This window comes from Lithobates pipiens, unplaced genomic scaffold (assembly GCF_037356315.1).
Source record: "Lithobates pipiens isolate NorthernLeopardFrog02 unplaced genomic scaffold, aLitPip1_a1.2 Scaffold_19, whole genome shotgun sequence".
NCBI lineage: Eukaryota > Metazoa > Chordata > Amphibia > Anura > Ranidae > Lithobates > Lithobates pipiens.
In genome coordinates, this window is record NW_027507764.1 from 73,825,221 (window position 1) to 73,897,309 (window position 72,089).

The following is a 72,089-nucleotide window of genomic DNA, read 5'->3' on the forward strand; positions in this document are numbered from 1 at the left end:
CCTGTGTGATTGGCAGACCAGCAGGGACACTGTCTGGATAAAGGGGGCCTTGAGAGGCAAGGAAGTCCTCCTCTTCCTGCCTCTGTTCTGCCTCAAGTGCCCTGTCCATTATTCCACGCAGCGTGTGCTCCAACAGGTGGACAAGAGGGACAGTGTGTCAGAAACCATGAATCAGACCAAGACAGAAGTACAATTAAATTACACTTGTTTATTAAATAAAAATAAAAAAGGTAAATAGAAAAAGCATGGTCAAAGCATAGCCAGAGTCCAGTAACCGGATCGAGTAGTCAGCCAGGCCAGAGTTCAATAACCAGATCGGGTAATCAGCCAAGCCAGAAGTCAGGGATCCAAGTAGAGCAACAGCAAGCAGGATAAGGAGCCAGAAGGGATGCCAGCAAGCCAGTCTTTAAACAGAACCGCAGGAGATGGTTTCTTGTGATGTGACCAAGGCGAAGGCGGAGGTGAAGTGAGCTGGACAGCTTTAAGTAGGCAGGTCAGATGAGCATGATCAGGAACATCTGGAGCGAGATGAGAGCTGGCAATTAGCCGACAGCTGAGCAGCCAGCCCAGAGAAGGAAGGGCTAAGCCAGCCCTGACACAGTGTCACCGATGCATGCACTGTCACTGCTTACCATCCCCGTGGCCTCCTCAAATGGTGACAGGACAGTGCATGCATCCCTAAACATGGCCCATGGCGTGGGGGGAAAAAAAACGAACTCCCCTGACCCTGTCCTGGTGCTGTAGTAACACAGGTACTCATTTATGGCCTCTGCTGCGCGTGCAGCCACTGCAGCATGGCCAATGTTGAGTTCCACCTGGTTGGCATGTCACAGATTAGGCGGTTCTTGGGCAGGTTCAATTCCTTTTGGAGGTCAGCCAGCCGAGCACTGGCATTATATGACCGGGGGAAATGCATACAGACTTTCCTGGCCTGCCTCATGACATCCTGTAAGCCCAGGTACCTGCACAAGAACCGCTGCACCACCAAGTTAAGGACATGAGCCACAGAGGGCACATGGGTCAGTTGTCCCTGTCAGCGGGCGAAGAGGAGGTTGGTGCCATTGTCGCAAACCACCATTCCTGGCTTAAGCTGGCGTGGCGTCAACCACCTCTCAGCATGCCCCTGCAGAGATGACAGAATCTCTGCCCCAGTGTGGCTCCTGTTCCCCAAGCACACCAGCGCAAACATGGCATGGCATCTTTGTGGCTGCGTACTTGCATAGCCCCTTGAATGCCTACGGAGCACCACTGGTTCCGGGGACAAAGCACAGGAAGAGGCCATGGAGGAAGAAGAGGAGGGGGTGGAGGAGAGAGGCGTGTCACAATCACCAGTAGTAGCATTTTGGAGACGTGGCTTCGGAACAACCTCCAACACCACTGCACCTTGTCCTGCATCCTTCCCAGCTGCCCGAAAAGGGAGTGAACTTCTTTCGATGGTGCAGCACCTGGGGCAGGGAAATTTGCCTGGTACAATCGGACGTCAGTGTACCACTAGCAGATTCCCTGCAAGTAGTTGGCTGTGACAAACCCAATTCTACACCTTCATTCCTCTCAGTGCAGGTTTCAGAGAGGGCTGAAGGTATAGTGGGGTTGGAGATCCCAGCTGATGAGGAGCAAGGAGAGGTGCGCTTTGTTCTTTGGTGTGGGTCTTTTAGGTACGCTTGCCAATGAACTGCATGGCAGGTCGACATATGTCTGGTCATGCATGTGGTGCCCAAGCGGCTGATGTTTTAGCCATGCGAGATACGATTGAGACATATGTTGCAAATAGCAGTGGTGCGATCTGATGCACTTGTCTCAAAAAAGGCCCACACCAAAGAACTTTTGGAATAAAAAGTCTGCTTCTCCTTGTTGGCCTTCTAGACATACTAATGGCCTGCAGGGAGATGTAGCTGCACAAATCTGGGATGTATATACTGATTATACTGCAGCTAGCAGAATCAACTGCCTGCCTGTAGTATTATTACTATGAGAACACCAGCAATTGGGGTAGCTTTAAGTGCACACTGTGCAGATGACACAGAACACTGACTGTAATTGCTGCAGCTGCCTGTGGTATAGGATCAGCAGAACACCAGAAATTGGGGTAGCTTTAGGTGCACACTGTGCAGATCACACAATACATTGACTGTAATTGCTGCAGCTGCCTGTAGTATGGGATCTGAAGAACACCAGCAATTTGGGTAGCTTTAGCTGTACACTGTGCAGGTGGCACAATACACTGACTGTAATTGCTACAGCTGTCTGTGGTATAGGACCAGCAGAACACCAGTAATTGGGGTAACTTTAGCTATACACTGTTCAGGTGGCACAATACACCGACTGTAACTGCTAAAGCTGCCTGTGGTTTAGGATCAGAAGAACACCAGCAATTGGGGTAGCTTTAGGTGTACACTGTGCAGGTGGCACAATACACCAACTGTAATTGCTGCAGCAGCTGCCTGTGGTATAGGACAAGCAGAACACCAGCAATTGGGGTAGTTTCAGGTGTACACTGTGCAGGTGGCACAATACACCGACTGTAACTGCTACAGCTGCCTGTGGTTTAGGAACAGAAGAACACCAGCAATTGCAGTAGCTTTAGGTGTACACCATGCAGGTGGCACAATACACTGACTGTAATTGCTGCAGCAGCTGCCTGTGGTATAGGACCAGAAGAACACCAGCAATTGCGGTAGCTTTAGGTGTACACTGTGCAGGTGGCACAATACACCGACTGTAATTGCAACAGCTTCAAAGGAAATTCAGACACTGTCTTTCCGTCTCTCTCTCTCTTAGCCGACACAACACACTAAGCAAGACCACCACGCAGGCGGTCTTATATAGTGTGGGGTGCACTAAACCCCCCAAGCCATAATTGGCCACAGGCAATTATGGCTCTCTTCGCTGACGGCGCTGTGATGGGCCAAGCATGCGGGTCATAGTGCATGCTTGGCCAATCATCAGCCAGCAATGCACTGCGATGCCGCAGTGAATTATGGGCCGGACTATGGCGGGAGTCCGCTGGACACACGGAGAAAAGTCCATTAATTTTGAACATGGCTCCAGGTAGACTGGACTAGCGCAGGAAGTCAATGTCGCCGCCTCCATCGGTGAGATTGACACCTCGCTAGCCCCGTCACCTGGTATGGATTTAAAGGGGAGGCCCTGTGCCTAAAAAATATATGCCGAAGCATGGGGGCAATCCACCCCTAATGTTAGGAGCAAATCGCTCCTCCACCCCTACCCCCATGCTTCGGCATATATGCTCTTTTTTTTAACTGTGGGGGTGAAATCACCTCCGACAGCGCTGGAGTCACGGCTTTATGAATCGTGAGAGCAAACGCTGTTGCTGTCAAGATAAAGAAATCAGTGCTGCAGCTGAATGGCGTACCTGCTAAGCAAATGATGTTTAACAATAAAACAAAGTAACATTACAGTATAACAGTAAAGCCGCTTACACACGGGCGGACTGTATGGCCAACTTAGTCCGTCAGACAATCCGACGGACAGTCCGTCCTACTTTCGAATGAACGGACTTGACCACACACGGATGCAAAACAGTCCGTCGAAAAGTTTGCACGATGACGTGTACAGCACGTACGACGGGATTAGAAATAGGAAGTCCAATACACAGCAATGCAACCTTTCGCCGTGTAAATCCTTCCTGAGCATGCGCCATACTTAGTCCGTCGAACTAGCCTACTCACGAGCGGATTGTCCGCTGAAACCAAAGTATGACGGACAGTATTTCGGAAATTCTGAAATACTTAGTCCGCCAGACTGCACGCTGAAAAAGTCCGCTGAAGCCCACACACGAGCGGACTGTCCGCTGAAATGTGTTTCGACGGACTAAGTTGGCCAGACAGTCCGCCCGTGTGTACGCGGCTTAAGACATACCACACATGCAAAGCAAATACAATAAAACGTAGTAAAAGATAAAACAGAGATAACAATAGATATAGAACAATAGTGGGATGAGGTAAGTGACACTGCCTCACTCACCCCCCATACTGCCTTACCTACTCCCCATAGTGCCTTGCTCACCCCCCCCCATACTTCCCCACGCACCCCCCCATACTGCCTCACCCACTCCTCACTCATACTACCTCACCTACCACCCCCCCCCCCCCCATTCTGCCTCACCTATCCCTCACACTGCCTTACCTACCTCTCATTCTGCCTCACCTACCCCTCATTACCAACCCTTTTTTATTTCAAATGGATACACAAAAATTAAACTGCCTACTTAGTGTATCATCACTGCGCTGACATCAAACACTCTAAATCTCTTGCTGCTACATAAATATATAAATTATAAAAAAATAGTAGGTGCATATGAATCTGTTAATCGTAATTTCCAAATAGATAGTACCTCGTAGCGCTAGTGCTGTGTGAAAAATGTATTCACTCAACCTATCTATCAAATCTTACTTTGTGCTAATTCTAAAAATACACACACAAAAAATATAGCAAATATCCACTCCTAACAGTGAACATAAACATAACTTATACATGAGATATTTGTGAATCATAATGTGACCTGCAACTCCCCCAAAAAACATTTATATATATATATATATATATATATATATATATATATATATATATATATATATATATATATATATATATATATATATATATAATTTGAAGCAATATAGTCCGTCACCCATGGGTGATTGCAAATCTTCCAGCAATAATCCCTCTTTTTCGTGTGAGAAACTATTCAGTGTCCAAACAGTTTCTTAAATCCTTCACCACACCATCAGTGACTGTGACCCCCCTCGTAGGAGCAATCACCAACTGCTGAGCCTAGCACTCTCGTGCTGGGCTAGTAGAGCATTAAATCTCTTACGAGATGATATCAGATGTTCAATCACCAATCTCTGGGCATTCTCCTTTAAAGCTTCTATAGGTATATCTCATAAGAACCTCAAAAGAAAAGAGACCTCCAATAGTGCAATACTGTAAACACACTTTAATTTAAAATAATCCACTCGTTTATGCACTCACATGAACAATATGAAAGAAAGCACTCCAAAACCACATCAAACCACTTCAATCTTCAGTAACATCACACTATACTCCAAGGCATTGGTGATCACAGGGGACACTTGTTAAGCCGACAGCGTAATTGCTTTCTCTCACCCTTCCTTGCATCTCCTGCTTGATTCCCCACAGCAGAGTATGCAGTTTGAATAGGGCGCCTCAGCCTACTATTGCCGTCCCTTTTGTCCAGCACCTCCTTCCACCTCCGTATGTGAGCTTAGTGTATCAGTGATATTTGCCAGATAGCCACGCCCCGACATGTTTCGTCATACCAGACTTAATCATGGGATTGGCTATCTGGCATCATGCTTTTTTGCTGCATATCTCTCCATCGTTCACTGAAAAAGTCAAATCCATCAACTTCCGATATTGAAGCACGTCTAGCGTCAAACCTACGTCTGAGTTTGAGGATCGAATGCTTCACATTTATCTTTTTTGATCAGTTTATCTCTGAGCTCTGTGGAGAGAAAAAAAACACATTACAAATAGGAAAACAATTATTTCAGATAATGCTTAATTATCACTATATTGAATATGATTATTGGGCAACTTCTATTCTTTGCTATGTGAATATATAAAAGGATTTTATTTAAATTTAAAAACGGACCAATCATGATTAGACGTATTCATCAATATGAATAATCATTATATTGTTATAACTGTACAGAATTTTTATAAATGTTCTTTATATACTGCACTGATTTAAAATTCTATGTAGGAACTTGGCAGTTAGAAGCATAAAGCTGACTGTGAAATGTTGATGGGTTAATGCTTCATAAATGCATGACTTATAAATGGTCCACTGTGGATTGTTTTTCCATTCTAAAAGTGCAATCTATTGGATAGTAATAAGTCACAACACTTGAGCAACCCAAAAGACAATGCACCTCCTTATACATGCTAGTGGGGGAGAAGAATAGATAATGCAAAACAGCAAACATAGCACAACTACCGACATGATCTCAGATACTTACAGGTTCCATGACGTATGGTGGACTTATGTTCCCAGCTTCCAACTCATCCCAGTTTATCCCTGTGAAGAACGGATGGCGTTGGATATGTACAAACGAAAATTGGCTCTGTGGGTTAAAGAAAGATATTAAAAAGTTAGATCATTAGTAAAAAAAACAATAACTAACCAATTAAATTTAGCCAAATTTTATAGCGCAAACAGAATAAGTAAACTTTTTCTATCTCTGGCTATAGTATGACATTTTCTTACCTTTTTTACTAAGTCCAGGACAGCATCATTTCCCTGATATGTTTGCATGTCCTTGAGATCTGACATCAGAGAAATTGCACTGTAAAAAAAACATGAAGTCTCTCTGAAGGGCGTTCCTCCGATTGTGAAAGTCCTGTAAAAAAGAAAATATATATATATTTTTATAGCCCAAAACATATTAAAATAAATGAATATAAAGGGGTGGGTCCTGCGCAAATCGTGCCACTCAAATAAAATACACAAATTCAAAATAATATAAATATGTGCATACATACAATGCCGTGAAAAAAAAATATAGTCCAAAAAACAGCACGCATAAAAATATATAAAAAATGGAAAAAAGGTTTAATGATAGAACAATAATAAAATGTCCGCTACTCAAGGCTCCCAGAACTCTCACCTTTAAACGAAGTGAATAAGCAAATCAAACAAACTCCAGGATTCTCTTATTTCATTCATAAATAATAAATAATAGCCATCAGGAAATCCAAAGGAGGGATGCAATGATACAATTCCGCCACTAGAGGGCCAGTCCCAGCTTCCAGAATAGGTGAAATGGATCTTCACTTCTATTTCACAGTGTATGGCTCAAAATAAGAGAGAGGAGGGGGAGAGAGAGAAACAGGAGACTTCCATAGTGTAGTAGTTTAAAAAACGGCAGGTAGATTTAATAAAAAGCAGTAAAGACTCTCACATTTTAGTTGCAAAAAACAAGCACAATCAGGAAGAGGGTATAATGACAACTTCCTCCCGCCTTACTCTACTTCCGGTTCGTCCTCTGGCCAATCCCTACGCGTTACGTCATGTGACTTCTTCATGGGGATGCTGATAGGACCTTGCTGGCCTCCATAAGTATAATGAGAACAGGAACCGGAAATGCCAGTTCGGCCATTTTGGAAAAGGGCAAGGATAGAGGTAAACAAGCGAAAACAGGAAGTGCTGTCTCCGCCATCTTGCTACTCCAACATTACTAGACGGAAGTGTAGAAAACCACCATCTTGGAGTAGAAGAAAAACACAGAATCGCCAATATAGACAAAAACAGCACTAATAAAATATTCAAAAAAATATAAATTACTTTAATGATAAAATTAACATACATATTATATCCCAAATGCATCTAAAAAGCAAAATGCTAAATCTGAGATTCAGAAAAGCATGACATCATTTTGACTGAATGATCAAGCTTGCTAAAGAGGGATAATAGGGAGATAGGATAAAAATATAAATATAGATTGCAAAATGGCAAACCCGCTGCAAAAACTGGGACTACTATATAAAAAATCAGTATATCAATGTATAATAATAATCATACTAATACAAGAAAAAAAATATTTGTTTAAAAATTAAAATTAAATTATTAATACTTAATAATTTAATAAATATGCATACGTGAGATAAATAAAGTCACATACCGGAAATAGAGTAGGACTTTACAAAAATTATTATATAATAATCTATCCACAATTTCATCAATAAATAATCACAGGAAAAAAAAATAAAAAAATAAAAAAAAATAAAAAAAACATAAAAATTAAAAAGATAAAAATATTAATAATTAATACCATCAATATTAAAAATTACTTAAAAAACAATTCAGATCAAAATCTACATTAAGACCATCAGGATAAAAAGACCTCATAGTAAAAATCCATCTAGATTCCTTTTGACTAATAGTTCGGATTTTGTGGCTACCCCTCCAGGTGGGGTTATATCTTTCGATGCCCCAGAACTGCAAATGGGAGGGGTCTCGATTATGTACCTGATCAAAATGTTTAGACACACTATGATTGGGAAACCCCTTAAGGATGTTCTGTATATGCTCTTTTAGCCTAACTTTCAACGCTCTTTTTGTTCTCCCAATGTATTGCAACTTGCAACTACATTGGAGGCAATATACTACACCCTCCGTATGGCATCCTATAAAGTCACGTATATCGTGTGTTTGTCCAGTGATAGTACTAACAAAATTAATTTTTTTATTTTGAAATTTTTTGGCATGTCTACATGCAAAGCAGTTTTTACATGGATAAAAACCTTTCCCTGTAAAAAAAGAAAAATCCCTTTTGGGGGGTGGTTCGACAACAGATTTGGCAATAATATCTCTCAGGGTGGGAGCCCTTTTATAAATAACATTCGGTCTTTCTGGTAGGATTTTGCCCAAGTCCCTATCATTTTTAAGGACATGCCAATGCCGACTTAATACTCTGGAAACCTCTTGGTACTGTACGTTATAATCAAGAATAATAGAAGGAACCTCATAATTGTATTTGAGTCTCTTGTTAACGTTATCTTGGAGCATGGTACATCTATCCATGCATTTAACATGTTCAATTTCCCTTTTTAGTTGTAAATCTTCATAGCCCTTTTCTTTGAATCTGGTGGCAATTAAGTTAGCCTGTTCTAAAAAGTCATCGGTTTTAGTACAATTCCTTCTTATTCGGACCAACTGTCCTTTAGGTATGTTGTACAACCATGGCTTAAAATGACAGCTGTTAATGGAGATATAGCTATTCGCATCGACACTTTTAAAATGCGTTTTTGTAATTACTGTGTTCTTATCCAGGGAGATGTTTAAATCTAAAAAATTAATACTTTTTGCATCTATTATCCATTCCAAATGGATATTTTTATCATTATTATTCAATTTGGTAAGGAATTTTTCCAATGCTTCACGGCTACCGTTCCAGACAATAACAATATCGTCAATAAATCTTTTATAGAGCGTCAACTCTGCTGGGGTGTCTTGATATACAGCCTTCTCTTCCCAGTGGGCCATAAAGGCATTGGCCACACTGGGCGCAAATTTAGCGCCCATGGCTATCCCAACTGCTTGTCTGTAATAGGTTTGGTTATGCCAAAAAAAGTTGTGTTTCAAGCAAAACTCAAGACATTTAATCAGGAATTTCCTATGTTGACACCTCAGTGTGGTAAAGGATCTTAGAAGCCATTTAATAGCAGAACATGCTTCATGGTGTGCCACAATCGTGTATAAAGATGATACATCCGCAGTGGCAAGAAGTGTTCTTCCTTCCAACACTGTCACTGTTTCCAATAGCTGTAGAGTATGCTTCGTATCTTTTAAATAAGCACTGGTTTTTTGTACTGCCGGTTGGATGAAGAAATCTAGGTATTCTCCCAGTCTCGATGTAAGTGATTCAATGCTGTTGACGATCGGCCTACCAGGTGGGTTATTTTTATTCTTATGGATCTTCGGAATAATATAAATGATTGGTGTCCTACATAATTCTGGGATAAGATATCTGCTTTCTTTCTTATTTAGAATTGCTTTCTTATTCCCTAGATGTATTAATTGCTCCAATTCCTTCTTATATTTTGTAGTAGGATTACTTAAAAGTTTAACATAAGTATTGCCATCTTGAAGTTGTCGATCAAGTTCACTCAAATATGCTTCTTTAGCTAGTACAACGACAGCCCCTCCCTTGTCCGCCGGCCGGATAACAATGTCTTTTCTTTGTGTTAAGGATTTGATGCCCTTTCTAATATGACCAGGATCGCACACTTTCTTGATTTGCAAAGCTTCCAGATCATTAAGCACTAATTTTTTTAAAACCTCGACATGTTGATTGTTGGCCATCTGAGGGTTAAATACTGAGTTGTTACGTAATGTACTAAATTGTGCAGGATTTTGTTCATTCAATGTTCTAGTAGTGGATTTGATGGGGTTGTTCATGATATACTTCTTAATATTTATCTTCCTAATATATTTTTGGATGCCTATATAAGTATCAAACTTATTCAGATTTTTAACAGGGGCATACTTGAGACCCTTATCCAAGACAGCTAACTCTTCTGGGGACAAGGGGGTGTTACTTAAATTCACAACACCTTCCCCAATCACTCTCTTTTGCGCTTGGACTCTCTTTCCCGCTCTGCAGCCTCTCTTCTTTCGGGGCTGTTTCGAGTTCTGTTGTTCTCGATCCTTCTTGTGGGAGAGTGATATGGTTCCTGTAGTGGTCTTCTTGGGGGGGATTCTCTCCTCCAATAAGTCTCTTGAGGTCTTCTCGGAGAATGATCTCTCCTGTCCCGGTCTAAAAAATGATCTTGTGTGTCCCGTGAATAATGATGGTAGGGATGCTCATAATAGTTCTGTTCGGAGTAATTTCTGATAGGTTCATATCTGTTAGATGTAGGTATGGGACTTCTGTCTCTCCTTCCTTGGTTATCATACTGATAACTAGGTCTTCTATTATCTCTTTGTTGCCAGTTGTTGTTGTGCGATTTCTTAAACTTCTTGAAGGGCTTTTTCCAACCTTTTTTGGGGGTTTGTTGTGTGTGATTCCCCCCATATGTATGATTGTCATATGGTACTGGTGTGGTATACTGATTAGTATAGGATGGGTAACGCCTTCTAGGTGTTTCGGGGTAGCCCCTATTGTGATATGCAACAGGAGGCTTCCCTGTGTCATACCTGGCATTATCTTTTTCCCACATCGAACCATGATTCACATGGGAGGATGTGGGATCCTGTATCCTAACCTCCCTTTCCGGAGTGGATTGTGCAGACTCAGGAATGACTGGTTCTAATTTCCCTTGCCATTTAAATACCTTATTAGTCTTGTAATCAGTAATGTTGCGGTGATATTTTTTCATTTTGCGCTGCTGGACCTCTAGATCTTTAGCAATAAGGTCTTTATTAAGTTGTTTAGCCATTTTATTAAAATCTGGCGATTCCTTATGCGACTCAAGTTTAATTTTAATTTCCTCAATCTGTTTTTCAATCATGTGGGTCTTTCTCTGCTTTCTTTTTAATAGAAATTTAACACATTCAATACTTTTGTTATTAAAGAATTCAAACCATTCTTCCATAGACTCCTTATCGACAAGACCATCTAGTAACTAGCTAACTAGTGATAAATTCTATTCTAGACAAACAAGGTCTCCTGAAGAAGCGACAGAGTAGTCGCGAAACTAGTAGAGAAACCAACGACCGTATTGGACACAAAATACTGTTGTAACAAACCTTGTCTATGTTATAGCTATAATATATATGTATTTATTTATGCATGTATAAAACCCTTTTTTTCTTTTTCCCCCCCCCTTTTTACTTTGGTAAAAAAAACTTTTTATAATCAATAATAAATATTTGTATTTTATATAAAACTGGTATCAAGACAGTCCATCATTCTGTTGGGTGACTTGTAGGTGAATCATGGTTATGATGTTCCATGTATAATCTTTTGTCGTTCCCCCCAAAAAATCTTTCTGTTATCAGAATTACGTGCTTTATTGTGTGAAAATATTTCATCTAAATTAATGTTTCTATTTTCCAAAAATGTGAACACTTCCATAATGGCAGCAAAGGAAAAATGTGTCAGAACAAAAAAATAAAAGTGGTCAGCCTTCGCGCCGCTAAGTGGTAATAAGTGACTAAAGTGGAACAAAATCCAAAATCAGATATAATGAAACACAGATGCTGTGAAAAAGAGCCTGAGTGATATAAAGTGCAAATGCTAACTAAAAAATGCAGCAGGACAAAATAGTGAGCACAAACTATCAAATAATGAATATAAAGGGGTGGGTCCTGCGCAAATCGTGCCACTCAAATAAAATACACAAATTCAAAATAATATAAATATGTGCATACATACAATGCCGTGAAAAAAAAATATAGTCCAAAAAACAGCACGCATAAAAATATATATAAAAAATGGAAAAAAGGTTCAATGATAGAACAATAATAAAATGTCCGCTACTCAAGGCTCCCAGAACTCTCACCTTTAAACAAAGTGAATAAGCAAATCAAACAAACTCCAGGATTCTCTTATTTCATTCATAAATAATAAATAATAGCCATCAGGAAATCCAAAGGAGGGATGCAATGATACAATTCCGCCACTAGAGGGCCAGTCCCAGCTTCCAGAATAGGTGAAATGGATCTTCACTTCACTTTCACTTCACTCAAATACAATTATGAGGTTCCTTCTATTATTCTTGATTATAACGTACAGTACAAAGAGGTTTCCAGAGTATTAAGTCGGCATTGGCATGTCCTTAAAAATGATAGGGACTTGGGCAAAATCCTACCAGAAAGACCGAATGTTATTTATAAAAGGGCTCCCACCCTGAGAGATATTATTGCCAAATCTGTTGTCGAACCACCCCCCAAAAGGGATTTTTCTTTTTTTACAGGGAAAGGTTTTTATCCATGTAAAAACTGCTTTGCATGTAGACATGGCAAAAAATTTTAAAATAAAAAAATTAATTTTGTTAGTACTATCACTGGACAAACACACGATATACGTGACTTTATAGGATGCCATACGGAGGGTGTAGTATATTGCCTCCAATGTAGTTGCAAGTTGCAATACATTGGGAGAACAAAAAGAGCGTTGAAAGTTAGGCTAAAAGAGCATATACAGAACATCCTTAAGGGGTTTCCCAATCATAGTGTGTCTAAACATTTTGATCAGGTACATAATCGAGACCCCTCCCATTTGCAGTTCTGGGGCATCGAAAGATATAACCCCACCTGGAGGGGTAGCCACAAAATCCGAACTATTAGTCAAAAGGAATCTAGATGGATTTTTACTATGAGGTCTTTTTATCCTGATGGTCTTAATGTAGATTTTGATCTGAATTGTTTTTTAAGTAATTTTTAATATTGATGGTATTAATTATTAATATTTTTATCTTTTTAATTTTTATGTTTTTTTTTTTATTTTTTTTTATTTTTTTTTTCCTGTGATTATTTATTGATGAAATTGTGGATAGATTATTATATAATAATTTTTGTAAAGTCCTACTCTATTTCCGGTATGTGACTTTATTTATCTCACGTATGCATATTTATTAAATTATTAATTATTAATAATTTAATTTAAATTTTTAAACAAATATTTTTTTTCTTGTATTAGTATGATTATTATCATACATTGATATACTGATTTTTTATATAGTAGTCCCAGTTTTTGCAGCGGGTTTGCCATTTTGCAATCTATATTTATATTTTTATCCTATCTCCCTATTATCCCTCTTTAGCAAGCTTGATCATTCAGTCAAAATGATGTCATGCTTTTCTGAATCTCAGATTTAGCATTTTGCTTTTTAGATGCATTTGGGATATAATATGTATGTTAATTTTATCATTAAAGTAATTTATATTTTTTTGAATATTTTATTAGCGCTGTTTTTGTCTATATTGGCGATTCTGTGTTTTTCTTCTACTCCAAGATGGTGGTTTTCTACACTTCCGTCTAGTAATGTTGGAGTAGCAAGATGGCGGAGACAGCACTTCCTGTTTTCGCTTGTTTACCTCTATCCTTGCCCTTTTCCAAAATGGCCGAACTGGCATTTCCGGTTCCTGTTCTCATTATACTTATGGAGGCCAGCAAGGTCCTATCAGCATCCCCATGAAGAAGTCACATGACGTAACGCGTAGGGATTGGCCAGAGGACGAACCGGAAGTAGAGTAAGGCGGGAGGAAGTTGTCATTATACCCTCTTCCTGATTGTGCTTGTTTTTTGCAACTAAAATGTGAGAGTCTTTACTGCTTTTTATTAAATCTACCTGCCGTTTTTTAAACTACTACACTATGGAAGTCTCCTGTTTCTCTCTCTCCCCCTCCTCTCTCTTATTTTGAGCCATACACTGTGAAATAGAAGTGAAGATCCATTTCACCTATTCTGGAAGCTGGGACTGGCCCTCTAGTGGCGGAATTGTATCATTGCATCCCTCCTTTGGATTTCCTGATGGCTATTATTTATTATTTATGAATGAAATAAGAGAATCCTGGAGTTTGTTTGATTTGCTTATTCACTTTGTTTAAAGGTGAGAGTTCTGGGAGCCTTGAGTAGCGGACATTTTATTATTGTTCTATCATTAAACCTTTTTTCCATTTTATATATATATTTTTTATATATTTTTATGCGTGCTGTTTTTTGGACTATATTTTTTTTTCACGGCATTGTATGTATGCACATATTTATATTATTTTGAATTTGTGTATTTTATTTGAGTGGCATGATTTGCGCAGGACCCACCCCTTTATATTCATTATTTGATAGTTTGTGCTCACTATTTTGTCCTGCTGCATTTTTTAGTTAGCATTTGCACTTTATATCACTCAGGCTCTTTTTCACAGCATCTGTGTTTCATTATATCTGATTTTGGATTTTGTTCCACTTTAGTCACTTATTACCACTTAGCGGCGCGAAGGCTGACCACTTTTATATTAAAATAAATACAAAAATACAAAACTTTTTATTTCAATCCGTAAAACAAAGCAGATTTAAACCCATCAATTTAACAGTTTCTCAAAACAGTTATATTCAAGGCACGCCATTAGTGCTAACTGTCATGGTTAATTTTGCTCTCAAGTGAACTGCCAAGCCATCAAATGGCTGGTGTCATAATTGATCTAATGTGCAGCACAATGGCAACAACAGATCAAATAGAGGCTAAGATGACAGCTTCCTTGGCTGTCAAGGATAGGAGGGTTTAGTTCCCCTTTAACCACTTTCAGACCGGACCATTTTGCTGGTAAATGACCAGAGGTCTTTTTACACTTTGGCACTGGGCTGCTTTAACTGGTAATTGCGCGGTCATGCAATGTTGTACCCAAACGAAATTTGCGTCCTTTTCTTCCCACAAATAGAGCTTTCTTTTAAAGGTATTTGACTGACTCTGTGATTTTTTTTTTTTGCGATATAAACGTAAAAAGACCGCAAATTTTGAAAAAAAATGATATTTTCCACTTTTTGTTATTAGAAAAATCCAATAAACTCAATTTTAGTCATACATTTAGGCCAAAATGTATTCAGCCACATGTCTTTGGTAAAAAAAAAGTCAATAACTGTATATTTATTGGTTTGCGCAAAAGTTGTCACATCTACAAACTAAGGTACGTTTTCTGGAATTTACGCAGCTTTTAGTTTACGACTGCCTATCTCAATTCTTGAGGTGCTAAAATGGCAGGGCAGTACAAAACCCCCCCAAATGACCCCATTTTGGAAAGTAGACCCCCTAAGGAAATTGATAAGTGGCATGTTGAGCCCATTGAATATTTTATTTTTTTGCCTCAAGCGATTGAATAATGACAAAAATAAAAAAAAAATTTTTTTTTTTTTACACAAAGTTGTCACTAAATGATATATTGCTCACACATGCTATGGGCATATGTGAAATGACACCCCAAAATAAATTCTGCTGCTTCTCCTGAGTACGGGGATACCACATGTGTGGGATTTTTTGGGAGCCTAGCCGCGTACGGGGCCCCGAAAGCCAAGAACCGCCTTCAGGTTTTCTAAGGGCGTAAATATTTGACTTCACTCCTCACTACCTATTACAGTTTTGAAGGCCATAAAATGCCAAGATGGCACAAAACCCCCACAAATGACCCCATTTTAGAAAGTAGACACCCCAAGCTATTTGCTGAGAGGCATGTTGAGTCCATGGAATATTTTATATTTTGCCACAAGTTGCGGGAAAATTACAAACTTTTATTTTTTTTTTTTTTTCACAAAGTTGTCACTAAATGATATATTGCTCACACATGCTATGGGCATATGTGAAATGACACCCCAAAATAAATTCTGCTGCTTCTCCTGAGTACGGGGATACCACATATGTGGGAGCCTAGCCGCGTACGGGGCCCCGAAAACCAAGCACCGCCTTCAGGCTTTCTAAGGGCGTTACAGTTTTGAAGGCCATAAAATGCCAAGATGGCACAAACCCCCCCCCCAAATGACCCCATTTTGGAAAGTAGACACCCCTAAATTTAGGGGTACACTAGTGAGACTAGGTAATAAATGGCGGGTGCCCTGAAACTATAAAAAAATAACTAACCAACCAGCGTCACTTGTAACAGTTATATGGTGATCACTGGTGAAAGGGTTAACTAGGGGGCAATCAGGGGGCTTTATGCGGTAGTATATGGGGGTCCCTGGCGCTATAAAAAGCTGCGGCGAACCTAAATACCTACCTGCCTAACTAGCGTCACCTGTGACACTAATACAGCGATCAGAAAAACGATCGCTTATTAGGCTGGGTTCACACTGGAGCGATGCGGGAACGCCACGAATCCGCGGCGGGTTCCCGCATCGCATGCCTCCCGGCGGCAGTTCACACTGCCCTATGCGAACTGCTGGGAGTGTCAGTGAAATGTTAATGACACCCCCAGATCAGTTCGCATATCGCAGTGCGATCTGCAAACTCGGATCGCATGGTGTGAACACCCATGCGATCCGATTCTGCTGCGGACCAAAAAAAGGGTCCCGTGCGAATTTGCGGCCGGTGCGGCGGGTGCGGCGAATGGCTGAACTCGAATCGCAGAGATCGGATGTGATTTGCACTGCAGTGCGGTGCGAATCACATCCGTTCTCATAAACCGCTGCAATGTGAACCCAGCCTTAGTGACACTGGCGACGGGGGGTGATCACGGGGTTAAACCTTTATTGGGGGGGATTAGGGGGGTACATTAGAACTAAAGGGGGCTAACCCTAACTGCCCTAACAGTTATTACAGTCACAAATGACACCAATGCAAAAAAAAAAAAAAAAATGCATTGGTGTCACTGTGACTGGGGGGGGGCAGGGGTAATTGGGGGGTGATCGGGGGGTAAAGGGGGGGTGTGAGTGTGCCTGGCATGTTCTACTGTGAAGTGTCGTGTTGGTGCAACTCACCGATCCTCTCTCCTCGGTGTCGGAACGAAAAATACCGACACGGAGGAGAGATTACATCACTTCCTCTCCTGTGTTTACATTACAGGAGAGGAAGTGATGTCACGAAGGATTTCCATTCGTCGGGAGCGATCGCGAGGGGGTGGCCATGAATGAATGGCCGCCCCCTCATCCCGGATCGCTCCCGAACGAATACCGACCGCCGCAGGCACCGGGGGGGGGCCCGATCGGGCCCCCCACCCGCGGGAAGGCAGGGACGTACAGGTACGCCCATATGCCTGCCCGTGCCTTTCTGTCGACGTACATCGTCGTGCGGCAGTCGGCAAGTGGTTAAAGCGGGAGTTCCGCCGTTTTTTTTTTAAAGCCAGCAGCTACAAATACTGCAGCTGCTGACTTTTAAAATAAAGACATTTACTCGCCCAGCACGCCCGCGATGTCGGCACCCGAAGCCGATCTCTCGATCATCTCTCGGGTGCTGCCGCCGCCATCTTGGGTATGGGAATCAGGAAGTGGAGCCTTGCGGCTTCATTTCCCGGTTCCCTACTGCGCATGCGCGAGTCGCGCTGCGCAATAAGGATGGTCCCCGCTGTCTCTGGGATCCGTGTGTTTCCCAGCAGACAGCGGGGGACCTGCGGAAAGGGGCGTAGATTCTGCGGAAAGGGGCGTATATTCTGCAGATATCTATGCCAGAAGTGGGTGCAGATACCTGTATTGTACAGGTACCTGCACCCCCTCCCCCCTGAAAGGTGCCAATTGTGGCGCCGGAGGGGGGGAGGGTTCCAATGAGCGGAAGCTCCACTTTAGTACTGTATGTATATATCATGACAGCAGGTGACTGTGTCATGATTCTGCAACACAAAGCAGAGGTCCAACCGCATTCTGTGAGTCTAGGCCAATTTCACCATCTTTTATTGTATTATAAATCTATTCAGCTCTTTTGGACGTCTAAAGTCTAAAGAAGTTAAACAAGCTCATGGCAATTTCTGGTTTTAAGAGACCGGATCCTGGCTTTACTATAAAAGCCATCTGGGTGGCTGTAGACCTGCCCAATGACTTTTTCATGACTCTTGGATAATCATAATCCCACCCCCGCCAGCACTCCCCCTAAGTCAATGTTTCTCAACTCAAGTCCTCAAGGCGCCCAAAAGGGTCATATTTTCAGGATTTCCCTCAGATAAAACGGCTGTGGTAATTAAGGCAGTGAATCTGATCAAATGAAATGTTCACAATAATGGAAAGCCTGAAAACATGGCCTGTTGGGGCGCCGTGAGGACTGGAGTTGAGAAACTTTGCCCTAAGTGGTTCCCTTGCTCTTCTGCACCGCCTGTCAAACGCCTGAGGACCCCATTTGGAATACCTGTCACATGTCCAATGCTATCCAAAAGGGGGCTTTTTAGCCCCCTTGTGATGCAGTAAAGTAAAACATTTTTAAAAAGTGTAAGGCCCGTACACACAAGCAGAATTTCTATCGTAAAAATTTTGGATGATTTTTCAGATGGAATTCCGCTCAAGCTTGGCTTGCATACACACGGTCACACAAAAGTTCTCTGAACGTGCGAAAGGTCAAGAACGCGGTGACATACAACACTATGATGAGCAGAGAAAATGAAGTTCAATGCATGCATAGGAATTTTTCGTGTCAAAATTGCTACAGACGATCGGAATTTCAGATCTGAACTTTTTCCGTCAGAAAAATAAAGAACCTGCTCTCAATCTTTTGCTGGTGGAAATTCCGCTGGCAAAAGTCGGATGGAGCATACATACGGACGGAATTTCTGACCAAAAGCTCACATCGGACTTTTACTGGCAGAATTTTTGATCGTGTGTATGGGGTGTAAAAGATATAAAAAAAGTTTAAAGCACACTAACATATGTGTAGGGTGGGTGTAAGTAAATGTAAATTGCGCAACCCAAATTGGGTCTCGCTGTGCACACCACAGAGCAATAATTCTAAGTAACTAATTTACTTTCAACTCTAAACTGATAAGCTGTGAAGACATTTAAAGCATAGCTCCACCCAAAAGGGGAAGCTCTGCTTGTCAGCTTCCCCCCCGCTGCCCCACTTTTAACCTTTTGGGGGGAGCAATTGCCTGGTTTGGACAGGTACCCGCTCCCACTTCTGACTTACTTTGCTGCTGCGGAGTGAGCCACAAGTTTGACCCCCCCCCCTCCTTCCCCCCCGCAGCCCGCTCATTCACAAAGCACAGGGCAATTCATGGATGTGCAGTAGGAATTCAGCTGTGAAGCTGCAAGGCTTTACTGACGTTTTCCCTCAGTCAAGATGGTGGTGCCAGCACCTGAGAGCCGATTCAAGAACTGGCTTGGGTGAGGACACCGCTGGATGTCTGGTAAGTGCCCCAATCGTTTTTTTTGGGGGGGGTTCCTTTTTAAAATATGTCACCAATAATTTTGGGCACCACAATTCTTCGCAATTTTAAGGGCACTCACAGTTTTGAGGTTTGACAAGTGTTATTTATTTATGCAACACAACCTCGTCTTTTATTGTGTCCAAAATATGAGAATTACATAATGTTTGTGTGCGCTAAAGTTCACTTTATTGAATTTTTTCTGTAAATATAGAATTGATAAACAGTTGCACAAATATTGTTTAACCCTTTCATGACTAAGCCTATTTTTGGCATTTGGTGTTTACAAGTTAAAATCCATATTTTTTGCTAGAAAATTACTTGGAACCCCCAAACATTATATATATATATATTTTTTTAGCAGAGACTCTAGAGAATAAAACAGCGATTGTTGCAATATTTTATGTCACACGGTATTTGCGCAGAGGTGTTTTAAACGCAACTTTCATGAATTCAAAAAAAAAGAAACAGTAAAATTAGCCCAATTTTTTTGCGTAATGTGAAAGATAATGTTACGCCGAGTAAATAGATACCAAACATGTCACACTTTATAATTGCACGCACTCGTGGATTGACGACAAAGTACGGTACCTAAAAATGTCAATAGGCGACGCTTTAATTTTTTTTTACGGTTACCAGGTTAGCGTTGCAGAGGAGGTCTAGTGCTAGAATTATCGCTCTCGCTCTGCCGATCGCGGCAATGCCTCACATGTGTGATTTGAACACCGTTTACATATGCGTTTTCTTTGCTTCGCGAGCTCGCGGGGACGGCGGGCGCTTTAAAAAAAAAAATTATTTTCATTTATTTATTTGAAAATGAATATTTTTATTTATTTTTTTATCACTTTTATTGCTGTCACAAGGAATGTAAACATCCCTTGTGACAGTAATAGGTGGTGACAGGTACTCTCTATGGAGGGATTGGGGGGTCTAAAAGACCCCCCACCCCTCCTTTACACTTCAATGTATTCAGATCGCCGAAAACTGCGATTCTGAATACCGTATATCTTTTTAAAACCGGCGCCATTGGCAGCCGAGTAAACAGGAAGTGACGTCATGACGTCGCTTCCGTGTTTACTATGAGGAGACTGGAACGAAGCCACTTACAGCTTCGTTCCAGTTCCTCCCCAGCAGCCGGAGGCGTCGGATCGCGAATCGGTGCTCCCGATCGAGCGGGAGCACCGGTAACAGCGACGGGAGGGGGGGGGGGAGACGTCTTCGGTTGTTATGGCTGGAAAGCCAATCGCTCGCTGAAAAAAAAGTCTGCAGGTGCGGGCATCATCCCGGTATACCCCCCGGTAGCCGAGTACGCAGATCTGCGTACGCTCGGCGGGAAGGGGTTAATATGAAAATTTCAACTACTATATTTTTATTGTACGGAGGATTTTAACATGTGTGCGAAAAATGAAAAAAAAATTGCCCCAGAGGGGAAGTGATTAAGAACCACTTTGTGACAAAAAAAGAACAAAAAACAAAACAAAAAAAAAAAACACTACAGCACAGTCAATAAATGGACAGAGTGTACTTACCTTAGCAGATTCTGGTTCGCAGGTTGAATGTTTCAATATCTTTGGCATTCCAAAATCAATAATCTTGACATGTCCGGAACTATCGAAGAGGATGTTGTCTGTATAAATATCGCTGTAAAGAAGAAGAAAAAGGTAAGGTGGACATTATCAAATAAAACAGGGGTCTCCAAACTTTCTAAAAAAAGGGTCCTGCTTTTCAGATTTCAGGGAGGGGGGGTGAGGGGGTTGGGTGGACTGTGGCAAGTGAGAGTAGAAAATGCCCCAGTTAAAACGATGCTTCAGGCTTGGTGGCCAATGGGAGCAAAGGCTTATATACACAGACCGAAAATCTGAACAGGGGGAATTTTGCTCTGTGTGTACTGCTATCTGTTCAAAACCTTCTGTTGAACAATCCTTTTAGAAAACCAGCATTCGAGCAGCACTTGCAGCTAATGGCTGCAGCACTGATCTGTTTATGCTGATGGAGGGGAGTCCCTGCTGTCAGAATACAATAGCCTAGCACAGGGCTCGACAAACCCCAGGCGCCAGGTCGCCAATGCGACCAGAAATCGTGACCTGGCGCCTAAGCTGCCACCAGCCCACTCACTATCGATGCCCCAGACATGCAGCAGCATTAACACTGACTGCCGTCCTCCTCCCTCCTTCACACTCTGCAGCACCGCGCTGTGTGTGAAACTGACACGCAATGGAGAGAGGAGGATCTGTCAGCCTGATGTCGGGGTGGGCGGGACCCGGCCTGGGTGGGGGGGACCCGGCCGGGGTGGGGGCGGGACCCAGCAAGCTATCAAACACCAGCCAATGGGATCTGGGCGGGCCGATACGTGTATGTGGCCCGCCCCTTTTCTTAAGCAGCCCAATTGTTGGCTGGTGTTTGATAGCTGCTGAGTCCCGCCCACCCCGGCCGGGTCCCGCCCACCCTGACATCAGGCCGAAATCTGACATATCCACCCCTCTGTTACTTGTCAGTTTCACACCCCGGCAGGGTCCCGCCAGCTCCTCTGTTACATTAAGTAACAGAGTGCTCCGTGTGAAACCTGCCAGTGCCAATCAGTGCCACCTGCCACCAATCAGTGCCAACCAGTGCCACCTCCAATCAATACCACCTGCAACCAACCAGTGCCACCTGCCAGTGCCAGCACCAACCAGTGCCACCTGCCAGCGCCAACCAGTGCCACCGCCAATCAATACCACCTGCCACCACCAACCAGTGCCACCTGCCACCAACCAGTGCCACCGCCAATCAGTGCCACCTGCCACCGCCAATCAGTGCCAACCAGTGGCACCTGCCAGTGCCACCACCAATCAGTGCCACCTGCCAGCGGCAACCAGTGCCATCTGCCACCGCCAATCAGTGCCACCTGCCACCACAAATCAGTGCCAACCAGTGCCACCGCCAATCAATACCACCTGCAACCACCACCCAGTGCCACCTGCCACCACCCAGTGCCAGTGTCAATCAGTGCCACCTAACAGTGCCACCTGCCAGTGCAGAGTGCCACCTGCCACCGCCAATCAGTGCCACCGCCAACCAGTGCCACCTACCAGTGCCACCTGCCACCACCTACCAATGCCACCACCAACCAGTGCCACCTGCCACCGCCAATCAGTGCCACCTGCCAACACCAACCAGTGCCACCGCCAATCAGTGCCATCTGCCAGTGACAACTAGTGCCATCGCAACCAGGGCCACCTGCCATCACCAACCAGGGCAACCTGCCATCACCAACCAGGGTCACCTGCCATCACCAACCAGGGTCACCTGCCATCACCAACCAGGGCAACCTGCCATCACCAACCAGGGTCACCTGCCATCACCAACCAGGGCCACCTGCCATCACCAACCAGGGCCACCTGCCAGTGCCAATAGTGCCACTTGCCAGTTTCAAACCAGTGTCACCTGCCAGTTCCAAACCAGTGTCACCTGCCAGTTCCAAACCAGTGTCACCTGCCAATGCCAACTAGTGTCACCTGTCGGTGCCATCTGGCAGTTCCACGTGCCTTCCAATGGCAACCAGTGCCACCTGCCAGTTCCAGCCAGTTCCATCTGTTGCCAGCCTTACTCTTTCTGGTCAGCCCATACCCCTGATGTAACAGCGTTTCAATGGAGTTATTGACTGGGTGCTCCATTGTGAGTTAGGGATAGGGGGTGAAAATGAGTGGCCTTACCCCGGGAGCTGAAAAAAAAAACTGGCTCCTAACTTTTTTAACTGGCTCCTAAATTCAAAGCAAATTTGTCAACCCCTGGCCTAGCATGTGGATGTGGGGATCTGTCAGGTTTTTCTTTTTCTGGGTGTACGAAAAACGAAAAAAACTGTCCGTGTATACCCTGCATAAAAATAATACATAGCGCCTGTGGTCTGTAGGAGGAGGAATAGAGTCCCATCAATGGTATTAGAGAAATATATAGTGTCCCATTGTTATTGCCAGAGGGAGGAATAATGCCTCGTTGTTAGTGTCAGTGGAAGGAATAGTGCCCTATTGTCTGTACTGATAGGAGGAATAGTCTCCCATTGTTCGTGTCAGTGGGAGGAATAGTGTCCCATCATCTGCATAAATGGGAGGGATAATGCCCCATAATTGGCACTAGTGGGAGGAATAGTGCCCCATCATTGGTATTAGTGGGAGGAATAGTTTCGCATTGTTGGTGTCAATGGGAGGAATAGTGCCCTAAGGGATGAATAAAGGCAAGCAAAGGGCTGTATCTGGCATGCATGCCACAGTTTGGAGACCAAAAATCTGGAACAATAAAATATGGTGGATCAATTTCTTACCCATGTGCGATGTCTCTGGAATGAAGAAATTGTATTGCACACAGCAGCTCAGCAGCAATAAACCTAATGGAAAAAGAAGAAGACATTTTGGTGAAAAACTTGTCCTATAATAACCTAGGCCCCATTCATATAACCTGATCCTAATTCTACTGGAAATAGGTATATTTTTGAAGACGTGTTGCATATTGCTAAGTCATTTTAACAAAATCTTTCCATAGGGATATTCAAATGTTTTTTAAATGCATATTACTTTTTTATTTGGCCATAAAGAAACACTGATGAGTTATCATTACGTTATTACTGTAAAGGTTTCTAAATACTAAAGAAATAACTGTTGTCTTATTTAGGAGTGTCAGCTAAGAGTACAATAGTTAGATCTACCTGAATCTTCCTGAGTTTAAAGTGGTTGTAAACCCTTACAGACCACTTTGACCTACAGGTAAGCCTAGATTAAGGCTTACTTGTAGGTCCAAGAAATATCTCCTAAACCGTGTAGGTATATTTGCAAAAAGACAGGAAACACTGTCTACGGCGCATGCGCCGTAGACAGCGGCACGCAGGTGCACTGAGCATTCCGCTGCTAATGGCGATATGCCGTTAGTGGTGGCTCCTGTGCGCATGCGCGGGAGTGACGTCATCGTGGCTCTGGCCAATCACAGTACCGGAGCCACGATACCTGGAAATAAGATGGATGCTCCGTGGAAGAGGGGACAGCAGTGACATCGCTGGCTCCTGTGTCAGGTAAGTGACGCATAATGGGCTACTATGCGATGCATAGTAGCCCATTATGCTTTACCTTTGCTTTACTTCCTCTTTAAAGCTACCCATGGATATTAGAATATATTTTTGAAAAGATCAAACTGCAATCTCAGGTCCGAGTCCCTCCCATGACTTTTAGAAGACGCCTTTGGTCAGGGTACAAATTCTGGCCAAATGGTGTTGGTTGACATGTCAGTTATCCTCCTCCTCTATTCCCTCTGTATTTAGTCAAATTAAAATTTAGGAGCAAGGCACCCCACAAGGGGTAGTTGGGTAAAGCAGGCATGCCCCCATCACCCCCCTTAATACAGAGGTCCCAATACTTTAAAGTGATCTGTCTACAAATTGTACATTCTACCTCTCTCCCCAGTCCCAACAAGCTCCATTATCAAGGACTTACCTCATGGTGTCTTTATCCAGAGGTTTCCTCTTCTGTACGAATGTTTTCAGGGTTCCACCATTTAAATACTCCATGACATAGAAAAGTAACCCCTGGAAGATAAAACAGATAAAAATTACAATGCATTCATTATTCACTATGAGAGTCCATATTCAACCCTTCACCTCTGTCTTTGGAGACTTTCAGTGAAACATTTTGCAACATGTCTGTGAAGGGTCTCATTTATTTAGGACATTTTATAGCTAGAACTAGTCACATCAGGCTTGTTCTGTGATGCTGAAGATGTTATGCTCCTTTCCCAAGCAGCAAGAACCAAATTCCATTCTTGGATGCCGATCAAAACTCTTCAAGATTATAGAACCAGTCCAGTTGACTAACATTTACAAACACAAGTGGTTGGATAGCTCTTAGCCCTTGTACACACGGTCGGAGAATTCCGTCGGAATGCACCCCGGTACCAGAGCAGTATTCCTCAAAGTCGGTCAATGGTTCGTCAAATCGCAGGGGGGTCTGGAGAGCCCTAAGAAAGTGTCTAAGTTGGACCGCGGTCCAAAAGGCTAGTTTATAGGGTCCCAATGTGTTACAGAGCGTCTCTATGGACGGCCAGTCCCCATGCGCCCGGAAGTGTCGTGCTTGTGTGCACTGTCTACTGGACATGGCCTTCAAAAGTTGGGTGTCCAGCCCTGGAGAGAATTGCGGGTTTCCTATAATAGGATATAGCGGAGAAGTAGGTGTGGACAGTGACTCTTGAGTATAGCTGTGATCCCACCCGGAGGGTCGTCCCAATCAGGGGATGCCTCTTCATATGGGCTGGGAGATGCTTATAACACCAGGCAGCTCCCCGTAGTGGCACCTGCGTCTGGGCCTGTTCCAGACGTATCCACAGCTTCAGATCTTGGTGTCGGCACCAGTCTATAATTCTACCAAGATGAACCGCTTGATAGTATTTTTTGACATCCGGAACGGCGAGGCCGCCATCGAGTTTGGGCATGGAGAGTAAAGTCCGGGCTAGTCTCGGTCTTCTATGTGCCCAAATAAAGCCGGTGAACAGAGCGTATACCTGTCTAAAATACATCGTAGGGACCGAAATAGGAAGTGCTTGCAGCAAATATAAAAATTTGGGCAAGATGCACATCTTAAGAAGATTACACCTGCCAAACCAGGAGTGAAGGCCCTTACTCCAGGATTCTAATAGGGTCCTGGTTCTGGCCAGCAGGGGAGGGAAGTTAAGTTTAAAGATATGATTTGGATTTGCAGGGACAAAGGTCCCTAGGTATGACAGAGCCGTGGATGTCCATTTAAAATTAAAGCTGGAACGGAGCCCCCGTATGGTCGCTTGCGGCAGTGCTACCCCCATGGCCTCCGATTTAGTGTACCGTATATACTCGAGTATAGGCCGACCCGAATATAAGCCGAGGCCCCCAATTTACCCCCAAAAAAACTGGCAAACTTATTGACTCGTGTATAAGCCGAGGGTGAGACATGCCTGTCCATCCCTGTGTGTGTGTCCGTCCCTGTGTGTCCGTCCATCCCTGTGTGTGTGTGTGTCCATCCATCCATCCATCCCTGTGTGTGTGTGTGTCCATCCATCCATCCATCCCTGTGTGTGTGTGTGTGTGTCCATCCATCCCTGTGTGTGTGTGTGTCCATCCATCCATCCATCCCTGTGTGTGTGTGTCTCCATCCATCCATCCCTGTGTGTGTGTGTGTCCATCCATCCATCCATCCCTGTGTGTGTGTGTCTCCATCCATCCATCCCTGTGTGTGTGTGTGTGTCCATCCATCCATCCATCCCTGTGTGTGTGTGTCTCCATCCATCCATCCCTGTGTGTGTGTGTGTCTCCATCCATCCATCCATCCCTGTGTGTGTGTGTCTCCATCCATCCATCCATCCCTGTGTGTGTGTGTGTCTCCATCCATCCATCCGTGTGTGTGTGTGTGTGTGTCCAGCCTACCTGTGTCCCGAGCCTTGCCTCCTTGCCTCCGTCCCGTGCCGTGCCTTGCCTCCTTGCCTCCGTCCCGTGCCGTGCCGTGCCTTGCCTCCGTCCCGTGTCGTGCCTTGCCTCCGTCCCGTCCCGTGCCGTGCCTTGCCTTGCCTCCGTCCCGTGCCTTGCCAGGATCGCCTCGGCGGCCATTCTAAAATTCAAAAGCCCCGCCTCCGCCTCCGCCTGTGATAGGCGGAACACTGAATTTCCCAGCAGCCTGTGTTCCGCCTATCACCGATATCGTCTCATCCTCGTACTACGGACGAGGATGAGACGATGTCTGTGATAGGCGGAACACAGGCTGCTGGGAAATTCAGTGTTCCGCCTATCACAGGCGGAGGCGGAGAAGGAGGCGCGGCTTTCAAATTGTAGTATGTCCGCCGTCTGTCTGCTCGATACGCTGATCGAGCAGTCAGACGGCGATGACTCGAGTATAAGCCGAGGGGGGCACTTTCAGCCTCAAAAAAGAGGCTGAAAATCTCGGCTTATACTCGAGTATATACGGTAGTTAATTTTTAGATTGGAGATCTGCCCGTATTCCTCGAATTCCCTGAGGAGATTCGGTAGGGATATCACTGGATTGGAGAGGGAAAACAGCAGGTCGTCCGCATATGCAGAGACCTTGAACTGGGCATCACCCGCGACAATGCCGCGGATATCGGGGTTATTCCTAACTTTACATAGAAAGGGTTCTAAGGAAAGGGCAAAAAGGAGGGGTGACAATGGGCAACCCTGCCTGGTTCCATTTGTAATTGGCAAGGGTTCCGACAGGATCCCATTCACTTTAATTTGTGCCGCTGGGGCAGCATATAATTGGGCTATCCACCTAGTCATTTTCTCACCTAAGCCTATATGGCGGAGGACAGTGAACATATACTCCCAGTTAACCCTATCAAAGGCTTTTTCTGCGTCTGTATTTAAAAAAACGGAAGGGGTTTGAGTCTGGTTCGCGATGTGGATCAAATTCAATACTTTAGTTGTGCTGTCTCTGGCCTCCCTAGTAGGGATGAACCCCACCTGATCTAAATGGACTAGGGACTGTAAGTGTCCGGCTAATCGGGTTGCTAATACTTTGGTGAATAGTTTAAGGTCAGTGTTCAACAACGAGATCGGTCTGTAGCTACTACAGGCCATGGGGTCCTTGCCTTCCTTAGGAATGACCGTGATATGGGCTCGAGTGGTATCGGTGGCGAAGGTGGCTGTGTTCCCTATGTCATCAAAAAAGGTCACCATATGGGAGCTAAGGGTGGGGAATAGGGTCGGGAGAGTAAAGCCATCCGGTCCAGGAGCCCTCCCGGGTTTAGCCGTATTAAGCGCCAACTCCAACTCTTCCGAAGTTATTGGGGCTTCTAACTCAGCTACGCCGTCAGGTGATAATGTAGGGATCTGGCTGGAAGCTACATATGCCTCCATCAGAGGTCGTCCTCCCGGTGGGGATGGTAGGTTGTAGAGGGTATGGTAAAAGGTTTTGAATTCATCCGCTATCTGATGCGGGAGGCCGACATTCACATTCGCCGCCGACCTAATTTGGGGGACATAGGTCCGTGTCTTAATGTCCTTGACCGCCCGCATTTATTTCCGGATTCATAGGCTACCAATCTGCATTTTTGTAACGCTGCCTTGGCCTTGTAGCCAAGGAGGTCATTAACCTGGCTCCTAAGAGAGGAAAGTTCAGCCTCCACGGATGGATCCAGGGAGGCTTTGTGTTGCAGCTCCAAAACCTGGAGTTTGGCCAGGAGTGAGTCCAATTGTTTCCCGTTTTCCTTCTTGATGCGCGAACCGTGTTTAATCAGAACACCTCGAATAACTGTTTTGTGTGCTTCCCATACTGCCCCCGGAGGGGAGTCAGCCGTTGTGTTTGTCTGAAAATAGAAAGTAAGTTCCCTATTCACCTCTTCCAGTATCTCCGGTTTCTGTAACAAACTTTCATTAAGACGCCAGAAGCGTGCCCTCCGGGATGAATCGGCGGACAGCTTGTAGGTCAATATAGTGGGGGCATGATCCGACCATGTCCTTTGACCTATAGAGGAGGCCTGAACCGCATGCAGTTGTCCATGGGGTATTAGAAAGAAATCTATTCTCGTGTATATTCTATGGGGAGGGGAATAGAACGTATAGTCCCGTTCACCCGGGTGTTGTAAGCGCCAGATGTCTACCAGTTATGACTCATGGAGACACTTGGTGATGCGTTTACGGGCACTAATAGGTAAGGAGGACAAACCCGTCGAAGTGTCCACGTGAGGGGCCAGAGGCACATTCCAGTCCCCCCCCCCCCAGTAACAGTTGGCCCTCCTGAAAGTCAGTCAATTTAGTCAAAACACGTCGCACAAACGCGTCCTGGCCTTCGTTTGGGGCATAGATATTCGCTAGCATCAACCGCACATCTCCCACTAGACCTTTAAGAAAGACATAACGCCCTTCCGGGTCTATCCTGGAATCCGTAAGAGTCCAGGGTACTTTACATGAGATGAGGATGGAGGCTCCCCGGGATTTCGTTTTATTAGTGGAGTGGTATGTCAAAGGGAAGAATCTGTTCTTGAGAACTGGCAACCTATCCTCTTTAAAGTGAGTTTCCTGGATATAGGCGATATCAACTTTTGCTCTTTTTAAGTCGTGCATCAACATACGGCGTTTCTCTGGAGTGTTAAGACCTTTCGCATTCAAGGAGTATAGTGTTAGGCAGTCCATCCTCAACCAGAGAGAAAAAAAAAAAAGGGGGGGGGGAAGGAGTTGGAAGGGAAGGTCTGAACAACGGGGGATAAGGGAAGGTTAGAAACTAAAGACAAGCAAGATGCTTGTTTGGCAAGCCTCTACCAGAAAAGGCAGAGAGCGTGCCGGCCTAAGTGGGGAAGCGACCTGGAACAGCCAAGGAGGGGAGCCCCCGCCTCCCCCGACCTCCCGGAGCCCTTGGAGATGTATGGGCATGGGCCGCCAGCATCAGCAGGCCCCCCCCATCCCATCCCCCCCGACCCCAAAACGGGGTGGCAGGGGGGAGGGCAAACGGCAGGAGCCGCCCACCCTGCCCCAGAAACAGCCAACCATGCCCCCCCATCCCGGGGGTCACACAGCCGAGACCAACCGGGTCTATGTCATCAGAAACAGAGGACCACGGCAAATTTCCCACCACTAGCCCTCCAGTTAAAAATCCCCCACTCCAGCAACCGAGAAGCCCCCTCTCGGTCTCTCAGCGGGCACGGGGGGGGATAATTTGCAGCGGCGTGGCAGGTACCAGGCGCAACGCACCCGCATCTACACGCACCACCCCGCTCAGCTGGGCTTACCGACTGGCGACCAATCCCCCCCAGTCATATATAGAACAGTATCCGGTACATTCAGGGTTATAAACATGCGGAATCAGAACCCAACAGAAATCTATAAAAAACAGAGGCAAAACATAGAGGAAAACAATATAACATTAGGCATGTATCAGTAACAATCAGTTAACCAGGGGAACACCCCAGCCAAAACATCCCCGTCCCCCACCGGGGCAGCCACCCCACCTGGAAGGAGGAGGGGGACCAAAAATGGCCCCCCCATCACCCCAGGAGGGCCGCCCCCCCCCCAAGGCCAGAGAGTGGGAACCCACACCCCCGGCACCCCGCATGAGCAGACACAAAGTCGGGGTAACCCCCTTAGTACATCAGCAGGTCCAGTATCCGGAGTGTCACCTCAGTCGGACGTAACTCGGCAGACCCTCCAGGGCGCCGGAGGCAGGGAGGGGGTAACATCCCACGGTCAGGGGGGGGGGCCCACGGGGCAATCCACAGAGCACAGGGGGAGAGGGACCCCCCCAGGGGCTCAGGTCCTCCAGGGAGGCGGGGCGGGGGGCGGACGGGGCAGGGGCGATCCACGGCACCCCGCCCTCTCGTGACGGGCAGCTACCCGTAGATAGGTGTAACACCCTGCCATCGAAGAAAAAGTGTTGAGGAAAGTCTGGAGCCAGCCCCCACCCCCCCCCCCCCCCAGCAATCATACATAGTCAGGACTCCAATGCATCCATGCCGGTGTAAATGAAACCATCAGTGGGAAAAGTAGACTGGGCCCAAGGGGGACCGAGCACTATCATGGCAGGGCTAACCCCCGTAGCGAGGGTCTGGTCCGCAACCTAGAGGGAGAATCCCTCACAACTCACGTGTCCCCTCCGGAGTAGCCGCCCGTGACCTCCGGCGCTGCCTCTGAAATCTCGGCTGGATGCCTCCCCGCGTAGGGTGCGGCCTGAATGTCCCCCCAATGGTGGCAGGAACGTCAGCCAGTTCTGCACTCTGATGGGCTCAATGTCCAGAAAGGTGAATAAAGCCGGCAGGTCCCGCGGCGCCCGGAGATGAAACGACCTTTGATCCCTCCGGAATATAACCGACAGTGGATATCCCCAGCGGTAGGTAGCACCTCTCCGGCGGGCCGCTTCTAGCACCGGGCGGAGCACTGCTCTCCTCTGTAGAGTGGCTCTAGATACATCAGGTAGAACCTTGACCGTTGCGCCGTCAAAATCCGTCTCCCCAGCCTCCCATGCTCTGCGAATAATCAATTCCTTATGCGAGTAGTGGTGGAGGCGGCAAATGACATCTCTCGGTCTGCTGGGATCCTGTGACTTCGGACCTAGCGCACGATGAATCCGATCGAATTCCAGGGTCGGGGGTAGGGGGTCACCCGGGAGCGCGCGGAAGATAGCAGTGGCAGAGGCCGCGAGGTCCTCCGGTCCGGTCGCTTCTGGAAGACCACGCAGACGGAGGTTGTTCCGCCTGCTCCTGTCCTCCATCTCTTCCTGGTGCAGCTGAAGCATCGTCGCGGCGTCAATATGGACATCTTGCAGGCGTTCTAGTGCGCTGACTCTGGTCTCCAGGTCTGCTGCAGTGGCCTCCCCCGCCGCCAGCCTAACAGTCACTGAGCCCAGTTCCCCTCGCACCTCCTGCATGTCCTTGCGGTGCTGTGTCTCAAGGCGGCCAATGAGGGACTCTATATCAGTCTTTGTGGGGAGAGCCCTGAGAAGCGCCCACATCTCGGCCATACCCTCGGGCTCCAGGGAGCCCGCCCGCGGGGCTCCCGATCCCGATTGCAAAGCAGGGGGGATATCAGAAAGAGAATCCGACTCCACGGAGGCCGTTGGTGATGCCGGCTGGCTCCGCTGATCAGCCCTGCCCACTCCACGTGGGTCCGCCATTGTAGATGCAGCGGGGGGGGGTCTGGGATCGCCGTAGAAAGTGTTCAATGTAGCCTCCGGAGTCCCGCAGTCTCACCTGTCCGATCCTCCCCCCCGTTCTCCGCTTCTTAGCTGGCCTGCCTCGAGCAAATTCAATAGTTCAGAGCATAGTAGGCTCCGGTGTTCAGGAGGAGGACGGGAGCTCGAAGCAAAAGCGTCCTCACTCAGCCATGTCCAGGCCACGCCCCCAGCACCTGCCTTTTACCCCTCCGCCCAGCCCACCCAAGTGCAGTATCAATCGATCACTGTCACTTACAAAACACTAAACACATCGATCGCAGAGTCAGGCCTGATCCCTGCGATCGCTAACAGTTTTTTTTGGTAGCGTTTTGTATTTAAATCCAGAAGGCAGTGCTTGGTTTTCGGGGTCCCGTACGTGGCAAGGCTCCCAAAAATTCCCCCACATGTGGTATCCCCGTTCTCGGGAGAAGCAGCAGAATTTATTTTGGGGTGTAATTTGACTTATGCCCATAGCATGTGTGAGCAATATATCATTCAGTGACAACTTTGTGCAAAAAAAAAAAAAAAAATTGTAATATTCCTGCAACTAGCACGGCTAGGCTCCCAAAAAGTCTCACAAATGTGGTACCCCAATACTCAAGAGAAGCAGCAGAATGTATTTTGAGGTGTAATTCCACATATGCCCATGGCATGTTTGAGCAATTTATAATTTAGTGACTTTGTCCAAAAAAAAACATTTTTTTTCTTTTCCCGCAACTTGTGGCAAAATATAAAATATTTCATGGACTCAACATGCCTCTCAGTAAATAGCTTGGGATGTCTACTTTCCTAAATGGGGTCATTTGGGGGGGGGGGGGGTTTGTGCTATTTTGGCATTTTATGGCCTTCGAAACTGTGATAGGTAGTGAGGAGTGAAATCAAAAATTTGCACCCTTAAGCCTCATACACACGATAGGACTTTGTACAAACTTTCCCTTGGGTTTTTGTACAAAGGGCGTCGGCCCTGAACTTGTATTGCATACACACAGCAGGACTTTTTCAGCCAACTTTCACCAAATCATGTGGTTTTTCTGCTCTTTACCGCCACCTTTGGTCAACTTCTGTATTGTTGGCTGATCTTTTGCATTGGTTCTGAGCATGCCTGTTTGTACTTTGTACAAAAGTCCTATGGTTTTCTGTACACACAATCAGACTTTGCTCCATCTGACTTTTGTTGCCAGAAAGTTTGTCCGTTCGCACAGCCAACAAAAGTCAGATGAAAACCAAAAAAGTTTGTCCGATGGAGCGTACACACAGTCAGATGTTGCTCCAAAACAGCTAATTTGCATGTTTGTTGTCAAAAAGTCTGATCGTGTGTATGGGCCTTTAGAAATCCTGAAGGCAGTGATTGGTTTTCGGGGTGCCGTACGCGGTTAGGCTCCCAAAAAGTCCCACATATGTGGTATCCCCGTACTCAGGAGAAGCAGCAGAATATATTTGTGGGGTGCAATTCCACATATAACTATGGCATGTGTGAGCAATATATCATTTAGTGACAACTTTTTGTAAACTTTTTTTTTTTGTGTGTCATTATTCAATCACTTGGGACAAAAAAAAAATATTCAATGGGCTCAACATGCCCCTCAGCAATTTCCTTGGGGTGTCTACTTTCCAAAAAGGGGTCATTTGGGGGGGGGGGGGTTGTACTACCCTGCCATTTTAGCACCTCAAGAAATGAGATAGGCAGTCATAAATTAAAAGCTGTGTAAATTCCAGAAAATGTACTCTAGTTTGTAGACGCTATAACTTTTGCGCAAACCAATAAATATACGCTTATTGACATTTTTTTTTACTAAAGACATGTGGCTGAATAAATTTTGCCCTAAATGTATGACTAAAATTGAGTTTATTCGATTTTTCTTATAACAATAAGTAGAAAATATCTTTTTTTCTCCAAATTTACGGTCTTTTTCCATTTATATCGCAAAAAATAAAAATCGCAAAGGCAATCAAATACCATCAAAAGAAAGCTCTATTTGTGGGAAGAAAAGGACGCAAATTTCGTTTGGGTACAACATTGCATGACCGCGCAATTACCAGTTAAAGCAGTGCAGTGCGAAATTGTAAAAAGACCTCTGGTCCTTAGGCTGAAAATTGGTCCGGGGCTAAAGTGGTTAATGAAGCGCCCATCAATGCAGCCTACCAATGAATGTTTGCTTGCTTGCATTCATTCAGGAGTTGGGACACAGACAGTCCTCTGCCAATGCTGCGCCTCTGACACTTTGTGCAAACGGAGCAGTGGCGGCCTGGTGATGCTGAGGCTAAGTTGCTTGTTGCAGAGAGAAAAGAGTAGGAACACCAGTGGCCAGGTGCCCCTAGGCAACAGTGCGCCCTAGGGGGCTGTTTAGTTTGCCTAGTGGTAGCACCGGTGTTCTGGCAGATAGTGTCCTGCCATCATATAGTGTCCGCCCCGTACTGCGCTTGCAAACTTTGGAAAATCCCCGAAGCTGAACGGCGCCTGCGCCGTGAGTGGAGGTGGTAGCCCCACCATCCAAGCGGACATAGGGTTGTTAAAATTAGAGGGCCCCTCGCGGGCGAGCTTGGCTCGCCACGCTTCGGGCTCAGCCTTGCTGCACTCAGCTCTTTTTTATTCCTACTCTATGTCCACTTGGATGGTGGGGCTAGAACCTGGACTCACGGCGCAGGCGCTGTTCATCCTCGGCTATTTTCGGAATCTGTGTTGCTGTGTACTGCGCAATGCGCAGTACACAGCGGACACTATCTGATGGGGGACCTTATATGATGGGATACCAGTCCTGCTACATAACTATAAATCTCCATGAATGAGCACACAACTGCTACCCTCTTCAGCTGCAGAGGCAGCAGCAGTTAGTCAATATTTTTGTTTATTTAAGCCCCCATACACATGATCAGAACAAAAAATATTGCTTTTGAATCGATCGTACGATAATCTGATTGTACACAGCGTTCCAGAGCCAATCATGACAGTTTATCTGATATATACGATCGGACATGCTTGAAACATTTCTGCGTACGTTACCAGATTGTATGATTTCTGCACTTCTCCCACGCCACACGAAAATACAGAAATTTATGGGATCCATTGATTTTTTTTTTTAATGGCATCCCCACACATGCAGCAAACACACTTGTATTCATACCTACCAAAACAGACCGCACTGCAATATAATGCAGATTGGTTTGAAGCGATTTCAAAAATCACATTTGCACCTTTATTGCACATTTCACGCAAACACGGCTGCCCATTAATATTAATAGGCTTCCTTAAGTGCCGGTTCACACTAGTGCGATGCGAGAACCCTGCAAATCAACTGCGGTTCCCGCATCGCACTCGACACATGCGAACTGCTGTGGAGTGTCATTATATGTTAACGACACCCCCATTTCAGCTTGCATATCGCACTGCGAACTGACAGTTCGGACATGAATCGGATCGCATGTATGTGTAAACACACATGCGATCCGATTCTGGTCCGAACAGTTAAAAGGGTCCTGTGCGTGTTTGGACCGAATGCGGTGCGATATCAGCCATACTATCTGTATGGCTGACATTGCACCGCACAGACATCGCATGTAATGGGAACAGCAGTGCGCTGCGAATTACATGCGATGTCTGGCATTGCACAAGTGTGAACCAGCACTAAGGCTGGGTTCACACCAGAGCAATGCGGGAACACCGCGAATCCGCGGCGTTTTCCCGCATCGCATGCCTCCCGCCGGCAGTTCACACTGCCCTATGCGGACTGCTGGGAGTGTCAATGAAATCTTAATGACACCCCCAGATCAGTCCGCATATCGCAGTGCGATCTGCAAACTCTGACAGGAATCGGATCGCATGGTGTGAACACCCATGCGATCCGATTCTGCTGCGGACCAAAGAAAGGGTCCTGTGCGAGTTTGCGGCGGGTGCGATGCGAATTCAGCCATACTATCTGTATGGCTGAACTCGCATCGCTACAGAGATCGGATATGATTTGCACTGCAGTGCGGTGCGAATCACATCCGGGTCTCCCACCCGCAGCGGTGTGAACCCAGCCTTAAACACGATACGTGGGAACACACACACTCTGATACACCTCGGGGGGAGCAAGTCCTCAATAAAGGGAAAAGGGAATGTGACCCCCCCCCATCACTGCACATGGGGTGACCCCATTATTATATATCAGTACACATGGGGTGACCCTACATTTATACATAGCGGTGACCCCACATTAATATACAGGGGTAACCCTCATCACTACACAATAGTTGACCCCCATTATTACACATCGCTACACAGGGGTGACCCCACATTATTACACTGGGGTGACCCCTTAATTACTGCACAGAGTTACCCCCATTACCATCACTACACAGGAGGAACCCCATTATTACATATTACCACACAGGGTGACCCCCCCCCCCCATTATTACACATCGGTGACCAAAAAGTAAAGAAAGTTGCATAGAGGTGATAGTGGGAGGACTGAACCATATACAGGTGGGGGGATGTCCTGGCACACACTTACCCCATGGTGATGGGTGGTCAGGCAGCTGCGGATGACAACCAGCGGGAGGACTCTGTGTCTCTCTGGCTCTCAGGAGATCACACATGCGCCTCTCATCAGTGGATTCCCACAGAGCTCCAGCCGGTGTTCTGCCTAATAGAGTCCGGCCATCAATATGTGTCCGCTCCGTACTGCGCATGCGCAGTACGGAGCAGACGAAGCTTCGGAAAATCTCCGAAGCTGAACGGCGCCTGCGCCGTGAGTGGAGGTGGTAGCCCCACCATGCAAGCGGACATAGGGTTGTGAATTTTAGAGGGCCCCTCGCGGGCGAGCTTCGCTCGCCACGCTTCGGGCTCGGCCTCGCTGCGCTCGGCTCTTTTTTATTCTAACTCTATGTCCACTTGGATAGTGGGGATAGAACCTGGACTCACGGCGCAGGCGCCGTTCATCCTCGGCAATTTTCGGAATCTGTGTTCCTGTGTACTGCGCATGCGCAGTACGCAGGGGACAGCATCTGATGGAGGACCCTATTTGACAAGACACCGGCACCAGACTTTGTATGAACCCGGGAAGGAGAGGTGGAGTGTGCTCAGTCCCCCACCCTCCTCCAGTGACCAGGGTTAGTGGATATCTGTTCTCTGCTCTGATGTACTGTGGATGAAGTGAGAACACCGGCGAAGAGCATCCCCGGCATCCCTTTAGATGGGTCACAGGCAGCACCAGAGTTCTCCACCCGCCACCACTGCGCCTCTGAGACTGTACGGAGGGCCTCGGGAGGGGCTGCCTGCTGTGTTGAGACGGACATAGTTGCTGGCTGCAGACAGAGGGAAGAGGGTCACCAGTGGCCGGGTGCCCTAGGCAGCTGCCTAGTCCGCCTAGTGGTAGCACCGGCCCTGCTTAAGAGTTCCCATTACTGGAACTAAGGGGCCAAGCCCAACCCCTGAAAAACAACCCCACATCATATTCCCTCCACCAGATGATTTAGACCAGTGCGCACAGCAAGGTCCATAAAGACATGGATGAGCGAGTTTGGGGTGGAGGAACTTGACTGACCTGCACAGTCCTGACCTCAACCCGATAGAACACCTGTGATGAATTACAGCTGAGACTGAAAGCCAGGCCTTCTCATCCAACATCAGTGCCTGACCTCACAAATGTGCATCTGGAAGAATGCCAAAATATTCCCATAGACACACTCCTAAACTTTGAAGATAGCCTTCCTAGAAGAGTTGAAGCTGTTATGGCTGCAAAGGGTGGGCCAATTCAATATTGAACCCTACGGGCTAAGACTGGGATGCCATTAAAGTGGATGTAAACCCACTCTCATCCTTTCTAAACTACTGCAATTAGTTATCTAGAAGGATATACATACCTCCTGTCCTGTGTGTATACTTATCTGTCACATGTCTCCCCTCTGTCTACTATATGAGACCTGGAAAACTGCAGATTTTGTGGGTGGGTCTGTTTTCCAGGGCTCAGTGGGTGGAGTCATGATGTCTGTAGAGACTCCCCGCCCACCTCTACACTCCCCTTATCAACATGGATTTACTCCTGTGTAAATGATAAAAGATTTGTGATCATAGAATAGTATTTTATTTAGATAAGTCTATATCACTTTCACAGAAAAGCAGTCACCTTGTACAGCTCATAGAGTACTTCATCAATATATATATATAATTTTTTTTTTTTTTTTACAATTCCCCTTCTTCAGCATATATTATGTTAAAAGGTTTATTACAACAAGGTATGTTATGGCCACCAACCATCGCAGCACTGCAGTCCACATTGGGGTTGATTTACTAAAACTGGAGAGTGCAAAATCTGATGCAGCTGTGCATGGCAGCCAATCAGCTTCTAACTTCAGCTTCTTCAATTCATCCTTGACAATAAAATCTGGAAGCTGATTGGTTTCTATGCAGAGTTGCACCGGATTCTGCACTCTTTAGTTTTAGTAAATACCCCCCCCCCCCCCCCCCCTTTATGTTACACTTCTACCATGAAAAGTCCAGTTGGTTGTACTTGCCCCCCTGGCCAAATGTTCCCAGCCCTCCACTCATACAAAAGGGTTATTTTATTAACGTTAAATTAACTGTGCACTTTTGAATGTGCGGTTGCTCTAGAGCAGCCTTTCTCAACCTTTTCAACACAGAGGAACCCTTGAAATTGTTCTCCAGTCTCGGGGAACCCCTGCTAAAAATTAGAAATCTACAACTCATGATACATTAGTGTGATGGTCAGTGGGAAGAATGACCTCCTTACAGATAGCGAAAAAGATCAATGGTGTCAGTGGGAACTTATCCGAGAGGCAGACATTGCCCAATGCTGAAGGAACCCCTAGCAACCTCTGGAGGAACCCTGGTTGAGAATCACTGCTCTAGAGCTTAGGAAATGAGTGGGAGCTCTGCTGGTTTTCATCATCCAATCATGTGCAAGCAAAAATTATGTTTTTTTTTTGCAGGTGATTGGTTGCGTTTTGTAAAGTGAAGCTTTACCTCATTTACTAAGCTCTGGGGTAACTGAACTTTCAAAAGTGCACAGTCTATTTTCCTTTAGTAAATCAACCCCAAAGTGACATTCTTTTCTATTTGAAAAGTTGTCAGGTTCGCATGACGTAAGTTCCAAAAGCCAAGCTAAAAAAATAAAATAATTTGCCCAGGGATAATCTTCTCCTTCCTAAATGTTTGGAACCTTCTGTGTTCCTGCAGGGTAGTGTCCCAGAAAGGGCGTGTTCAGTATTCCCAGAAAGGCACTTGAGGCCAAATGCTTGGACATAAGAAAATGCATTGCTTTCAGCAGCGTGTGCGCAAACCGGCACCCTGCACAGGAAAAAGCCCATGTGCATTCTACTCTTTGGGTGCGTTTAAGTGCATTTTTTCCATTGAAAGGTGCTGTCCGATATGCAATGTATACAAGGCATCAGGCATGTACTGGCCATTGAGACTACAGGGAGTTTCCCGGTGGGCCGATGGCTCAGTGGGCCAGTTTCAGTGACAAAGTAATGGCTGCGTAGCTTGCCCTCAACTTCACGTTGTGATGTGAGAAAGATGAGAAAATACAGAGGAGAATAAGTGAGATAATAAAAGAGGTTAGTGAGGACTTATTTTGTTATGCTACTTATGTTTTTTTGCACAATTACGTATAGTTTTATATACTGTTTTTGTGCTTGTTTGCAAAATTAAAGTGGGCTGGTCTGGATGCAGTCCAGGGCCAAATTTTTGTCCCAGTCCAGCCCTGCAAGGTATGCATCGTCAAGTGCACCTGGTTACATTGAACTTAGATACACTAAATGTAGTAGACTTCTGGCTCTGAGTCTCTGGGGAGGGTAGAAGTGCCTTGTAAATGATCGATGGGGGCTTTGCGGAGGATCTGCCAACCCCGACTGGATCTTTTCATTGGTTGGGCATTTTGATCCTCGCCACTATTCTTGTTGTCGTTTGTGGTACAATTATTCTTGATAGCTTCAGCCTCTTCCTGGGAGTTCTTCACACTAAGCCCTCGTACACGCGGTCGGAGATTCCGACGGAATGTGTCCAATCGGATCATTTTGTCGGATATTCCGACTGTGTGTGGTCTACATCGGACTGTTTTCCAACTTGTTGGTAAAATTTTCCGACAAAATGCTCCGATCGGACATACTCCCATCATGTGTAGAGAATTCCGATCGGACAAAGTGCCACGCATGCTCAGATCAAATTCCTTCACCAAAGCTATTGGCTACTAGCGTGAACGTAGTCCCGTTGTAACGAAATAACGTCATCACGTTGGATTTTCCAACAACTTTGTCCGACCGTGTGTATGCAACAGTTTCGGACAAGATCCGTCGGACAAAATCCGACGGACAATATCCGACGGATTTGGTTGTCGGAATCTCCGACCGTGTGTACAAGGGCTAAAAGAAAAAAATCAAAAATCAGGGCGGCTTGATACAGTGGAAATACATATCAATCAAATGTTTTACCTCGCAAAGGAATTGTAAAATAAAACTCCTACTATTGAGATCTACTAACACTGAGGTTCTATGGGGTTAATCAGAACTAGTGCAAGGATTTTTGACACCATAGGCAAAACCATATTGCCATAGAGCAGGGACGGACTGACAACTCATGGGGCCCCTGGGCAATAGGAGATTATGGGGCCTCCAGCCTTAGAGATGGCCGCCGTGCGTGTGTGCCACCCTGCGGCAGAGCCCCACAGTGTGCCACCCTGTGGCAGAGCCCCCAATGCCACCTTCCATCAGTGTCCCCTTACACACACCTTTGCACCTTGGTGCTCGGTGTGTTAAGCAGCTGGCGGGAAAAGGCTTTAAAAAAATATCCACTTGTTGCAGCCTCTGAACTGCACAAGAGAGTCGTAAAGCCAGCGGAATAGTGAACGGCTGTGGTTGGCCTCAGATCGGGAAGTGGGGCATGTGAACAAAAGCCATGCTTGATGTGTGCCACGATGTCACTGCACAGGTGTGCACCCAGACCTGCTCTGCTGCCTGATCCAAGGCCAAGCACAGCAGTTCACCATTCAGATGGCCCCGAATGGCAACAAGTGCATGGGATTGTTAGAGCGACTTCTGTTGAGCAGCAGTGGGCACACATTGATCATACAGTACACACACACACACACACAGTATACACCAGTGGCGGCTGGTGCTAAAAAAAATGTAGGGGGCGCAAACAAAATGGGAAAAATACTGGAAAAAAAACAATTGTAGCCTGACTGTGCCCCATCAAATGCAGCCAATGCATTTAACCAGCACCCCCACCCGTTGTCTGACCGGCACTTACCCCATCTTGGTGGCGGATCAGGCAGCGTGTGATGGTGGTGAGATGGGGGAACGGGCAGCGCCCCCCATAATTGAAGCAATAAAAATTAATTGCATATATTAAGAGTACTGATGTCAGTGTGCTCTATCACACCAGCACTGAGCGCACACTGACACCAGTACTGAGAGCACACTGACACCAGCACTGAGAGCACACTGACACCAGCGCTGAGATAGAGCACACTGACACCAGCGCTGAGAGCGAGCACACTGACACCAGCGCTGAGAGCGAGCACACTGACACCAGCGCTGAGAGCGAGCACACTGACACCAGCGCTGAGAGCACACTGACACCAGCGCTGAGAGCACACTGACACTAGCGCTGAGATAGAGCACACTGACACCAGCGCTGAGATAGAGCACACTGACACCAGCGCTGAGAGAGAGCACACTGACACCAGCACTGAGAGCACACTAACACCAGCGCTGAGATAGAGCACACTGACACCAGCGCTGAGATAGAGCACACTGACACCAGCGCTGAGATAGAGCACACTGACACCAGCGCTGAGATAGAGCACACTGACACCAGCGCTGAGATAGAGCACACTGACACCAGCGCTGAGATAGAGCACACTGACACCAGCACTGAGAGCACACTGACACCAGCGCAGAGAGCACACTGACACCAGCGCTGAGATGGAGCACACTGACACCAGCGCTGAGAGCACACTGACACCAGCGCTGAGAGCACACTGACACCAGCGCTGAGATAGAGCACACTGACACCAGCGCTGAGATAGAGCACACTGACACCAGCGCTGAGATAGAGCACACTGACACCAGCGCTGAGATAGAGCACACTGACACCAGCACTGAGAGCACACTGACACCAGCGCTGAGATGGAGCACACTGACACCAGCGCTGAGATGGAGCACACTGACACCAGCGCTGAGATGGAGCACACTGACACCAGCGCTGAGATGGAGCACACTGACACCAGCGCTGAGATGGAGCACACTGACACCAGCACTGAGAGCACACTGACACCAGCGCAGAGAGCACACTGACACCAGCGCTGAGATAGAGCACACTGACACCAGCGCTGAGAGCACACTGACACCAGCGCAGAGAGCACACTGACACCAGCGCTGAGATGGAGCACACTGATACCAGCGCTGAGATAGAGCACACTGACACCAGCACTGAGAGCACACTGACACCAGCGCAGAGAGCACACTGACACCAGCGCTGAGATAGAGCACACTGACACCAGCGCTGAGAGCACACTGACACCAGCGCAGAGAGCACACTGACACCAGCGCTGAGATGGAGCACACTGATACCAGCGCTGAGATAGAGCACACTGACACCAGGGCTCTTAATATATGCAATTAATTTGAATTAATATTTAGTACTGTGCACTGGTGTACCTCACACATAGCAAGGCTCTGTCCCCTCACAGCTCAGTCAGTAGGCTGCACACAGAGAGGCCACAGTGTACTGGAATTGTCTCCGCCTCCACCACGGAAGCCCCGCCCTGGAAGGAGGGTGGACTATGCAATCCTGTGCTGAGGTGCTAGCTGTGCCCTTGCAAGATATTGGCTGAATGGAGGGACAGGATTTTCTGGCAGGGCGGGGTGTCAGGGCAGTTGACGGTCTGTGTGTGTGTGTCTGCCAGTGTTCTGACAGGAGTTTTCTTGACAGGATTGGAGACTGGGCAGTGCCCTGGTGGGGCAGGGTGTTTCTGAGCAGAGAGGAGGCAGACTGACTGGACTGTACTCTGAACGAGGCGGCACAAACCACTGCTGATTGGACCTTGGACTGATGTATGAGGATAGCCAGAGAAGGCTCTTTAGGCAAAGTAGGAGGTCCGCGAGGCCTTAGGCCACTGCCTACTTTGCCTAATTAGAGAACCGCCTCTGTATATAGATCAGCATTACAGATAGCATATATAGATCAGCATTACAGATACAGTATATAGGTCAGCATTACAGATACAGTATACAGGGCAGTATATAGGTCAGCTTTACAGATACAGTATATAGGGCAGTATTACAGATACAGTATATAGATCAGCATTACAGATATGGTATATACAGTATATATATATATATATATATATATATATATATATATATATATATATATATATATATATATATATATATATATTTAGATATATGGTACACTAAACAAATTCTTTATCTCCATCTAGAGATAGAGAGAGAGTGAGAATTAGTTTAGTTTATATAGATATAGATATATATATATATATATATATATATATATATATATATATATATATATAGATAGATAGATAGATAGATAGATAGATAGATAGATAGATAGATAGATAGATAGATAGATAGATAGATAGATAGATAGATAGATAGATAGATAGATAGATAGATAGATAGATAGATAGATAGATAGATAGATAGATATACATAGATATATCTATATATCATATATATATGTAATATGTAATAACAATAAAATTATAATAGGAGAATCGAGCACCGCCACTGATCTCCTAAACTCCTGCTGCTTTCCTCAGGCCACAGTGGCATATCACTCGCAGGGCCAGTGCTAGGCTATTCTGCATCCTAGGCAAGACCAGCTACGTGCGCCCCCCCCCCCCCCCCCCCCCAAAATAAAAATTTAAAACACAGGTCACTCCACTATGGGTGAGCAGGTAGAAATGCACCTGCATCCTTGGTGTCACTGAAAGAAAAAAAGTCCCTGCCCATCGATGGTGTCTGGAATAAAAAATTGTCCCCACGCGTCCATCATATGTAATGTTTGCCAGTAAATTTAAGGGGTGGGGTGGTAGGAAGCTGACAGTGGGGTACAGGGGGGATGTTGATGACAGGGGGATGCATATGACAGGGGGCAAAGGGGGGATGATGACATGGGGATGCATATTCCAGGGGGTACAGGGGGATGCATATGACAGGGGGTACAGGGGGGTGATGACAGGGAGATGCATATGACAGGGGGTACAGGGGGGATCATAACAGGGGGATGCCTATGACAGGAGGTACAGGGGGGATGATGACAGGGGGATGGCAGGTTTCTTGGCCGACGTTTGGCAACTCAAAGTTTCAGTTCCCTCGATAACTTTTTCATAGGATTAAGGTCTGGAGACTGGCTTGGCCACTCCATGACCTAATGTGCTTCTTCTTGAGCCCCTCCTTTGTTGCCTTTGCGGTATGTTTTTGGTCAATATCATGCTGGAAGACCCATCCATGACCCACCTTCAGTGTTCTGGGTGAGGGAAGAAGGTTCTCATCCAAGATTTTACAATACATGGCCCTGTTCATTGGCCCTTTAATACGGCAAAGTCGGCCTGTGCTTTTAGCAGAGAAACAGCCCCAAAGCATCACGTTTCCATCTCCGTGCTTGGCTGTAGGGATGGTGTTCTTGGGGTCATAGTCATCATTTTTTTCTTCCTCCAAACACGGCGAGTCGACTTAATGGCTAAAAGCTCAATTTTGGTCTCATCTGACCACAGCACTTTCTCCCAATCCTTCTCCAAATAATTTAGATGTTGATTGGCATGACTGTAGATGTGCCTTCTTCAGGAGGGGGGGACTCGCCATGTTTGGAGGAAGAAAAATGCTGACTATGACCCTAAGAACATCATCCCTACAGTCAAGCAGGGAGGTAGACACATGATGCTTTGGAGCTTTTTCTCTGCTAAAGTCCGACTTTGCCACATTGAGGGGACACTGAAGATGGGTCATGGATGGGTCTTCTAGCATGACAATGACCCCAAACATACCACCAAGGCAGCAAGGGAGTGACTCAAAAAGAAGCACATTAAGGTTGTAGAGTGGCCTAGTCAGTCTCCAGACCTTAATCTTATGGACAATATTATGGAGGGAGCTGAAACTTCAAATTGCCAAGAGACGGCCAAGAATCCTTAACCACTTCAATACCAGGCACTTAAACACCTTCCTGCCCAGACCAATTTTGAGCTTTCAGCGCTGTCGTAGTTTGAATGACAATTGCGCGGTCATGCTATACTGTACCCAAATGAAATTTTTATCATTTTTTTCCCCACAAATAGAGCTTTCTTTTGGTGGTATTTGATCACCTCTACGGTTTTTATTTTTTGCGCTACAAATAAAAAAATACCGAAAATTTTGAAAAGAAAAATGTTTTTTTTTGTTTCAGTTTCAAAACTTTGTAAATAAGTACGTTTTCTCCTTCACTGATGGGCACTGATGGGGCTACACTGATGGGCACTGATAAGGTGGCACTGATGGGCACCAATGTGGCACCAATGAAGTGGCACTGATGGGCGACACGGATGGGCGACACGGATGGGCGACACGGATGGGCGACACGGATGGGCGACACGGACGGACACTGATAGGTGGCACAAATTGGCACTGATAGCTGGCACGGATGGGCGGCACGGATGGGCATGGATAGGCGGCACAGTTGGGCATGGATAGGCGGCACAGGTGGGCATAGATAGGCGGCACAGGTGGGCACTCATAGGCGGCACAGGTGGGCACTCATAGGCGGCACAGGTGGGCACTCATAGGTGGCACAGGTGGGCACTCAGGCGGCACAGGTGGGCACTCAGGCGGCACAGGTGGGCACTCATAGGCGGCATCGGTGTTATAGTAATGGATGCCAATCAGTGCCAAACAATAATGCATGCCAATCAGTGATGCCCATTGTGGGCACTGATTGGCATCCATTATGGGCACTGATTGGCACCCATTGTGCTGACTGGCATCCCTGGTGGTCTAGGGAGGATTATGGATTTTATTACCTTTTCCCTGGTGGTCTAGTGGTGTCCCTGGTGGTCCAGTGTGGGCATCCTCGGGGGGGCTGTGCTGATAATCGATCAGCACAGACCCCCCCTGTCAGAGGAGCAGCCGATCGGCTCTCCTCTACTCGCGTCTGACAGACGCGAGTGAGGGAAAGCCGATCACCGGCTCTTCCCATTTACACTGTGATCAGCCGTGATTGGACACGGCTGATCACATGGTAAAGAGTCTCCGTCGGAGACTCTTTACCGAGATCGTAGTTGCCGGGTGTCAGACTGACACCCCGCAACAACGATCGCCGCGATGCGCGCCCCCGGGGGCGCGCAGCGGCTCATAATCCTAATCACGTCATATGACGTCCGGTTAGGATTATGAAACCACTTTGCCGCCGTCAATTTGTAATAGGGCGGGCGGCAAGTGGTTAAAGATTTAGAGAAGATCTGTAAAGAAGAGTGGGCCAAAATCCCTCCTGAGATGTGTGCAAACCTGATCACCAACTTCAAGAAACTTCTGACCTCTGTGCTTGCCAACAAGGGTTACTCCACCAACTACTAAGTCATGTTTTATTTGGGGATCAAATATTTAATTTACTCATTGAACTGCAACTCAATTTATAACATTTGTATCATGTGTTTTTTTTTTTCAGGATTTTTGTTTGATATTCTGTCTCTAGCATTTCAAGTACACCTATAATAAAAATTATAAACCCTTCATTTCTTTATAAGTCTGCAGGGGATCAAATCATTATTTTTTTTTCCTACTGTAGATCTCTCAGAGAGAGAGAGAGAGAGAGAGAGAGAGAGAGAGAGAGAGAGGATTTTAAAGTGGAGTTCCACCATAATTTACAACAATGGCTGCAATTATTACTGAGTTACCCAGTTCATTTTTGGATAGGGTTTTTCCCCCCCCCCCAACTTTTACATTTTGTTGAGGGATAAGGCTGCACTTCCATCCATCCTCGTCAGGATGCAAGGCCGCGGTGGGAGCCATTTTTGATTGGGGAATTCAGTCTTCTAGAATCTTATTTAGCGGCTAATATAATTAATAAGTAAGACCCCTTTCACACTGAGAAGTTTTTCAGGCACTTTTGGGCTAAAAATAGTGCCTGAAAAACGTCTCCCCTGCTGTTATAAAAAGTCCTACAAAAGTCCTAAAAACAGCATCTTTGGGGTGGTGGAGGAGCACTGTATACACCGCTCCCAACCCACCCCTGCCGAAGTGGCGATTTACTGCTAATGCGGCTGACATCCAGTGTGAAAAAGTTCTTATTGTGCACCTTAGATTTACTGCAGCGTTCCTAGATTGCTCCTCGGCCACACTTGTCTTTCTTCCAGGTTGCTTGATTGATTGTTTGCATAGCAACAGGGCAGCAACTCCCGCCATCGCTGTGGCAACCTGCTATATAAACCGTTGGTAGTGATTCATTTTCAGTGCACATGCGTGAGATCAGGAGATCCACGCTGGCTAGTCAGCTGCACCTAATCCGGGAAGAGAGCCCCAGTGGGCTTCAGATGCCCGCAATTGGGCATGGGCTGCTCACTTTATCAGGAGTTCCAAGTCAGTCCTAAGACCTAAGTCCTATACAGCACATTACGATTTTATTTATTTTTATATATATATATATATATATATATATATATATATATATATATATGTTCATATTGTCACGAGGGTTATTTATTAATAATAATAAAAAAACAACCCGTCAGGATCTCCACCTTTAAAGCGTAGGTCTGCCCAAAAAATAAAAATAAAAAAACAGCAGCTACACATACTGTAGCTGCTGGCTTTTAATAATAACAATAATAGGACACTTCCCTGTCCTGGAGTCCAGCGATGTCAGATGCTGCCGCCGCCATTGCGGGTAAGGGTACCCGGCAGTGTAGCCTTTCTGCCTCACACCGGGAACCCTACTGCGCATGTGTGAGGCTCCGCTCCTCTCTCCTACTGGTCTGGCGACAGGGAGAGGAGGAGGGAGCTCCAGCCGTGACATCAATATCCGCGGCTGAGGCTCCTGGAAGTGGGAAAGAATACCTGTCGTTCCCCCCCCCCCCCCCCGAAAGGTGGCAATTGTGGCACCGGAGGGGGGGGGGGGAATCAGATGAGCGGAAGTTCCATTTTTGGATGGAACTCCACTAAGTATCAATTGCTCCACAGTGCTTGCAGCTACAGAGGTTAGTTAGGACCCATACCTTATGCAGGCTGGGTTTATTACCATTCACGGAGGACGGTCAGATATTGCCTGGCCTGCCTCTGCCTGGACACACTCCTGGTGGCTACAGTAGTGGAGTGGAGACTGGAGACCCAAGAGCAACAACATACATCACTACTGACCGACCCCCCCTCCCCCACACGCCTGGAGGAAGCACTGGCAGTGGCAGCACTGCAAGGAGGAAGGACTACTGGAGAAGGTGGAAGAGAGAGAGAAGACCCGCCCTGTCCTGCTTGCCAAGGTGAGAGACGTGGCTGCGTTGGCCTGGCAATCCCTGATACGCATCCCCCCAAAGGATCGATTCCCATTCCAGCCCCCCATATAGTTGACCTCATCTACATTTCCCATCATGGCCTGTGATTCCTGCTGGGAGTGGGAGCTGCCCATGGCCTGTGATTCCTGCTGGAGCTGCCCATGACCTACATGCCAGCAGGACCTCCGACCCACGTGCCATGGTCGGCTCCCAGCAGTACCCACAGGTCAGTGGCCAATGAAAGTCAGCTATACCAAGATGGAGCCACAAATCAGGACTCCAATGCACCAAGAACCAAAATGATACCTACCAAGAGACATTAAGGAATCCGCAATAAATGTCATGTACTCAAACCTTACTTTGTGACATCCCATACTATACGGCACAACAGGACTGTTTTTAGTAACTCATTACAGGATTGTCAAGATGTGTGGAGATATGCATTCTGGGTAGTTAAGAAAATAGTAAACATAACTCCTTGCTGACAACTTAAAGTGGAGTTTCAGGCTTTTATGTTTATTAAAAGTCAGCAGCTACAAATAGTGTAGTTGCTGACTTTTAATAAACAGACACTTACCTGTTCCACGGTCCAGCGATGCGGCCGAACGGAGCGCCGCTCCTCTCCCTCTCCTTTCTGCCGCCACCTCCATTGCCACTCTGGGCACCCGGCCATGACAGCTTTCAGCTTTACGACCGGGCACGCATGGCGCATGCGCAAGTCGCGCTGCGTTCCCGGAGTGGACAGGCGATCTCCTAGGACCTGTCATGTGTCCCAGGCAATCGCCTAGACGGAGGGCCGCCTAAGGCGAAAGGAGAAGTCGCCTTGGCAGTCCCTGGGTGGAAGGAGGAAATGGGACAGAAAGTCCCCCTCCTAACGAAGCCCCCACTACCCCCCCAAAAAAAAATTACATGCCAAATGTGGCATGTAAGGGGGCGAGGAGTACTTAAAGCGGAAGTTCCATTTTTGGGTGGAACTCCGCTTTAACAGCAGTGATTAAGTTGCATGCACATGAATAGTGTGGAGCAAATCAATTCTCCAATTTGCTCAGCCAGATCAACTGATTTGCTAAGTGAACTGGTAAAAGGGTTCTGTTTAGCAATGCAAAGTGTGCAAAGCTTTCCAAAATGTGTTTTTCTTTTACTCATCCTCACTGACTTGAGGTGGATAGTCCATAAGCCACATATGATAATGACCGAACAGTGCATGCAGTAGCCATAAAAATAGCTTAGTACTGCCTTCATCCCATCTATTGCAGAGCATCCTGGGAGCCCATAATACCAGGGAGCTTTGATACCCAGCTCCTACGGTAGCCATTTCTGGCCCACCCCTTCTTGAGTCAATAACCAATAGTGAGTCGTCAGTAGGGCTATCACTTACGGATAATCGATATGGTTATCTAATTTGTATCACTAGTAAACCTTTTTCCTACTTATAGTGAAAAATTTTCTCAAATCTTTAATCTGATTCTCCACACTCTTAATAATTTGTATTCAAAGAGATAGATAAGCCTCGGAGCCTAGGAACTAAGTGTAGGGGCCAAAAGACTGAAACATTGACGCTCAAGTGTATTGTATATTGCACAAATAAAACAAAGGTACAAATGCATACAAATTCAAAATGCGTTGGAGGAACTGATGAGGATTTCCAATGGAATGCTATCAACCAGTGTATTGCTACACATATTGTGTGGATCAGTCTCATACCCTGTTTCCCCTAAAATAAGACCTAGCATGATTGTCGGTGTTGGCTGCAATATAAGCCCTACCACCCAAATAAGCCCTACACTGTTTCCTCAAAAATAAGCCCTACCCTGAAAAGAAGACCTACAAGGACTTTAACTAGGGCTTATTTGGGGGGTAGGGCTTTTATTGCAGCTATCACAGACGATCACACTAGGTCTTATTTTAGGGGAAACAGGGTATTATGGGTGGGGAGTCCAATGATATGCCTGTATTGATGCCTTATATTGATTGATATTGTAATTATGCCTGTATTGAGAGTCTCTGGGAGCTAGAGCCGGTGAAGCATATCGTGTTTCGAAATCATATATCCCCTGAAAAAGCCCAAGGTGGTGAAACATGTCAGGATAATTACACTATTGTCACCAGCTGTCATGGTTATACAATAGAGTTTGTCTGCTTACCTGTTTCCATGTGTTCATCTCTAGAGACCAGCCGACCCTCACCTGACTGGTTTTGTAATCCATCCTCTGGCATGACTCCACCCTAACTCCTATCAGAGAACTCTATATTAACCTGTACACTGCAGGCCAACCCTGCTGATCAACCATTGTGTATTCCTTTGTGTGTTTAGCTTCCTGTTACCTGCCGTGTGCTCTTCTGTTGTTCCGTTACCGACTTTGGCGTGTCCTTGACTATCCCTGTTTGCCTGTGATCCTGACCTATTGGCGTGTCCGTGACTATTCCTGTCTGCTTGTGGCCCCGACCTTGGCTTTATCCCTCACTATCCCTGTCCTCCTGTTGCCTACTGTGGGGGCGAGCTGGGGGACCCTGGGGGTCGCAACCTGGAGCCAGTTGCAGCCAAGTCCATCCTCACCACTAGAAGCTCTGGTGAACACCTGCTGGCTCTTAGACTCCGCGCCCCAGGGAATCTTATGCTCTAACCTCGGTGGGATCTGTCTCCCGTCCGCAGCAGTCAGCCTTAGGGTCCACAACCTTGCGGTGCACTCCTGATCCCTTCGGTGTGCATCTGTCTCCTCGCCTCAAGGTGACCTGACACCAGCATTATGATAACATACTCCCATACTGTATTGAATGCCTTCAACAAGTTGTATTGATTTTAACGTTTGTCCTTTTATCAACAAACCTTTTAAAATGTCTTATATTTGTAATAAAATAATAACCCTTTTCAAACAATTTGTGTCTTAATATCTCAGCACCTAAAAAATCCCCTCAAATAATCCTTGTATATATATCATTTGTTATAATGTTTTTTTCACTAGGGTAAGGGGTTTGAGTTCAGTTTAGGTTAGGATTAGGAGTTGGGGTAAGGGTTATTGATTATTATATTTTTTATTTTATTTTATCATTATTATTATTATTATTATACGAATAATAACAAATGAATAATAAATGTAAAATAAATACACAAATAAATAAAAATCATAAATAAAAAATAAATGAATTCAATAAATGAATTCTAAGTAACAATAAATAATTAACCCTTAACTTTAACCCTTACAAAATAAAATAATAATAAAGAGCTAAACATCCTAACACAAAAAAAATTATTATTATTAATAATGTATTTTTTGTTTGAATTTGGGCGTTGTTATTTTATTAATAATAGTAATATTTTTTAAGGTTAGAGGTTAATTATTTTTTTATTAGTGCATTATTACATATTATTCATTTATTTTACTTATTCATGATGGTTATTAGTTATTTGTGTATTTATTTTACTTATTCGTATATTATTACTATTTTATTCATTTATATGAGAATACAAATGCACCAAAAATGCCCAAATCTGCCTGATTCGAGTTCCCAAAAATGCTCCAGAACTTGTTTGAGCTTCAGGCGTTTGGCTTCAAAGGGAAGTAACCTCTCCCACTCTGATGCTTCTTTTCATTTAGTCCATTATAATAAGTAATTATCAGATTATAGCCACTGTAATCCAGCCCAAATTGCATATTACTTACTGTTTAAAGAAACTTTAAAAAACTTGTTTCCAGGGGTTAGGCAGTGCCATCCTAAGTATTGTTTTCTGAGTCCGCAGTGGAGTATATTTCCTCCCTTACATTGAGCACTTCCTGTACTGTTAACCAAGCCTCCTTCTCAATCCAACGTTTCTTTGGCAACCCTGCTTCCCTGTTCATAGCTGACTTGTTTTATTTCATAGTATTTACTTGTGCTGATTATCTAGTTTGCCTATGTAAGTCCTACCAGCTTGAGCTGATAAGACTGCAGTTATTTCTGTCCCATTCCCTGCTTTACACTGCGTGTGAGGTCACATGGTGTGTAGGAGGAAGCTCTGAGTGATTATGCAGCCTCCTGGGAGTTCAGTGTTGTGTGCCGTAGGAAGTCCTAATAACAGATAGATAAGCACATAGAGAGTGTGCCCTAAATCAGGGGAGATCTGTGCATGCTCAGTGACGTCATTCTACAGAACAAAAAAGGATTACAACAATACTAAGCAAGTAGTGCGATATCTACAAGTAGGGATGAGCCGAACACCCCCCGGTTTGGTTCGCACCAGAACTTTCGAACGGACCCCAAATTCGTACGAACTTTAGAACCCCATTGAAGTCTATGGGACTCGAACGTTTGAAATTAAAAGTGCTAATTTTAATGGCTAATAGTGATGGACGAACGTTTCGCCCGGCGGTCGTTTCGCGGCGAATTTCCGACTTTCGCCGTCCGCGGGTTCGAACGCCTTTTTCCGTCGTTCGCCCCGGCGGACTTACGTGTTTAATGTATACAAGAACTTTAACCTTTCGTGACACGTTTATCATGTGTTACAGGACAACCAATTGAGACATGACAGCTCATGGACACTTGGACATTCCCCCTAACCTATAAATACACCCGATCCGGTGGCCATTTTACATTCTTTCTTCTGTCACTGTAGGGAAAGGATCCTGTGTGGAGTAGGGACAGAGAAAACGCTAGCTATTTGGTACACAAAAGTTCTTTTCAGGACTGGTATAGGTGTTAGGTCAGCAGCCTGAGTTTCTTTTGTCAGTTTAGATAAAGGGACAGAGCGCTGTATGCTGCTATTTTAGGGACAGCTCAGCCAGATTAGTCTTTCTTCATCATCATCATCATCATCATCATTAGCTGTTACTATCAGGTCCACAAAAGAGCTATTCCAGCTAATCGTTCCAGCCTACTCTTTTTTGCCAATTTGTATAGGGACAGGCAGGAAGCAGTGTGTCAGGCAGTGAGGATAATTTTAAAGACTTGCTGTTACTATTAGTTCCACAAAGGTTCTTTTCAGGACTGGTATCAGTGGTACGGTAATAGGCTTGTACACGTATAATATTCTTTCTTCCAAATATAGAAAGAATATTATACTTGACTGCTGCCCTTCTGCTGCAGTCTGCTAATCATTCACAACTCACTTGTTCCACAAAGCTCTTTATCAGGACTGGTAACTTGGTCTGTCTAGGGTGCTACGGTACATAGGCTTGGGTGCGGTACAGTCTGCTGTTCTGTAAGGACCGCTATCGGTCCACAATACATAGGGTTGCCGTGCACTACTGCTGACCGCTGCCCTATACTGCAGCAGTCCTTCAGCGGTATAGGGACTGACGCACAGTCTGCTAAACACTAATACACAACCTGCTTGGTCCACAAAAGTTCTTATAAGGACTGGTAACTTGGTATAGGGTGCTACGGTACATAGGCCTGAGTGCGTTACAGTCTGCTGTTCTGTAAGGACCGCTATCGGTCCACAATACATAGGGTTGACGTGCACTACTGCTGACCGCTGCCCTATACTGCAGCAGTCCTTCAGCGGTATAGGGACTGACGCACAGTCTGCTAAACACTAACACACAACCTGCTTGGTCCACAAAAGTTCTTATAAGGACTGGTAACTTGGTATAGGGTGCTACGGTACATAGGCCTGAGTGCAGTACAGTCTGCTGTTCTGTAAGGACTGCTATCGGTCCACAATACATAGGGTTGCCGTGCACTACTGCTGACCGCTGCCCTATACTGCAGCAGTCCTTCAGCGGTATAGGGACTGACACACAGTCTGCTAAACACTAATACACAACCTGCTTGGTCCACAAAAGTTCTTATAAGGACTGGTAACTTGGTATAGGGTGCTACGGTACATAGGCCTGAGTGCAGTACAGTCTGCTGTTCTGTAAGGACCGCTATCGGTCCACAATACATAGGGTTGCCGTGCACTACTGCTGACCGCTGCCCTATACTGCAGCAGTCCTTCATTGGTATAGGGACTGACGTACAGTCTGCTAATCACTAACACACAACCTGCTTGGTCCACAAAAGTTCTTATAAGGACTGGTAACTTGGTATAGGGTGCTACGGTACATAGGCCTGAGTGCAGTACAGTCTGCTGTTCTGTAAGGACCGCTATCGGTCCACAATACATAGGGTTGCCGTGCACTACTGCTGACCGCTGCCCTATACTGCAGCAGTCCTTCATTGGTATAGGGACTGACGCACAGTCTGCTAAACACTAATACACAACCTGCTTGGTCCACAAAAGTTCTTATAAGGACTGGTAACTTGGTATAGGGTGCTACGGTACATAGGCCTGAGTGCGTTACAGTCTGCTGTTCTGTAAGGACCGCTATCGGTCCACAATACATAGGGTTGCCGTGCACTACTGCTGACCGCTGCCCTATACTGCAGCAGTCCTTCAGCGGTATAGGGACTGACGCACAGTCTGCTAAACACTAACACACAACCTGCTTGGTCCACAAAAGTTTTTATAAGGACTGGTAACTTGGTATAGGGTGCTACGGTACATAGGCCTGAGTGCAGTACAGTCTGCTGTTCTGTAAGGACCGCTATCGGTCCACAATACATAGGGTTGCCGTGCACTACTGCTGACCGCTGCCCTATACTGCAGCAGTCCTTCATTGGTATAGGGACTGACGTACAGTCTGCTAATCACTAACACACAACCTGCTTGGTCCACAAAAGTTCTTATAAGGACTGGTAACTTGGTATAGGGTGCTACGGTACATAGGCCTGAGTGCGTTACAGTCTGCTGTTCTGTAAGGACCGCTATCGGTCCACAATACATAGGGTTGCCGTGCACTACTGCTGACCGCTGCCCTATACTGCAGCAGTCCTTCATTGGTATAGGGACTGACGTACAGTCTGCTAATCACTAACACACAACCTGCTTGGTCCACAAAAGTTCTTATAAGGACTGGTAACTTGGTATAGGGTGCTACGGTACATAGGCCTGAGTGCGTTACAGTCTGCTGTTCTGTAAGGACCGCTATCGGTCCACAATACATAGGGTTGCCGTGCACTACTGCTGACCGCTGCCCTATACTGCAGCAGTCCTTCAGCGGTATAGGGACTGACGCACAGTCTGCTAATCACTAACACACAACCTGCTTGGTCCACAAAAGTTCTTATAAGGACTGGTAACTTGGTATAGGGTGCTACGGTACATAGGCCTGAGTGCGTTACAGTCTGCTGTTCTGTAAGGACCGCTATCGGTCCACAATACATAGGGTTGCCGTGCACTACTGCTGACCGCTGCCCTATACTGCAGCAGTCCTTCAGCGGTATAGGGACTGACGCACAGTCTGCTAAACACTAACACACAACCTGCTTGGTCCACAAAAGTTTTTATAAGGACTGGTAACTTGGTATAGGGTGCTACGGTACATAGGCCTGAGTGCAGTACAGTCTGCTGTTCTGTAAGGACCGCTATCGGTCCACAATACATAGGGTTGCCGTGCACTACTGCTGACCGCTGCCCTATACTGCAGCAGTCCTTCATTGGTATAGGGACTGACGTACAGTCTGCTAATCACTAACACACAACCTGCTTGGTCCACAAAAGTTCTTATAAGGACTGGTAACTTGGTATAGGGTGCTACGGTACATAGGCCTGAGTGCGTTACAGTCTGCTGTTCTGTAAGGACCGCTATCGGTCCACAATACATAGGGTTGCCGTGCACTACTGCTGACCGCTGCCCTATACTGCAGCAGTCCTTCAGCGGTATAGGGACTGACGCACAGTCTGCTAAACACTAACACACAACCTGCTTGGTCCACAAAAGTTTTTATAAGGACTGGTAACTTGGTATAGGGTGCTACGGTACATAGGCCTGAGTGCAGTACAGTCTGCTGTTCTGTAAGGACCGCTATCGGTCCACAATACATAGGGTTGACGTGCACTACTGCTGACCGCTGCCCTATACTGCAGCAGTCCTTCAGCGGTATAGGGACTAAGAGTTTTGTCACAGGGTGATTTAAAAAATGACAGGCAGAGGAAGAGGCAGGCCCTTCCGCACGGGTGGTAGGGGTAGGGCAGGAGCAACAGCCTTGAGCCAAAGTGGGAAGTTGCAGAAGGTGCGTTCAATTACTTTAAAGGACGCACCAGACTTGGTTGAGTGGCTCACTCAGCCTTATTCTTCTGCACCCTCCTCATCCTCTCGATCTGCACCCTCTTCTTCACTCTCTGCTATGTGCACCCCCAAAGACACTACCACCAACAACACCACCACCACCACATACCTTCCGCTTGAGTGCAAATGGGGGCCTTCATGCTCCAGTGTTTTAATAGGGACCCCCGTATAAAAAGCATGAGGGTCAAGGACCAGTACTGGGTGGCAACGTACTTAGATCCCCGGTACAAACACAAAATGGCGGAAATGTTACCGCCGTCGCAGAGGGCTGTCAGAATGCAGCACTTCCAGGCCTTGCTTCGAGAAATGCTGCATTCTGCTTTTGCGTGCGCTGGCAGAGGAGCAATTCCCACTCCCAGAGAAGGATTTGCGGGTACCAATCCAACAGCGCCTGCAAGAAGAGGCCGGTTTGAAGATGTGTTGGTGACTTCGGATATGAGGTCATTCTTTCAGCCGACCCATCGACAGGTGTCATCCGGATCCAGCATCAGGGAACGCCTAGACCGTCAGGTGTCCGACTACATTGGGTTAACGGCCGATGTGGACGCTCTGAGGAGTGATGAACCCCTAGACTACTGGGTGGGCAGGCTTGACCTCTGGCCAGAGCTTGCCCAATTTGCAATCGAACTGTTGGCTTGCCCCTCATCCAGTGTCCTGTCCGAAAGGACGTTCAGCGCAGCAGGGGGGATTGTGACCGATAAGCGTACTCGCCTAGCTCACGACAGTGTTAACTACCTCACATTTCTAAAAATGAATGAGGCATGGATCTCGGAGGAATTCAACACATGTGATCAGTAGACCATGTATATGTCTATAAACAATTTTTGGAATCAAGCACACAGACCTTCTTAATTCATTTGGCTCACTTCCCTGACCCAAAAAAGCACACCGTACTATATGCCCCTACCCTCCTCTTTGAAGAGGTTGAGCGGTGTCATATTTCTACTGGGGCTGCTTATTATGAGGGGTTCCCACCATCCCTGTGCTGTGCTGACTTCCTCCTGGGTGTTCTTATTATGAGGGGCTCCCACCATCCCTGTGCTGTGCTGACTTCCTCCTGGGGGTTCTTATTATGAGGGGATCACACCATCCCTGTGCTGTGCTGACTTCCTCCTGGGGCTGCTTACGGTGCTGCTGTCAGCGCTGTATGTCACGGAGCTGCTGTCAGCGCTGTATGTCACGGAGCTGCTGTCAGCGCTGTATGTCACGGAGCTGCTGTCAGCGCTGTATGTCACGGAGCTGCTGTCAGCGCTGTATGTCACGGAGCTGCTGTCAGCGCTGTATGTCACGGAGCTGCTGTCAGCGCTGTATGTCACGGAGCTGCTGTCAGCGCTGTATGTCACGGTGCTGCTGTCAGCGCTGTATGTCACGGAGCTGCTGTCAGCGCTGTATGTCACGGAGCTGCTGTCAGTGCTGTATGTCACGGAGCTGCTGTCAGCGCTGTATGTCACGGAGCTGCTGTCAGCGCTGTATGTCACGGAGCTGCTGTCAGCGCTGTATGTCACGGTGCTGCTGTCAGCGCTGTATGTCACGGAGCTGCTGTCAGCGCTGTATGTCACGGAGCTGCTGTCAGTGCTGTATGTCACGGAGCTGCTGTCAGCGCTGTATGTCACGGAGCTGCTGTCAGCGCTGTATGTCACGGAGCTGCTGTCAGCGCTGTATGTCACGGTGCTGCTGTCAGCGCTGTATGTCACGGAGCTGCTGTCAGCGCTGTATGTCACGGAGCTGCTGTCAGCGCTGTATGTCACGGTGCTGCTGTCAGCGCTGTATGTCACGGAGCTGCTGTCAGCGCTGTATGTCACGGAGCTGCTGTCAGTGCTGTATGTCACGGAGCTGCTGTCAGCGCTGTATGTCACGGAGCTGCTGTCAGCGCTGTATGTCACGGAGCTGCTGTCAGCGCTGTATGTCACGGTGCTGCTGTCAGCGCTGTATGTCACGGAGCTGCTGTCAGCGCTGTATGTCACGGAGCTGCTGTCAGTGCTGTATGTCACGGAGCTGCTGTCAGCGCTGTATGTCACGGAGCTGCTGTCAGCGCTGTATGTCACGGAGCTGCTGTCAGCGCTGTATGTCACGGTGCTGCTGTCAGCGCTGTATGTCACGGAGCTGCTGTCAGCGCTGTATGTCACGGAGCTGCTGTCAGCGCTGTATGTCACGGAGCTGCTGTCAGCGCTGTATGTCACGGAGCTGCTGTCAGCGCTGTATGTCACGGAGCTGCTGTCAGCGCTGTATGTCACGGTGCTGATGTCAGTGCTCTGTATTACGGTGCTGCTGTCAGTGCTCTGTATCTCCTGCACCCTCTTGTTTGCCTACCCTGGTCCCTGACCTTCCCTCTCCTCCATTGCCTTCATTAGCTCCATAGTCCTGAATTGTCAGAACAATTTCCCAAATAAAAAAAAAATGCTTGTAGTTATCGATCCCAAATTCACCTCATACATGTATTATGCTATTGTCCAGGTGGTGGGACTACGTGCTACCCCCTAATAATTACCCCGTGGCCGCAAATTCGACCTAAAGGTTTGCGAAATTCGCCTCCCATTGAAGTCAATGGAGCCCGCGGCGAACGGTCGTTTTCGCGAACGTTTGTGTCCGTTCGCGTTTCGCGTTCGCGAAACGTCCCGTCGGAAGTTCGTCCATCACTAATGGCTAATATGCAAGATACTGTCCTAAAAAGGGTTTGGGGACCTGGCTCCTGCCCCAGGGGACATGGGTCAATGCCTAAAATGTTTTTAAAAATGGCCGTTTTGGCGGGAGCACTGATTTTAATGACGATTAAAGTGAAAAAAAAGTGAAATATTCCTTTAAATATGGTGCCTGGGGGGTGTCTGTAGTATGCCTGTGAAGTGCCATGTGTTTCCCGTGTTTAGAACAGTCCCTGCACAAAATTACATTAAACTGAAATAACATAATTGAAAACTGCTTGCGGTTTTAATGTTATATCTGGTTCCTGCAATATGGTTGAAAATCATTGAGAAAAATGGCATGGGTAGCCCTCCCTGCCCATTACCAGCCCCCTTGGGTCTTGTACGCATATTAAGGGGAACCCCGTACCCATATTAAAAAAAGGAAATGCGTGTGGCCCCCAGGCCCTATATACACAGAACAGCAGTATACAGGCGGTGCAAACAAGACAGGGACTGTGTAGGTTTGTTGTGTTAAGTTGAATCTGTTTGTAATTTTCAACTGGTACATTTTTAAAGTGTAGCTTCAGTCAAAAAAACTATTTTTAAGCTTTTTGGAAAACATAGGGAAGGGTTATCACCCCTGTATAATTTGTTTTGTCGTCCATCTTTTTTCATCTCACTTGCTGTTGTCTCCTTCCGTTTGCAAGTAGGAGATGTTTGTAAGTTAGATGTTTGAAAGTAGGGGCCTGTCCTATATGCTCTGCAGAACTGGCGGAACAAGGTGTTGGTTTTGCCACAACATTGTAAGCCCTGAAAGTGACTCTTGGTGGGCGCTGGAGCGCCCTGCTGTGAACAATTATATCAAGAATTGTAATTACATGCCATTGTTGAACAGTGGTAGAAAAATTTACCTTTGGTGGTTGTGGTGCTGGTGCCACAACACTATAAGTCCTCACAGTTACTCTGGGTGGGCACAGGAACGGGCCCTCCTGTGAAATATTATATCAAGAATTGTAATTACATGTCCCTGTTAAACAGGGGCAGAAAAATTGGGCCTTAGGCACTGGTGCTGGTGCCACGACACTGCAACCTCTCCCATATACTCTAGTTTTATTGCAGGAATTAGCCCTGCTGCAAAGTATTGCATCAAAAATTGTACTTAAACGCCCCTGTTAAACAGGGGCAGAAAAATTGGGCCTTAGGCACTGGTGCTGGTGCCACCACACTGCAACCTCTCCCATATACTCTAGTTTTATTGCAGGAATTAGCCCTGCTGCAAAGCATTGCATCAAAAATTGTACTTAAACGCCCCTGTTAAACAGGGGCAGAAAAATTGGGCCTTAGGCACTGGTGCTGGTGCCACCACACTGCAATCTCTCCCATATACTCTAGTTTTATTGCAGGAATTAGCCCTGCTGCAAAGCATTGCATCAAAAATTGTAATTAAACGCCCCTGTTAAACAGGGGCAGAAAAATTGGGCTGATGGCATCACCCAGAACCAGAAATGTTCTTCCAACATATCAGCGGAGGAGGAAGAGGATAGACAATGAACATAACAGGACAGTCACTCAGCATCAGCATAGGCAGTCTTGAAGGGATGTGATATTTCAAAAAAAATTATTCGGTTACATCAGCTTCAGGTGCTTGGTAGCTGTGGGTGATCCAAGACTGATTCATCTTGATGAAGGTCAGTCGATCAACTGATTCGGTGGACAGGCGCATCCTGTGATCGGTAACAAAGCCACCAGCAGCACTGAAGGTGCTTTCCGAAAGAACGCTGGATGCAGGACAGGCCAGTAGCTCAATTGCATACTGTGCAAGCTCTGACCAGTGATCCATCCTCAAGACCCAGTAAGCCAGAGGATTTTCGGTGGGAAAGGTGTCCAAGTCTGACCTTGCCCCTAGGTATTTCTGCACCATGTAAATCAGACGCTAGCGATGGGTGCTGGAACCGATCATACCTTGGGGCTGCGGACTAAAAAATTGTCTGAAAGCATCAGTCAGACGGCCACCTTCTCCACCGCTCCTTCTGACCGATGCCTCAGCAACACGTTGTCCAGGACCAGGAGTTTGTAACCTCCCAGTTTCTGGGAACGCGTTGCACAGACCTTTCTGCAAGGCCTCCCGGAGATGTCTCATCCTCTGCTCCCTCTGCGATGGCAAGATAAGGTCGGCAACCTTACCCTTGTACCGTGGATCAAGGAGAGTGGCCAGCCAGTAATGGTCCCTCTCCTTGATCCGAAGAATACGAGGATCCTTCCGCAGGGTTTGCAGGATCAGGGAGGCCATGCAGCGTAGGTTAGCTGAGGCATTCGGTCCGGAGTCCTCTGGGTCACTAAGGGCAACATGATCCGCAGCTACCTCCTCCCAGCCACGTACAAGTCCACGTGTTTCTTGGGACTGTAAATCATCCCTACAAGACTGCTGCTGCTGATGCTGAGTGCCAGCCTCCACCTCCATGCTGACACAATCATCCTCCTCCTCCTCTTCCTCCTCCTCTTCCTCCTCCTCTTCCTCCTCCTCATCCTCTTCCTGTGTGATGGGTGGCACAGCAGGAACACTGTCTGGATAAAGGGGGCCTTGAGAGGCAAGGAAGTCCTCCTCTTCCTGCCTCTGTTCTGCCTCAAGTGCCCTGTCCATTATTCCACGCAGCGTATGCTCCAAGAGGTGGACAAGAGGTACAGTGTCACTGATGCATGCACTGTCACTGCTCACCATCCTTGTGGCCTCCTCAAACGGCGACAGGACAGTGCATGCATCCCTGATCATGCCCCACTGGCGTGGTGAGAAAAAACCGAGCTCCCCTGACCCTGTCCTGGTGCCGTTGTCGCACAGGTACTCATTGATGGCCCTCTGCTGCATGTGCAGCCGCTGCAGCATGGCCAACGTTGAGTTCCACCTGGTGAGCATGTCACATATAAGGCGGTTCTTCGGCATGTTCAACTCCTTTTGGAGCTCAACCAGCCGAGCACAGGCATTAAATGATCGGCGGAAATGCACACAGACTTTCCTGGCCTGCTTCAGGACATCCTGTAAGCCGGGGTACCTGTCCAAGAACCGCTGCACCACCAGGTTAAGGACGTGAGCTACACAGGGCACATGGGTCAGTTGTCCCTGTCGGAGGGCGGAGAGGAGGTTGGTGCCATTGTCACAAACCACCATTCCTGGCTTAAGCTGGCGTGGCGTCAACCACCTCTCGGCCTGCCCCTGCAGAGCTGACAAAACATCCGCCCCAGTGTGGCTCCTGTCCCCCAAACAAACCAGCGCAAGCACGGCATGGCATTGTTTTGCCTGCGTACTTGCGTAGCCCCTGGAATGCCTACGGAGCACCGCTGGTTCTGAGGACAGAGCACTGGAAGAGGCCATGGAGGAAGAAGAAGAGGAGGGGGTGGAGGAGAGAGGTGTGTCACAACCAATAGTAGCATTTTGGAGGCGTGGTGGCGGAACAACCTCCAACACTACTGCACCTTGTCCTGCATCCTTCCCAGCTGCCAGAAGAGTGACCCAATGGGCCGTGAAAGACAGGTAACGTCCCTGTCCATGCCTGCTGGACCATGAGTCAGCGGTAATATGCACCTTACCGCTGACTGCCCTGTCCAGCGAGGCAAGAACATTGCCTTCCACATGCCGGTAGAGAGCCGGAATCGCCTTCCGTGAGAAAAAGTGGCGTTTGGGGACCTGCCACTGAGGAACCGCACATTGTACAAACTCACAGAAGGGGGCCGAGTCTACCAACTGAAAAGGCAGCAGTTGAAGTGCTAGCAATTTAGTCAAGCTAGCATTCAACCGCTGGGCATGTGGATGGCTGGGAGTGAACTTCTTTCGCCGGTCCAGCAGCTGGGGCAGGGACATTTGCCTGCTATAATCGGACGTGGGTGTACTGCTAGCAGAGTGCCCAGAAGCACTTGGCTGTGACACACCTAATTCTACACCTTCATTCCTCTCAGAGCAGGTTTCAGAGAGGACTGAAGGTCTAGTGGGGTTGGAGATGCCAGCTGATGAGGAGCAAGGAGAGGTCCGCTTTGTTCTTTGGTGTGGGTCTTTGAGGTACGCTTGCCAACGAGCTGCATGGCAGGTCAACATATGTCTGGTCAAGCATGTGGTGCCCAAGCGGCTGATGTTTTGGCCACGCGAGATACGCTTGAGACATATGTTGCAAATAGCAGCGGTGCGATCTGATGCACTCGTCTCAAAAAAGGCCCACACCAAAGAACTTTTAGAATAACGCGCAGAGGCAGCGCCCTGCACAGGCGGAGCTCTGCGGTGTGATTCAGTCGGTGTGCTGCCCCTAAGCTGGCCCCCGGAGGGCATCCTGCCTCGTTGGACATGTGCCTCCTCCTCCTCCTCCTCCTCCTCTCTCCTACCAGGCACCCACGTGGAGTCAGTGCCCTCATCATCCCCTCCCTCTTCATCGCTGTAGCAAACCTGGCAATATGCTGCAGCTTGTGGAACATGACTGCCAGATTGCTGTCCTTCTTGAGCATCCCCTCTCTCTGCATTCACGCTACTGCCCTCCTCTAGCTGAGTGTCATCATCAGAGCCTACAAAACACTGGGCATCCTCCTGGAGCATGTACCCAACACTGTGCTCAAAGAGTTCAGGAGACTCCTCAGGAGGACGTGGTGGGTCTAGTGAAGGAGTTTCTGATGATGACATTGAGAGGAGGGAAGACGATGCGTTGGCAGCTGCTTTGCTAGTACCCTGAGACTGGGTGAGAGAGGATGAGGAGGATGAAGAGGGCTTGGTCATCCACTCTGCTAAGTCGTTGGCATGTTGCGGTTCAACATGTCCAGCTGCCGAAAAGAAGGACAAGCGTGTCCCATGGCCACGTGCTGATGACAATGCACCGCGTCCACGACCAGCACTGTTGTCTCTAGACACAGAGCCTGCTTGCCCTCTTTTATCGGCTCGCGCCTGTCTGCCTCTCCTTGCTGGCCTTCCAGACATGGTAATGGCCTGAAGGGAGTTGGGTAAAACAGCAGTTGGGTAGTGTATATTGTGCTGGAGGCACACAACACCCACTAACTCCTGCAGATGCCTTTATTATAGAACACCAGAGATAAAGGGGTATACTGTAATGGAGTCACACAACACCCACTAAGCCCTGCAGATGGCTCTATTAGAGAACAGCAATAAAGGGTAGATACAGCTGTATATTGTGCTGGAGGCACACAACACCAACTAACTCCTGCAGATGCCTTTATTATAGAACACCAGAGATAAAGGGGTATATACAGATGTATACTGTGCTGTGCTGGAGGCACACACAACTTCCAATAACTCCTGCAGATGGCAAGTGGGCTCAAATAGAGAAGAGCTATGTAGGTGGATATAGCGGTGTGTACTGGGTACAGAGCACGCAGACAGCACGCACAAGCTCCTAACACTACTGACTGCAAGCTCTATTATAAAAGATAGATCACTAGCTATATAGGTGAGGTGAATATAGCGGTGTATACTGCGGTCAGGGCACGCAGACAACAACCACTACAGAAGAGCAAGATCGAAAATCGGCCGATAACGATCGGTGTGTACTGTGTTGAAGGTACACAGAACACCCACTAATGCCGCGTACACACGACCAGACTTTTCGAGGGACTAAGTCTGACAGACTTTCAACGGAGTTCTGACGGAGTTCTGACAGAGTTCTGACGGACTTTCCGAATGAACGGACTTGGCCACACACAATCACATCAAAGTCCGACGGATTCGAACGTGATGACGTATGACTGGACTAGAATAAGGAAGTTCATAGCCAGTAGCCAATAGCTGCCCTAGCGTCGGTTTTAGTCCGTCAGACTAGCACACACACAAGCGGATTTCTCAGTAGGAACTGGGTCCGGCAGAGTTCTGTCGGAAAAATTTGAAACATGTTCCATTTCTAAAGTCTGTCAGACTTTTGCAAATCAAAAGTCCGCTGCAGCCCACACATGTTCGAATAGTCTGCCGGAATCATTCCGTCAGACTTTTGATGTTGAAAAGTCTGGTCGTGTGTACGGGGCATAACTGCTTCAGACGCCAACAGTGTGGGGCGTGTACTACACAGCCTGAGTGTCCTGCCTGTGGCCAATCATGGCTCTCCTCGCTGCTGGCACTGTGATTGGCCAAGCATGCGGGTTCACAGTGCATGCTTGGCCAATCATGAGCCAGCAATGCACTGCGCCATCGCAGTGCATTGTGGGCCGTGAGCGCCACACGAATTTAGCGCGAACGGCCCATAACGTTCGGAATTCGCCGAACGGGCGAACAGCCGATGTTCGAGTCGAACGTATGTTCGACTCGAACACGAAGCTCATCCCTATCTACAAGCAGTGTTCATTAGGGTTTTTTATGCTGATTTAAATGGGACACAGTTGTGGGGGAGGATTTACAACTACTTTCAGGCGACTTGGAGTGGATATGTGAACCATCTCCATAGAGAATAATAGATTTTTTTTCTCCTCCAGCGTTTTTGAGCTTCAAGCAGATAATCACCCAAGTGTGAATGGGGCCGAAAGCTCAATGCTCCAAGTGTCACCAGAACCAAAAGTGAAGATAAATCTCCTTAGTGGGGAAACAAATGGCAGCTTCTAAGCTACAGTCTTTTGCCCCATACACACGGTCGGAAATTGCAACGGAAAAAGTCAGATCGAATGATGTTGTCGGAAAATCAGATCGTGTGTGGGCTCTATTGGACTTTTTCTGTATGAATTTTGGAAAAAGTTTCAGAGCTGGATCTAATATTTTCCAACAACAAAATCCGATCGGACGTTTTCCGATCGTGTGTAGAGAATTCCGATGCAACAAAGTGCCATGCGTGCTCAGAAAAAATTTGGAGACGAAAGCTATTGGCTACTGGCCTCTACGTAGTCCCATCGTACGTGTATAACGTCACCTCGTTCTGAATGATCGGATTTTCCGACAACTTTGTGCGACCGTGTGTATGCAAGACAAGTTTCGGGCAAAATCCGTCTTAAAAAATCTGACATATTTTGTGGTCGGAATGTCCGACCGTGTGTATGGGGCATTTCACAACCAGGGTTTTGTAGAACACTCCAGATTTCCTACAGCGGTTGCTAGGGGTTCTCTGAGGAGAAGGCATTGGCAGATTGATCTCCTGCCTACACCAAACACTAATTTAAGGGACCACTAAAATGTTTACTTTCTAGGCTTCTTCTTTGGCCATTATTATTCTTGGTTTAATTTATAGATTATTACTGAAGATAATGTTGTCATATAGATTGGGTGTGGGTTACATACATCCTATTCTTTATTATTTTATTTTAAACTCTCTATTCTCTAAAACCTCCTTATCCCACTAATGCACCATGAGCTGTAGGTATAATGAGTTTTATTTAGTAGGGGTTCCCTTGGACCTTAAAATGATTTGAAAGCTTCCTCTAGGGCAGTGGTTTTCAAACTGCAGCCCCAGGGCAAGATGTGGTCCTTTGCTTACTTTTATCGGCCCTTGAGGCAATAGTCTTCCCACTGACACCAATGATGGGACACTATTACAACCACTGACACCAATGATGAGGAACTATTCCTCCCACTGACACCAGGCACTGTTTAATATTTGTGGTCCGGATCTAAAAATAGTTAGGGATCTACCACTAGGCCTAACTACAGCCAAAGTTTTTTCTAGTTTTAGATATAATAGGTAAGAATTAAACTATCTTTTATGTTTTATGAGGGTCCTTTCACACAAACATTCTGATGTGGTCGACCTGTCCGTTTTTAAGTCAGACCCAATCTGAACCTTCTTTATTACATTGTTACATAGTAGGTGAGGTTGAAAAAGTCCATCAGGTCCGTTCACAGCTTTGCCCCGGCTACAGCCATTGATATTCACATGACCCATCTGTTCCATCAAGGAGAGAGCTGTGGGCTGACCACAGTATGAATTTATGCTCTACATGAGGGACTTTGGAATTTCCACTGCTTTTGGCACTTTCCTACCACACGGGTGGGTTACCTTTCCTCACCCGTGACCTTTCAAAAACAAATCTACTGTACATAAGAAGCATGGCTGAACAAATGTTCCCTGCCCATTACTTTAAATAGTGTCCCTTTGATTAAAAAGTCTTTAAGCAAAGATTATATATAACCATCCAACGCAGGCTCACCTGTGGTAGCAAACTGGCTGTATGCTATGCACACAGCCACATTTACTGTGCCCATATAAGCACCCATTTCCGTCTTAATGATATAATACTTTACCTTACCTTTCAACCCACTCATCCAAATGAACAGACATGACCATCCTTCCTACATCCTCATCTCAGCCTGGCTGCTCCTCAACCAGGCCCCTCTGGTTCCCCATTAAAAAGACATCACCAGCCTTCTTACATTCTCCAATCGGTCAGCATGTCTCTCCTCTGAGCTGAGCAATCTGCTTTTATTTACATTTTAACAGGAAACCACGCCCTGGAGGGTTTGCCTCCAACAGATAAACCCCTCCTACAAAGCTTGCGACCTCACAGCAGCAACACAGGATGCGAATGACCATATAAGGACAATACAATGCAATACAATACAGAAGAAAGTGGTGTTAACAGAGCCTACGTACCTGACCGGTGAGTCCACTTGGGCAAAGGGTGGTCTCCCTTATGTGTCCGACTCGCGGCCCCTGGTAGAGAAGACAGGTGGCTCAGGAGTAGTGATGGACGAACTTCCGACGGGACGTTTCGCGAAAGCGAAATGCGAACGGACCCAAACGTTCGCGAAACCGAACGTTCGCCGCGGGCCCCATTGACTTCAATGGGAGGCGAACTTTGCAAACCTTCATGTCGAATTTGCGGCCACGTGGTAATTATTAGGGGGTAAAACGTAGTCCCACCATCTGGACAATGACATAATACATGTATGAGGTGAATTTGGGATCGATAACTACAAGCATTTTTATTTTATTTGGGAAATTGTTCTAACAATTCAGGACTATGGAGCTAATGAAGGCAATGGAGGAGAGGGAAGGTCAGGGACCAGGGTAGGCAAAGAAGAGGGTGCAGGAGATGATCACCAGCAGCGTGACATACCGGAATGACACATGCACCGTGATAGAGGCATCTGACAGCAGCACCGTAATACAGAGCACTGACAGCAGCACCGTGACATACAGCGCTGACAGCAGCACCGTGACATACAGCGCTGACAGCAGCACCGTGACATACAGCGCTGACAGCAGCACCGTGACATACAGCGCTGACAGCAGCACCGTGACATACAGCGCTGACAGCAGCACCGTGACATACAGCGCTGACAGCAGCACCGTGACATACAGCACTGACAGCAGCACCGTAAGCAGCCCCAGGAGGAAGTCAGCACAGCACAGGGATGGTGTGATCCCCTCATAATAAGAACCCCCAGGAGGAAGTCAGCACAGCACAGGGATAGTGTGATCCCTTCATAATAAGAACCCCCAGGAGGAAGTCAGCACAGCACAGGGATATCATAAGCAGCCCCAGTAGAAATATGACACCGCTCAACCTCTTCAAAGAGGAGGGTAGGGGCATATAGTACGGTGTGCTTTTTTGGGTCAAGGAAGTGAGCAGACTGTACGTCAGTCCCTATACCGCTGAAGGACTGCTGCAGTATAGGGCAGCGGTCAGCAGTGGTGCACGTCAACCCTATCTATTGTGGACCGATAGCGGTCCTTACAGAACAGCAGACTGTACCGCACTCAAGCCTATGTACCGTAGCACCCTATACCAAGTTACCAGTCCTTATAAGAACTTTTGTGGAACAAGTGAGTTGTGAATGTTTAGCAGACTGCAGCAGAAGGGCAGCAGTCAAGTATAATATCCTTTCTATATTTGGAAGAAAGAATATTATACATGTACAAGCCTATTACTGTACCACTGATACCAGTCCTGAAAAGAACCTTTGTGGAACTAATAATAACAGCAAGTCTTTAAAATTACCCTCACTGCCTGACAACACTGCTTCCTTCCTGTCCCTATACAAATTGGCAAAAAAAGAGAACGATTAGTGGTTACTGGAACAGCTCTTTTGTGGACCTTGATAGTAACAGCTAATGATGATGATGATGATGATGATGATGAAAGACTAATCTGGCTGTCCCTGTAGCATACACCGTCCTTTCCCTTTCTCTAAACTAACAAAAGACACTCAGGCTGCTGCAAGAATCAGCAGCACAGCAAACCTATCAACACCTAACACCTATACCAGTCCTGAAAAGAACTTTTGTGTACCAAATAGCTAGTGGTTTATCTCTCCCTACTCCACACAGGAACCTGTCCCTATCGTAACAGAAGAAAGAATGTAAAATGGCCACCGGATCGGGTGTATTTATAGGTTAGGGGGAATGTCCAAGTGTCCATGTGCTGTCATGTCTCAATTGGCTGTCCTGTATCACATGATAAACGTGTCACCAAAGGTTAAAGTTCTTGTATACATTAAACACGTAAGTCCGCCGCGGCGAACGACGGAAAAAGGCGTTCGAACGTGCGGACCGCGAATGTCGGAAATTCGCCGCGAAACGACCGCCGGGCGAAACGTTCGTCCATCACTACTCAGGAGTGCGGAGGAGTATGAGAGCCTGGTAGGTGAGTCCTGATGCTGGAAGAGAAGGGTCTTCAGACAGCTAGGTGGAGAGCAGGAATGCAGGCAGCGGGTACTGAGCAGGAGCCGGTAAGGTAAGTCCAGGTACAGGCCGGGTTCAGCAACGTGCAGGCAGCAAGGTACAAGGGAGCAGACAGGAGCAAGGTCAAAAACGAGCCAGAGGTCAGGTGCGGGCAGATATCCAGGAAGGTCAGAAGAGCAAGCCGAGTCAATAGGTAATCAAGCCGGAATTCAGGTTCAGGGAGCAAGGTCACCGGGAGCTGTTGATCAGGCAGCACTGATCATTGGGTTCAGCCAGACTAAATAGGCCAGCCGGCGCCAAACAGCGTGCATGTGCGCGTGCCGCCATGCACGTGCGTGTGCCAATGCGCACAGGTGCACATAAAACCCACACGCTCGCGCGCATTAAGGCCCCGGAAGCACACAAGTCGATGCCCACAGGAATGCGCGCGCGCACCAACATGTGCACCAGGGTCAGCCAGCACATGCGCAGGAGTGCCCACAGGAGCGCGCACAGCCCCGCGCACAGGAACACAAGCACCAACGCTCGCCGCCGCACACCGGCGTGAGCCAGGGCGGCCAGCCTCCGTCCAATCAGGTAACCTCTCTGACAGGTGTCTTCACAGACAGCCAATCAGACATTTGTTTTCCTTCAAAAGAACCAATCACAGACATGTATACATTCAAATAGTCAGTGACGCAAACTGACTAAATGCTTTCAATGATGCGAACCATACAAAACCAATGAACGATGACTACAATTTCGTTGATAGAAATCCTTAATATACATTGTTCCAGAGAACAATGTATACCTGAATTACTTCATACCTCCTTGTGGATGGAAGGTTATCCACAGATGTGCGCTGCGTATCTTCATGTGGTGATCAGACACAGCAGAGACAATGAGCGCACATCCGCCCACAACCAATCCCTGCTGAGCAAGCATATGCCCTCAGACGATCGTCTGTACAATGTAAAGGGGCCATTTCGCTGGCGGACATACCCCCACTCCGCAAACACCTCTTTCCAATCCCAGGAAGTTATTCACTACCTAACGGATCTCAACCAGCATCAGTCTGGCCCAGTCAGCTCTTTCAGAGTGGGCTAGGGGAGAATGAACACAGGGGGACTCTTATGACAATACATATAAAAATACATCAAAAATTTTCCACAACACCTTTCACCATTTTCCAGATGTATATCTACACATCTTCAGGCGCTTTCTTCTCAATGGAAATTTTACGTAGGTTTTCCTTCTGTTTTGCGGTGGGTGACATATACATTTAGACTAGAATCTTGCTGGGGTTCTTCACACACTTTATCATCTGTGTGCGAAAAAAAAAAGTTTAGTTCAATCGTTCCATCATTAAATAAATGAAGGATAAACACAGGGGTAAAAGAATGGAGAGAAAATGTTTATGGGGGCTGTTTATGTAGAACTCAGACCATTCAGAAGATACATCATTTACCACTATCGACTTTTTGGCCGAGCTTCTGTAACTAGTTTTTTGTCCAGGTACTATTGACTATGCCAGGGGTGTCAAACTCAATTTCACTGTGGGCCACATCAGCATTGTGGTTGTCCTCAAAGGGCCGGTTGTATCTGTAAGACTATATATAGTAAATGTACCCAGGGCTTTTTTTATCAGGAAATCTGTGCAGGAACTCAACCATGCCCCCTCGCCCAACCGCATCGAACAGTGGGAGGATATTAAAGGTGTAATAATTACCAGTAGTGTTTTTTGTGGAGTTCAGGGATGCACTAAGTACAGCTTGCAGAGTTCAGGGATGTGCTGTGAAAGGGATGCAGTTTCAAGGGTGCGCAGAGCAGAGCTCAGAGGTGCACTAGATACCGAGTGTAGGGTTCAGGGGTGCACTTTGTACAGAGTACAGTTTCAGGGGTGCCCTATGTACAGAGTGCAGAGCTAGGGGTATGCTATATACATAGTGCAGGGTTGAGGAGTGCCACCAATGATGTGACCCTACTGCTCCCACTGACACCCACCAATGATGGGGCACTAATCCTCTCAATGACACCAATGATGGATCACTATTCCTCCCACTGACACCAATGATAGGACACTATTCTTCCCATTGATAATAATGTTGGGGCATTATTTCTCTTACTGAAACCAATGGTGGGGCACTATTCCTCCCACTGACACCAATGATAGGGCATTATTTCTCCCACTGATACCAACGATGAGGTACGATTCCTACCATTGACCTAAACAATGGGGCAATAACTGGTCCAGCTCTGGTATCTCCTGGCAATGTAGGTTGCTCTGCCACTCTCTTACTTGTAGGGAGATCATTGGTCGGCACCTGTGCACCCAGGCACAGATAGGGATCACAGTGCAGCTTACTACATGATGCCCCATCCTGCATGGCAGCTGCATCTCCCCCGTCCCCAAGTGAAGAGCTAGCAGGGATCTCTGAC

General features: G+C 46.7%; 1 protein-coding gene across 2 annotated transcripts; it reads right to left on the minus strand.

Moving 5' to 3' along the window:
• Positions 1-4,945: 4,945 nt before the first annotated feature.
• Positions 4,946-37,823, minus strand: LOC143996081 (putative serine/threonine-protein kinase PRKY). Of its 2 annotated transcripts, XM_077490906.1 has the most exons (7): positions 37,741-37,823; positions 24,718-24,809; positions 23,559-23,621; positions 20,788-20,899; positions 6,254-6,386; positions 6,006-6,110; positions 4,946-5,488 (listed from the first exon to the last, which is right to left on the minus strand). In XM_077490906.1, exons 2-5 carry the CDS (start codon positions 24,789-24,791, stop codon positions 6,279-6,281), a joined length of 357 nt encoding a protein of 118 aa, XP_077347032.1. In that variant the 5' UTR covers positions 24,792-24,809; positions 37,741-37,823; the 3' UTR covers positions 4,946-5,488; positions 6,006-6,110; positions 6,254-6,278. The 2 variants fall into 2 exon arrangements, with proteins under 2 accessions (XP_077347032.1, XP_077347031.1); XM_077490905.1 differs by lacking the exon at positions 37,741-37,823 and having other exon boundaries at positions 24,718-25,448.
• Positions 37,824-72,089: the final 34,266 nt, after the last annotated feature.

What these genes read in the sequence shown, in the direction of transcription:
- LOC143996081 (XM_077490906.1), bottom strand. Translation starts at nt 24,791, where the DNA reads ATGGAGTATTTAAATGGTGGAACCCTGAAAACATTCGTACAGAAGAGG. An exon ending in CTGGATAAAGACACCATGAG is followed by an intron (nt 23,622 to 24,717) that starts GTAAGTCCTTGA and finishes TTTTTCCATTAG; the next exon opens with GTTTATTGCTGCTGAGCTGC. An exon ending in TCCAGAGACATCGCACATGG is followed by an intron (nt 20,900 to 23,558) that starts GTAAGAAATTGA and finishes TCTTCTTTACAG; the next exon opens with CGATATTTATACAGACAACA.